The sequence below is a fragment of the Pinus tabuliformis genome, chromosome 5_1 (assembly GCF_031772625.1).
Source record: "Pinus tabuliformis cultivar Carrire ecotype Pingquan chromosome 5_1, CPIR1, whole genome shotgun sequence".
Classification (NCBI taxonomy): Eukaryota; Viridiplantae; Streptophyta; class Pinopsida; order Pinales; family Pinaceae; genus Pinus; species Pinus tabuliformis.
In genome coordinates, this window is record NC_142305.1 from 112,316,657 (window position 1) to 112,388,745 (window position 72,089).

Consider the following 72,089-nt stretch of genomic DNA (forward strand, 5'->3'; position numbering starts at 1 on the left):
TAACTTCGAAAATTAAGGCTGAACTTCTCAACTCATAATTCAAGAGAGGTGCTTAAGAGAAGTGCTTCAAATGAAATTGCCGGTGAGGGTAAAATCCCAAAGACTATTCAACTCGTACTTAAGAGAGGTGCTTCAAATACTGTGGAAGTTCTGGTGAGATTAATCCCATACAATCCAAGAGCATTCAGGATATCAACAAGAAATACAGTTGATATATCTGCAATACCAACATAGCATGTCCAAAACAAAAGAGAGATTAAAAGAGGACAGTATTCAGAAAATTCATTTATTGGTAATCTGCTCTAGGCATCTGGCTACGTGACTCTTGAACGCAATTCATAAGCAGACGCCAGAATGTGTCTATGTTTACAAAGAAAAGTTCTATGTCAGTTATCACAGTACCATTTTAAAGTTAGTTGAATAGGTTGAGCCGAGCTGCAGAAAATGTCGGTCAAATAGCAAGCCTCCAATAAAATATGAAAAGCGAAAAGCAAAATAACTTCATCAAGAGAGATATTGAATGACTCTGGAATGTTGCTACAGAAGGTTCAAATAACATTATTCATAAAATTCAAAGATTGGAGCCGAAATTAACAGATCATTAATCTAACTTGGCCACCGACCAGAGTTTCCAAAACCAAAACTTATTACTCTTCCATAATTCTGATTAGAAATAGTAACACCCATTTTGAAAATATGCCACAACATTGATTCATCGATGCGCTTATATTCCCAAAGAAAGAGCGACCTTACAATATGGCTGGACACATTCCACAGCAATCCGGCCAAAATATAATTACAAACACTTGATTAGCCAACTGCAATACAACTATACTGAACAAAATGATCTCTCCAAGCTCTTTGATTTAGGAAAAGAAATTAGCTTCATGTTGCAGCTTCATGGTTAATATGCACCAAGAATACCCTCTCCCAACAAACAAGCAGCAAAGGCTTAAATGATCCCGGAGGAGAGGTTGCCCTGTAACAACCTTTGCAAATGCCACCAGAACACGCTGTACAAAAGAGGGAATCAATTATTTCATAAATTCTTTCTAATTTGTTATCCTTGAAAACGTTTATGTAATGGGTTCATGTTGTGACTGATCACAATTGTGATCACAAAACAATAAAGAGCTCATCACAGGAACCTAAAACGGCATAGAAGCAAAATTTACTTGGAAAGCATTTATGTCTTGGAGCCCCGTCATATAAATATCTCAGCGTCTCTTTTTGGGATTTCCGTCCGGGGTTCCTTTTCTCATCATTGCTGCAAACTCATCATAGTTTATCCGTCCATCCTGAAGATATAATTAAGCAATGAATTAATTATCGGCTAAGAGGTGTACAGGCAGATATGAAACATAACAAAGATCTACTTACATGGTCTGTGTCCACCTCGGCAATAATTTCCTTAATTGTTCTGTCATCATCTATTCCGTACTTTTTCAAAGCTTGTTCCAACTCATCCACTGTGATATACCTGTAAAGTAGTACAAAATGAATGCCCTCCAAAAGCATTGACACGTGCTCTATTCGAACAAAATTCAAATGTTAAGATATCTCCGCTGTGAAATTTATCGGAGCTTACCCACTGCTGTCTTTGTCAAAGTATTGAAAGGCCCTGTATATATGATCTGCTCTCTCCATTCTGTTCATATGCATCGTTGCTGTGATAAACTCAATGTAATCAATTGACCCATTCCCATCTACATCAGCCTGAAACATGAACAGGATAACACGGATAAAAACAATCAAGACAGTGTAAAGATAGATTCAAAAGAATTGCAGTATTGCCGAGCATCAATTCAATGGAAACTTTTTAACATGAATGACAACACAAGTGAGGAATTCAATGATCTTACAGCCTCCATCAGTTGCCTGACTTCAGTTTCAGAGAGTTTTGAGCCTTGCCTTGCAAGACCTATCTTTAACTCTTCAAAAGTTATAGTGCCACTGTTATCGGTGTCCATGCTCTTGAACATCTCCTTCAAACCCATTATTTCCTCTTCTGACAAGTTTTCAGCAATAACCTGGAAGAGAAACCCGCATGGATTAAAAACCATAAACCATTAAAACATTTAACGATACTCACATTCTGATATAATATCATACCTTCAGAGCAACTTTTTTGAGCTTGTTCATTGCTCTGAATTGCTTCATCCTATTCAAAACTGCATTGTCAATAGGTGTATCTGGTGCTTCACCATCTTCTCTGATCCAAGAGTGGTCTGCAACATGCATTATGTTTAGTGTATGAACAAGAACATGAGACCATATCAAGCAAAAAAACAAGCAGACTTTGCAACCTACTTAAGACTTGGATAGCTGTAAGTCGCTCCTTTGGTTCAAACTTGAGCATCCTTCTGACCAAGTCCTTAGCGCTATAAGATATTGATGGCCATGGATCACTTTCAAAGTCAATATGTCCATTCAAGATAGCATCGAAAATACCTTGCTCTGACTCTGTCAATTCAATCTTGAACTTTTAACTTATGATGCATAATCTAACTGTATTTCTTTAAAATGCCCAAAGAAAAATTCACCTCTTATATATTTTAAATCAACACATAACTCCTGTCCTGTAATAGCACTCCAACATATGTTCTTTGTAGTACTAACCTGCCCAAAAAGGGGGCACCCCACTAAGAAGAATATATAGTATCACTCCAGCACTCCAAATATCTATTTCTGGCCCATAGCTTCGTCGTAAAACTTCTGGAGCAACATAATATGCACTGCCTACAATATCTCTAAATACTTGACCTGAGCCACACAAAACACATATATAAAACCCAAGTATACTCTGAACGAACCAACAAAGAAAAGAATCAGAATGTAACGATAACAATATTCTCAAAAACCAAAATGCAGCCAAGGTCAACTGCCCTATGCATTTCAGTTCAGCATACAAAATATGTTCAAGTGCACATGTTTATCATTAGAAAGTGGGAATTACACCTGCTGAAGTACAAATTATGATCCCTGAAAGAGTCGCACAGCATAATTTACTGGCCCTTCATGCTAAGCGGATAAAATTCTTCTAACATCCCAATCTGATCAAATCAGAATGTTCTCTTGAATTCCCCATACTCCTAAAGCTAGAATTGAATAAAACAATATAGATGCAGCTTGTGTCAGAATTGTTCCGAATAGATTTCACAAGTAATAAACATCTCCAACTAGGGTGAATTGGGTAGAATCAAGCTCAGGAGTGTATAAATTACAAAGCAAATGCAAACAGGGAGACATAAACAAATTACTCCAACAGCATAACAAAACTTTAGCTTTTGCCTTCAAGGCTAAGTTGCATGAAATGGTTTTGGATTTGGAAATAGAACCGCAGGAATTTTTGTATAAGTCAGGACCCAGATACAGGGAATGATACATAAAAAAATTGATGAACCACACACAGAGAAAATTCAGATCTCCGAATATTTTTTGCTCTAAATTGCTCTCACAAATTCAAGTGCACACTGCTACGATAAACTTAGATCTATCTGTTTTAAGATGAAGGGAGGCACTATTTATAGGCAAAAATTATGGTTTTTAGGACCCCACATTTTACCTTTTTAATTTTTAATTTTACCTTTTTAATGTGTTTGACAGGAATGGTTTTTTTGAGGAATCTGCCAGATGTTTCTGGTGGCTGAAAATAGATCTTGAACAGATCCTCCAATATTTAAAAATTGGAAATGGAAACATATCCTGAGCAGATCTGGACCTGGATCTAAATCTGCAGAAATGCAAATCCTGGATCCTCCATATGTGGATCCAGTAGCATAGCTTTAAGGTCAATTGAAAGGAATGATTGGATCATTGAGGAACAGCCTTGTATAATGCCCTTCCAGCAAAATAACTACTTTTGTATTGCCACTAACTAATTAGTGACTAATACTTTGGACTAAAGAATCTGAAAGTTCTTCTGAAACAGTAGCCATAATGGGGAAAACAGAGTAACTAAAAAAGAGGTAAAATCATTTGTTTCAAAGGAAAAACCGTTAAAAATTTAAAGATGATTTTAGAACACATGATTGGCAAAAGGAAAATAAGATGAAGGAAACAAAAACAATAGTAAATTTTGCTTGATTCAAAGAGAAAAAGGTTAACAATTACAGATTTTCTTAGATCATACACACTTTTATCGTATCAAAAACACTTTGGTTTCCTCTTTTCTGCTTTGTTGTTCCTGTATTTGCATAGTATCCACCAGAAGCATGGATGTGCGTGTAGGTCTGGGTCTAGGTGTAGGAGTGGGAGAAGGTGTAGATGGTATCAAAATTTCAAATTTTAGGATTTGAGGACTAGTCAAGTTACAATTTTCAGGAATAGTTACCTAAAAGGCATGCATGAATCTAAACAGAAAGAATGCAGTGTAATAAGCCTTATAAGGCATCTATTAATCTCCTTTAAAAGTTTAAAACTGAGTTTAAATCTAACGTTATTTCTTGAATTTCTTGTGTTGATTGTTTTAGTTTTGTGTGAAATCTGTCACAAGTCATGTACGAGTTATACGATCATGGGATTTCAGCTGGATCCAAATCCCTTGGAAATTTCAATCATGAAATGGATACTATCAGAATCCCATAGGGATATAAAGATCATAGAAGGACCAGAATTGGTATTTCTGCTGTACATAGAAGGCTACAGGAACGTAGGTTGCCCGCAATCAGCTTGAACAATCAGATTAGATCCCTGTTAATGACAAGATTTGATCAGGCACATAGATTGAAAATTTAAATTAAACTTAATTTAAAATATGACAAAGTATAGACTATGTAATAATATTCAACAAAGTCTTTAATGCTGCCCACCACTGAAAAGACAAACCTGTTGTTTAGTCAAAAACCAAATAAATAAGGAAAACATAAAGACAGCAAAAAGGCATTTCTCTCTGACCATAACTTGTCTTCAAATTTCAGGGTAGATGTGACTGCAACAAGCAGTATGGTATACAATAGAACATGGAAGAATTATTATTGCAATGGTTAGTTTAAAGCCATGTCATGGATGAAAAACAACATCACTCAATCTCAGATAATAATGCCTCCCTCTACTGGGTTATGAGAGTCAACTCTTTATCTCCTGTCAATTGGCACTAAACTGGAGTATATTGAGAAATTCACGAAGACATTAGAAGCTGCACTTTTCTCCACGTTCTATAATTTGACATGCCAAGCTGCAGAAGTTCAAAATTGATCAGGCAATTCAGGTCAAAGCCAGAGTTGATATATTTCAAAAGGATAAAGACTCTTTGATAGGATTTCCATTTAACTCATGTCTGTGTTTTAACTCCGATGTATATTTTAAGTACTACAGGTTGCATTTTCCAGAAAAGCAAAAATAAAAGGAAGTTACCATTATTGCTATAAAGGGGAGCATCAATGCATATGTTTAGTGAAACATCAAACTTTTGCTACTAAAAAATATCTGAAACATGACTGCTAGAAATCAGTTGTATACAAACATTTGGAAAGTTAAAGAAGTTCAACATGAGAGGCATGTAGCAATGACTTCAGGCATTGACTGCACACATAGAATGTAGGCTTTTATGTTAGATTTTCTTAAAACCCGGTAACTGATTCGCAAATTTCGAAGTGTAAAAACCAGAAATACAAACAACAGCTGTTCCGGAAACTTAAATTGCAAATACACTGAGTTTTATAACTTAGCATGCACAGCAGAAATTAATAATAAATCAGAAGACAGACACATTCAACACATAGAACACAAGATATACACAGGAAACCCCAACTTAGGGGAAAACCTGCAACTGTGTGTATTTTTCTATTAGCTCAGCAAATAATAATTTTTTCAGAAATTTATACAACAAGGGAATGCCTCCCTTTTATAGCAACTCCACTCAATAACTGATCTGAATCAAAATCAAGACAACCCCTGCGCAATGCTTGCATAGATCTGCTATTTTACGCACGCATACACATTGTACGACCGTGCTGGTTCTGAGTTGGGCTAAGGCTATTCGACCTCGTCCTTCTTGCCTCTTGATCCCTGATCTGCTTGCTGACTGCTGAAAACCCTTCTCTTGTTGAGCCAATCACACACTCTTTGTGCTCATCAATCTGGCCACTTACTCGCTCTATCTCCTCTTATAATTTCGACCTAAGCCCCTCCTTTACTCTCAACAGCTAAAAATTAAATCATAAGTTAACTTAGTATTTTTAAATTTTTCTAAGTATAACTTTTGGAAATAGTTAAATAAATTAATATTCTGCTAAAGTGGTTGTCTTGTGGGTCCCTCTACTAGCCTTAGCACCTAGGCAAGCAGAACCCTTACTTCTCTACTCCAATCAACACTCCCTCTTAGAGAGGAAGGTGTTCTGCACTACACCCAACTTCTCTCTGAGGTAAACAAATCTGCTCCCTGGCAAAGCCTTGGTCAGAATGTCTGCGATCAGCTCCTTTGTTGGTACGTATTGGAGTGTAACTATACCATACTAGACAATATCCCTGATGTGATGATAGCGTATGTCGATGTGCTTTGAGCGATCGTGAAACACTGGATTCTCAAAGAGCTTGATGCAGCTCTGATTGTCACAGTGGATCATGGTGGGCTCCAACTCTATCCCAAACAAGCCCATGAGAAGCTTCCTCAACCAAATAGCTTCACACCTTGCCAAGTTGGCAACCATGTACTTGACCTCTGCTGAGCTCAATGCAACTGATCTCTACTTCCAGCTGGGCCAAGAAACAACTACTAATCCAACACTGAATATGCATCTTGGTGTGCTATACCTGTTTATGAAGCTCCTTGCCCAATCTGCATCCGTGAAGCCCTTAACCCTCATCTCATCAACATGTCTAGACTCTATACTACAATTTGTGGTCTACTGTCCCCCTGAGATATCTCATTACGTGCTTGGCAGCAACCCAATGCGCCCTAGAAGGCTCAACCATAAACTGGCTGAAAGAGTTAACTGCAAACCATATATCTGGCCGCATGTTTACCAAATACATCAGCAACCCAATTAACTGTTGATAAAGTGAAGGATCGACTTGCTCCAATCTGGACGTATCCACCTTCCTCCAGTTTGTGAGTAGAGGCGTGGTCATGGTCCTACAATCCTGCATGTGAAACCTCCTAAGAATCTGCAGGGCATACTTGCTGTTCCCCAAGAAGATCTCGCCATCACCCTACCAAACCTCAAGCCAAGGAAATAGTGCATCAGCCCCATATACTTCATCTCAAACTTGCCTGCAAGATCTCTCTTGCACTCCTGGATGAGCTTATCTATGCCTATCAATCATCCACATATAACACCAGAATAAGTGACTCACCTCCAACAACAATGTAGTAGAGGTTGGGGTCCGCTTCACTCTTGGTGAAGCCCAATCCCTGAAGGTAACTGTCAATCCAAGCATACCATGCTCGTAGAGCCTGTTTGAGCCCATACAAAGCTCTCTTGAGTTTGCAAATGTGAGTATCCCTATTGCATGTCTCAAATCCCTCCGGCTACTCAATATAAATTTCCTCCTCAACAACCCCATTGAGGAACGTTGTTTTAACATCCATCTAGTGGATCCTCCACCCCATCTGCGTTGCAATAGCCCTGACAGACGAATATCTGGTCATCAGGGCAAAGGTCTCATCATAATCAATCCCCTCTACATGTGAGATCCCCTTTGCCACAAATATTGCCTTATATTCCAGATGCTCCCATCAACCCCATGCTTGATCTTGTAGACCCAGCAAGAGCCCACCACAAACTTTCCCTCTAGCCTCGACACCACTTCCCATACATTATTCTTCATGATGGAGGCATACTCGTCCACCATGGCATCTCCACACCTACTAAGTGGCTACCCCCTGATAGCTGGAAGGCTCACATATGTACCTTTGTGGCTACCTGCTCTGTCGAACCGATGTACTAGGAGCACCAACTTGCTTTTGTGCCTCATGAATCGTCTAATCTGCCCATCTCACTCTCCTTCTCCCTGTGCTAGGAATCACGACCTAAGTGGGCTCTACTCTCTCCTCCACCAGAATAAGTGACTCACCTCCAACAACAATGTAGTAGAGGTTGGGGTCCACTTCACTCTTGGTGAAGCCCAATCCCTGAAGGCAACTGTCAATCCAAGCATACCATGCTCGAGGAGCTTGTTTGAGCCCACACAAAGCTCTCTTGAGTTTGCAAATGTGAGTATCCCTATTGCATGTCTCAAATCCCCCCGGCTACTCAATATAAATTTCCTCCTCAACAGCCCCGTTGAGGAACGTGTTTTAACATCCATCTAGTGGATCCTCCACCCCATCTGCGCTGCAATAGCCCTGACAGACGAATATCTGGCCATCGGGGCAAAGGTCTCATCATAATCAATCCCCTCTACATGTGAGAACCCCTTTGCCACAAATATTGCCTTATATTCCAGATGCTCCCATCAACCCCATGCTTGATCTTGTAGACCCAGCAAGAGCCCGCCACAAACTTTCCCTATAGCCTCAACACCACTTCCCATACATCATTCTTCATGATGGAGGCATACTCGTCCACCATGGCATCTCCACACCTACTAAGTGGCTACCCCCTGATAGCTGGAAGGCTCACATGTGTACCTTTGTGGCTACCTGCTCTCTCGAACCGATGTACAAGGAGCACCAACTTGCTTCTGTGCCTCATGAATCGTCTAATCTGCCCATCTCAATCTCCTTTCCCTGTGCTAGGAATCACGACCTAAGTGGGCTCTACTCTCTCCTCCAACTGCGTGTCCCCGCTCGTCCTTATGTTCCTCGACTTACCCATCAACATGTACAGTTGTAGTCTGAGGTGTTGGTTGAGCCTCCTACTCCTCCTCCTACACTGTAGCCTGCTCACACTCTAAGGACACTCCTTCAAAGCCATTTCCTACTCAAACTTCACATCTCTTCTAATCACCGTTTTCCTAAGTCTAGTATATACACCTTGTATGCCTTGGATGTCTCATAGTAGCCCAAAAAAATGCCCTTTTCTATTGTGGGCTCCAACTTCTTCCTTTTCTCCTTTGGTACATAATAGTAATCCAGGCTACCGAATATCTAGAAATGTGATACATATGGTTTCTTCCCTATAAACATCTCTAGTGTAACTCGCCCCAACACTGTGTGGGCTCTGTTTATGCAAGAAAACTATTGTATTGCATGCCCCAGCCCAAAGAAACTTGGGCAACCCCTAGTCATGCAACATGGCTTTAGTCACTCCAACTATGGCCCTATTCTTGCGCTTTTCCAACCTGTTCTGCTAAGGAATATATAGTGTAGTCAACTCCCTCCTGATGCCCTCCTTCGCACACAACTCCTTGAATGCATTTGAGGTGTCCTCCCCACCATTATTAGACTTCAACGCCTTGATTTTTCCTGTTGAAATTTGATGACAAAAAAAAGTTTCCTGCAATCCCAACCCGGTTTTAATTTCACCTTATCACTCCCATTCAATTAAATGCCCTTTCCCATAACCATACATTCAACATATAGAACTTTGGAAATGAAATTTTCAGATTAAAACACATGGGATTGTCAACACATGTTGAAAATAAATATGGACATAACCAGACCAGCAACACACATATGATATACACACAAAATTTTGGTCAACTTAGACCCAGGCCAAACCCCTTCAATCTTCTCCGGGGAAAACCTGTTAGAGAGCTCTTCAAATTTATTTATCTTTCAAGTTCAAGAAAAATACATTTGCAGACAAAAAAAATACAACTTATCTCTTTAGCTGAAAACTCCTTGAAAATCATGCCCACTTTGCCTTGATTTCCATGTCCACTTGAAGCTGAAAATATGTACCATATGGATTTCTGTACCATTGTATGGATAGTACAGATTATTTTTTCAATTTTTTTTTTCAAAATATTCTCTCGAATGACGTGCAGCTCACAGCATTCAATGTTATTCATACTGTTCCTTCTGTTGTCTTCTATGCCTTGATTTCCATGCCCAGCTTTGCCTAGAAATCACTCCTTCAGCTTGTTGCAACAAAATTCTCCTTCAAAACTTTTCTTCAGCTCTCAACCTCCTTTCTCCAATCTACTCATGAAGAATGAATGCAGTCTCTCTTTTCTTTTCCCCCTTTTGTTTCCCTAAATGACTTTTGGGAAACCCTAAGATCTAATGGCTCAGATTCATTTAGATCAAAGAATGAGAATAAATGTGCATTTAATTCTCACTTTCTATTTTTTAACTCACCCATTAAATAAAAGTACTCACATTGTACTTTGTCTAAAGTCACTTTTCACTTTATAATTTAACATTGACTTTACACTTATAAAGTCACTTTCACTTTATAAAGTCACACTTAGGAAAATAATTATTTTGGACACTTTTCCCTAGGTAGAGACTAAACCATGGGAAACCACTTGTCCAAGGTACATTAAAAATTAACACTTCGTCTTACCGAGGAAAGTGTTTGTCACCACACCCATTTTATCCCTGAAATGGACATGCTTGCCTCTTGGCAAGGACTTCATGAGAACATCGGCCACCTACTCATCTGTTGATATATACTTCAACTTCACTGCCCCCTTCTGAGCATAGTCCCTGATGAAATGATATCTGATGTCAATGTGTTTTGACCTGTCATGAAACACTGGATTCTCTGTGAGTTTAATGCAACTCTGATTATCACAGTGAATAATCGTTGGTCTCAACTCCTGATCAAATAGGCCATACAACAACTTGCAAAGCCAAATGGCCTCACAACCAGACTGACTAGTAGCCATATACTCAGCCTCAGAAGAGCTTAAAGCAATTGAATTTTGCTTTCAACTGAACCACGACACAACTGTCGAACCTAATATGAAGCAACACCCTGAAGTGCTTTTCCTATCAGAAGCACAGCCTACCTAATCTGAATCTGTGTAACCTGCCAACCTCACTCCGTCTCCCCGCCTATAGTCCAGACCACAATCAACAATCCCCTGCACATAGCGAAGAATGTGCTTTGCAGCTACCCAGTGCACCTTCCTAGGCTCAACCATGAACTGGCTAAGTGTGTTCACTGCAAAGCATATATCTAGCCTAGTGTTGACCAGATACATCAAGGACCCAATAAGCTGCCTATACAATGTGGGATCCACCAAACTAGAATCTGAAGCATGAAGCTTATTCCAGTTGGTGATCATAAGTATAGACATGGGTCTACAGTCTGCCATGTGAAATCTGCTCAACACATCCACAGCGTACTGCCCCTGCCCCAGAAAGATATGCCCCTCTTCCTGCCACACCTCAAGCCCCAAAAAGTAATGCATCATCCCAATGTCCTTCATCTCGAACTCCATAGCAAGATCCTCCTTACAACCACTAATCAGTGTCTCTACCCCAGTAATGAACAAGTCATCAACATACAACACAAGAATGAACGGATCATCCCCTACAACAATGTAGTATAGGTTCGGATTTGCATCACTCTTCGTGAAACCCATCTGTTGCAAGTAAGTATCAATCCTCGAATACCAAGCTCTTGGAGCTTGCTTAAGTTCGTAGAGTGCTCACCTCAACCGGCATACATGGGTCTCCCGCCCAAGTACCTCAAAGCCCTGTGGCTACTCAACATGCACCTCCTCCTCTATAACTCCGTTCAAAAATACGGTCTTCACATCAATCTGATGGATCTGCCAACCCATTTCTGCAGCAATAGAAATAAGGGACCGGATAGAAGTGTGTCGAGCTACGGGAGCAAATGTCTCATCATAGTCAACTCCCTCTATCTGTGAGAACCCTCTAGCCACATACCTCGCCTTGAACTTCTCAATGCTGCCATCCGCAGCATGCTTGATCTTGTAGAGCCACCTGGAAGTCACAACTGACTTGCCCTCAGGCCTAGGCACCACTTACCAGACATTGTTCTTAATGATAGAGGCATACTCCTCAACCATAGCCTCTCCCCATACCTCCTAGCTGGCAGCCTCCTCATAGCTAGTAGGTTCAGAGTCAACACTACTGGTAGCCTTGGCTACATAACTGCAAAACCGCTCAGATGGCAAACTCTCCCTATTCACCCTCTTCGAAGGACCAACGGACTCCTCTTCCTTCAAGGTGTCTTGAAGCCACTTGGGCATCCTCTTCCCTGAAGAAGCTTCCCCATAGGGAACCTCATCCTCTGCCCCCCAGTCTGGTGAACTTGAAGGTCTGCCAACTGACCCTGGTGTGCCTGTACCAGCACCTGTCCTTGAAGAACCTGTACTGGCACTTGTGCCTGTGTCAGCTGAAGTGCCATGTGAACTATGTACCAGTGGACTCCCTAAAGAAGTGCTCGGTGAACTCGCCACTGGTGCCCCAGATGTCACTAACACTGAAGTACCTCCTGTACCAGTCGATCCAGAACCCTAAGGTCCTGCTCCCTGTACCTGACCTCCCTGCTGAGGAGAAGTTTGTGACTCTCTCTCATCATACTCCCGTGATCTCCGATAGGCCCTCTCCTCCTCGAACTTCACATCCCTCCTAATCACCACTCTCCGTTTAGAAGGAATGAAGATCCGATAAGCCTTCGAAGTCTTGTTGTAACCCATAAAGATACCCTTCTCTGCCATGGGTTCCAGCTTCGTCCTTTGCTCCTTGGCATATAAGAATATGTAAGACATCCAAAGATACGGAGATGTGCCACATGAGGCTTCTCAACAGTGAAAGCCTCCTCCGGAGTCATATTCCCCAATACTTTGTGAGGACTCCTGTTCTGAAGATAAACAACAGTATTGCAGGCCTCAACCCACAAAAACAAAGGCAACCCCTAATCATGAATCATCACTCTAGCAGCCCCAACAATAGCTCTGTTCTTCCTTTTAGACACCCCATTCTGTACTCACCACCAGTGTCTGACCTCAGGACCTGAATCTTCCTACCTGTCTGCTTTTCCCCAAGAGCTTTGAAATCTTTAAAGAGACCGAAGACCTCACCCTTGCTCTTCAAGAAATATATCCAAGTCCTCCTAGAGTAGTCATCAAAGAATATAACATAATACTCATAACCACCCAAAGACACATGAGACATACGGCCACTAACATCAATATGAATCAAGTCTAGTATACCTTTAGATCTGTTATCGCTCGTTGGGAATGGGAACTTGCCCAAAGCGCACCCTATGTAGACCTCATAATGCTCGACACTAAAATCAGGAACTCCAATAGTGATCTCCCTCAGTACTCTCAAAGCTCCATGATGCATATGCGCCATCCTCCGGTGCCATAACTCACACAAGTCTCTACTGCTGGTGGTACTAGTGTGAGTGCGCTACCAGATGTGCTACTCACCAATGCTCCTGCTAACTGGAAATTGAACCTGTATAGTTTCCCAGAGCAGATTCCAATCACTTTGGTCGAAGTGATGGAAGCTCCCTTAGGATGCATCAATACCTTCCCTCCTAAGAAAGTGTCGTCAAACCCTTTCTCCTCCACAGCAGACACTGAAATCTCAATATCAAGTGCCCTCTCTGCAAGCTTTGAAAAGAACTCCCGTGCACTTGTCATATGGCGAGAAGCCCCTCTATCTATGTACCACACATCGAATGATGTACTCCTACTAGATGTAGAAGTAATAAATGCAAAGTCCTGGTCAAACTATGAAGCAAGTTGCTCCACCTTTGTTGAAGTTGCAGTACCCTTCTTCCCCTTGTTCTTCCTCTCAGAACACGTAGCAACATAGTGTCCCATCTTTTGACATGCCCAACATTTGACTTTGGAAGTATCCATATCTTTCTTCTTCTTCTTCTCCTTTCCCTTAGCCCCATCTGATGAGGCCCCTTTCTTGGCCTTCCCTTTGTTCTTCCCCCTGGCTGTCAAGGCTACATCCTCCTCATCTGCTATCTTCACCCTACCATTATCAGTCTTTCGTATCTCATGTTGCACACAATCATCCCAGAATTTGTCCCAATTGGGAAGATTCTCCCTAGAGGTAACAGCATATCCAAAGACCTCCCAAGACTTAGGAAGTCCCACTACTAAATCTGTGGGTGCCACTGCCTCACCAATACCAATCAAATGATCACGTACCTGTTTGACCCTGCCAAGATAATGAACTACACTTTCAGCCTTTGTCATCCTGACGTTCTTCAATTGCTCTTTGAGTACCATCTTCCTGCTCTTATTGGTACTCTGATAGAAAGTGGTTAGAGCTGTCCACAATTGATATGCATATGTGTTTCCTCTCACTTGAGGAACCACATGATCCTTCGGACTCTCCATCAAAATCCTTTTTCCCTTTGCATTATTTTTTGTGAATTCAACAAGTTCATCTGTAGCAGTAGGAGGTACAACCATTTGCCACACTATGTCCCAAACTGCTACCTCCTCAAACATTGTTCGGAATCTGTCCTTCCAAACGGCATAGTTGGATATCCCATCCAGTCTGTCCTCTATCCTTAAGAACATGGCCATACTGCTGTCCAAAATTTAGAAAACCAAAAAAATGGAGAAATGAACTTTCCACCAGACCTTGTTGTCCCAAAAGTTCAGTGTGTGTGAAATTTCACCTTGCTGTACCAAAATATCAGTTTGTTGTCCAAAAATTCAATTTGTTGTCCAAACCACTATTTGCTGTCCCAAACTATTCTCTATTGTTCAAACTGCAATTTTCAGCCTGTAGCTCCGATACCATGTTGAAATTTGATGACAAAAAAAAGTTTCCCGCAATCCCAACCCGGTTTTAATTTCACCTTATCACTTCCATTCAGTGAAATGCCCTTTCCCATAAACATACATTCAACATATAGAATTCTGGAAATGAAATTTCTAGATTAAAACACATGGCACTGTCAAGACATGTTGAAAATAAATATGGACATAACCAGACCAGCAAAACACACAAAAATACACAAATTTTTGGTCAACATAGACCCAGGCAAAACCCCTTCAATCTTCTCAGGGGAAAACCTGTTAGGGAGCTCTTCAAGTTTATTTATCTTTCAAGTTTAGGGAAAATAAATTTGCAAACAAAATAAAACAACAAAATACAACTTATCTCATCAGCACAAAACTCCTTGAAAATCGTGCCCACTTTGCCTCGATTTTCGTGCCCACTTGACGCTGAAAATATGTACTGTACATATACGACTGTATGGACTTCATACGGATTTCCATACTGCTGTACAGACTATACAGATTTTTTTTCAAAATCTTTTGTCGAACAACGTGCAGTTCATAGCATTCAATGTTGTTCATATTGTACCTTTTGTTGTCTTCTATGCATTGATTTTCACACCCAGCTTTGCCCATAAATCACTCCAACTCGCTACAACAAATTTCTCCTTCACAACTTTTCTCCAGCTCTCAACCTCCTTTCTCCAATCTGCTCATGAAGAATGAATGTAGTCTCTCTTTTCATTTCCCTCTTTTGTTTCCCTAAATGACTTTTAGGCAACCCTAAAACCTAATGGCTCAGATTCATTTAGATCAAGGGATGAGAATAAATGTGTATTCAATTCTCACTTTTTATTTTTTAACTCACCCATTAAATAAAGTACCCACATTGTACTTTATGTCTAAAGTCACTTTTCACTTTATAATTTAACATCGACTTTACCACCTATAAAGTCACTTTCACTTTATAAAGTCACACTTAGGAAAATTATTATTTTGGACACTTTTCGCTAGGGTAGAGACTAACCCATGGGAAACCACTTGTCCAAAGTACATTAAAAATCAACATTTTCTTACAAGTTTGGTTTTCAACCAAGGCCTTAAACTCCAAAAACTTCGAGAAGACTTCATCTTTCTTTTTCATAAAAAAATATCCAAGTCTTCCTTGATTGATCAACTATGAAGATGACATAATGCTTGTACACACTAAGGGATACTATAAAGAAAGGGCCACGAAACTTGAATGAACGAGGTCCAAAATACCCTTGGCCCTATTATCTCTGCTTGGAAAAGAGGTTTGGCATACTTGCCAAGCATACAACCCTTACACACCTCATGCTAGTCCACACTGCAGTATGGCAGCCCTGTCACTATCTCCTCGAGAATCTTCAGTGCAATATAGTACAAATGCCCCCATGCACTTATGCCACAACTCTGCAAGCTCTCTTCTTTAGTCACGGCTCCCTTTCCTGGTTAATGTTGCAGTTGTCTCAAACTGCAATCTATATAGGCTCTTATGCCTAACCGTAATTTGCTTAGCCACCTTGGAGTCTGAGGGTTTTATGAAAACCCTACCATGTCTAAAGGTCACCTCGTACCTTTTATCCTCTAATGTTGAAACTGAAACGAAGTTCTTCTTGAGCCTAGGTATGTAAAGGTCGTCTCTAAGATATAGAGGGATTCCAAACTCCCTCTCAAATCTGATCGTACTAGTACCCTCAACTCGGTACTTCCCATCATTGCCCATGTCAATGTCGAGCCGCATGTCCCTTTTTGATAGTTTGCTGAAATACTTATTGTTTCACGTCATATGACAGGATGCACCGTTGTCTACATACCATAAACCGGTAGCCACTGTGCTTGCCATGCAAGCAATGAGTGAAAACTCCTCCTCAAAATGAAAAGAGAACTCATATATCTCTTCAAAGACTGCTACTTGGTCCTTCTTGGACCCTTTCTTCTTGTTAGGGCATTTAGTAGCATAATGCCCAAATTGGTGGCACAAAAAGCACTTGATCTTGCTAAGATCCTTTTTCTTCTTCTTGCTCTTAGAGCTCGACTCTCCACCACCTCTGCTCCTTTTGCCCTTTAACTTGCCCCCTTTGCTAGCTAGGGCAAAATTTTCTTCATCTTCCTCGATCTTAACACAAGACCCTGCTTGTCTGCAAATCTCCTCTTGGACACAGTCACCCCATAATCGCTCCCAATCTGGAAGCTTTTCTCTAGCACAAATCCCATCCGTAAAGGCTTTCCATGATTTGGTGAAACCCAACAGGGCAAAATTTACCAGATCTCTGTCTAGAATTGTCTTGTCCAGACCAGCGAACTCTTCCCTCAATTGGATAAATTTGGTGAGGAAAGGCACCACAAAATCTGACTTTGACATTTTAATGTTCATGAGCTTGTCCTTCAATACCAACTTCCTGGCCTTGCTTGAACCCTGATAAAGACCAATGATGGTTGTCCACGTCGCTGAGGGTCAATGGGTGAGTTGGGACATTATCAACAAACTCCCACCCCTTGCTCCTCCAGCGCCACTACTATACTTTCATGCCATGAACATAAGTTGGACGCGTCGTCCAATCTTTCCTCAAATCTAAGACCCTGATACTCCATACTACCAAATCACACTACCTAGAAACAATGTGCACTGCCCAAAAACCCTAGCGGCTGAATCAATTTGATAAACTCGCACCCTCTGAATCGCAAAACTTGCTCTTGAAGATAAAACTATGTTTGGTCTTCAATCAAAGGCTATGCTCTGGTACCATGTTTGATTTCCTTTAAATCTAAGGAATTGATTCACAATTTTCTAAGTGTAAAAACCATAAATACAAACAACTATTGTTCTGAAAACTTAAATTGCAAATACATTGAGTTTTCTAACTTAACTGCACAACGGAAATTAATAATAAATCATAAGACAAACACATTCAACACATAGAATACAAGATATATCCAGGAAACCCCAACTCTGGGGAAAACCTGCAACTGTGTGTGTTTTCTATTAGCTCAGCAAATAATAATTTTTCAAAAAATTATATAACAAGGGAATGTTTCCCTTCTACAGCAACTCCACTATAACTGATCTGAATCAAAATCAAGACAACCCTTGTGCAATGCTTGTGTAGATCTACTCTTCTGCACACAGATGCACATTGTACAGCTGTGTAGGTCGATTTTTCCTTGCGCACTACAACTCGTTGTACGGTCGTGTTGGTTCTGAGTTGGGCTAAGGCTATTTGACCTCTTCCTTCCTGCCTCTTGATCCCTAATCTGCTTGCTGACTGCTGAAAACCCTTCTCTTGTTGAGCCAATCACACACTCTTTGCACTCATCAATCTGGCCACTTACTCGCTCTATCTCCTCTTACACTTTTGACCTAAGCCCCTCCTTTACTCTCAACAGTTGAGATTAAATCGTGATGAAGCACTGAGATTAAATCACAAGTTAACTGAGGATTTTTAAATTTTTCCCAAGTATAACTTTAGGAAATAGTTAAATAAATCAATATTCTAATAAAGTGGCTGTCTTGTGGGTCCCTCCGCTAGCCTTAACACCTAGGCAAGCAGAACCCTTACTTCTCTACTCCAATCAACATTTTAGACATATTTGTGCTTATTCTGGGACTTGATGATCCATGAAAGATAGGAAAAGTAGCTATCATCATTTAAAAAAGGGTAAAATTACAAAGGCTATAGAGGAACTTTATAAAGTATTATTAGGCGGTATGACTTATTTTGTAAAATAAGAGGGTGTCGAAGCACAGCCTATCGTAGTTAGCAATATATCATAAATCAGGTTTTAATTTTGTTTCCATAGTCCATCTATGTCTGCAGTGATGACCAAGGAAAACAATCAAGTTCCCAAGTAAGCATAAAAATCTTTAAAATGTATTGTATTTACTATTTACCCCTTCAGTTAGTAAAATCGGTCTGACAAAAGGTGTTCTTAAGAGCAGTTGTATGTGAGTTACGTTTCTTGGATGAATTTCTTGTGTTCATTTAGAAGCATTAACAATATGCAAAATATGGTATAAGTTTCATAATAAAACGAGTTCTTAAATCTCGAATTGAAGAAATTGGATATTTTTCAAACTTTCCAACAAGGTTAAATAAGATAGTTCATTATGTCCACAGGTCACCAAAATTATAAGCCAGCGGGACTTGAGAATACAACTAGTCACAAACATAAGGTGAGAATGCCAAGGTTGCTCCTAAAAGCTAAAAGATAAAATAGTACAAGTGAAAATAACAGAAAACAGAGTAAAAGTAAAAACCCAGAAATGAGAGAGAACCACTGTACTGCATTAGATATAGAGGTGAAAGTGGAGGAGTTCAGCAAAACATCTCCTCTCACATCAATGACTATGAGGATAGCAATGCAACACCTGATAAGATCCTCCAGTGAGTGGAACACAAGATTCAACATTAAGTTATTTAAATTATGGACATGTTGCTGCAGTAAAAAGAATTGAATTTATAGAATAGAGAAATCAAAGTTCCAAATTTTGGAGAGAGATGCCCTGTTGCTTGCTTATAGCCAATGGTCTGCTCAATACTGCTCAGAATGATCTGCAATCCATCTTTTCAGACAATAAATATTCCAGCAAAGGTATGATATGCTCAATTTAATTAATAAGAAAGTTGAGACTTGTTGAATGCAAGGTATTGGAAAATGGCCCACGTCTTCATTTGATTAGTGGACCTAAATGGCTTCAATCTTTCTGCTCAGACTTGTTCCACCAAGAAATACAAGTTCCATCAATTATTTTGATATATTGAATGACCACATTTCATCAAAAACTTTGAAAAAAAATTGGCCTGTCAAATTTGCCCTTTAGTTTGTCAGTTGGTGCTAAATTTTGCTGTGGATTTTTTGAAGAATATATATATATATATATATATATATATATATATAGAAGTTGTGGGATTGAAAATTGAAACAACCCCGACACCTGTCTGCAACACCCAGTCACTCCACAATCCTTATTGCAGGATCCAAAGGACCTGTAACTTTAATCTGTGTAACTTGCAAAGTATCTCTCATTTAGAACACTCATAAAGGATCTCCAACCCTCATTTAAGAGACCCAAAGGACCCCTATTTACACTTGTGAGTTGCAGATCCCTTTAGCCCACAAGTGACCTACAACCCTCATTTGTGGGCTAAAAGGATCTGCAACTTTCATCTGCAAGACTCGTAAGGGACCCACGAGTCCTATTTCCGGAGTCCAAATAAGGATAGGCACACAGAAGGTTCACACAGGAAAATGGTCATTGTCATAAATGGGCATATCTTCATCATACTACATTGGATTAGCATGTCGGATTTTTCCCTCAAACTAAAGTTGAAAGCACAACTGGATGAAGTGATTTATACATAAAATTAGTAAACATTTGGCAGTAGTTCATCCCAGAAATTTACCAACTGGTTAAACTGCAATTATCATTGAAACTCATAATTGTGTCGTTTAGTTGCTTGGAAAGCTTTGGGATGCTCAAACGAAAGGTGATGATTGCAGATCAAGAACTAGGGAGAAATGTGCTAGCTCTGAATTTTGGTACCAAAGTTGTTCAAATAAAACCTCTTGGTATTAGTCTGCAGCATAAGCCAATATTAAGTTATTTATATTATGGACATGTTGCTGCAGTTAAAAGAATTGAATTTGTAGTATACAGAAATCAAAGTTCCAAATTTGGGAGAGATACACTGTTGCGTGCTTATAGCCAATGGTCTGCTCAATACTGCTCAAAATGATCTGAAATCCATCTTTTCAGACAATAAATATTCCAACAAAGGTATGATATGCTCAATTTAATTAAGAAGAAAGTTGAGACTTGTTGAATGCAAGGTATTAGAAAATGGCCCACAACTTCATTTGACTATTGATCTAAATGGCTTCAATATTTCTGCTCAGACTTGTTTCACCAAGAAATACAAGTTCCATCAATTATTTTGATATATTGAATGACCACATTTCATCAAAAACTTTGAGAAATTTTTGGCCTGTCAAATTTGCCCTTTAGTTTGTCAGTCGGTGCTAATTTTTGCTGTGGATTTTTTGAAGAATATATATATATATATTTTAGAAGTTGTGTGGTTGAAAGTTGAAACAACCCTGATGCCTGTTTGCAACACCCAATCACTCCACAATCCTTATTGCAGGATCCAAAGGACCTGTAACTTTAATCTGTGTAACTTGCAAAGGACATCATCTCTCATTTAGAACGCTCATAAAGGATCTCCAACCCTCATTTAAGAGACCCAAAGGCCCTACAACCCTCATTTGTGGGCTAAAAGGATCTGCAACTTTCATCTGCAAGACTCACAAGGGACCCACAAGCCCTATTTCCGGAGACCAAATAAGGATAGGCACACAACAGGTTTGCACAGGAAAATGATCCTTATCATAAATGGGCATATCTTCATCATACAACATTGGATTCGCATGTCAGATTTTTTCTCTCAAACTAAAGTTGAAAGCAGATCTGGAGGAAGTGATATACACGTAAAATTAGTAAACATTTGGCAGTAGTTCATCCCAGAAATTTACCAACTGGTTAAACTCCAATTACCATAGAATTAGCCTGTACAGAAAAAGGGCTATACCTCCTTCATCGAAACTCAGAACTGTGTTGTTTAGTTGCTCGGAAAGCTATTGGGATGCTCAAACTAAAGGTGATGATTGCAGATCAAGAACTCGGGAGAAATGTGCTAGCTCTGAATTTTGGTACAAAAGATGTTCAAATAAAACCTCTTGGCATTAGTCTGCAGCATAGCCAATATACATGCCTTTGCAAATTTACTGTCATCTCACTTGAAAGTGTCAAGCAACTCCTTTTAGAACACAGACATTGTCCAGTCTACACAGCAATCCTTAATCAAGACCAGTCTTTGAAGTATACAGGCCATAAATACCTTGGCAGGTTTTGCAGGGCTTCTACTATTGAGCGAAAATCTGGGTCAGCTACATAAAAAAAATTATATTGTTCATTTACAAAAGGACTTAACTTCATTGGCCCTGTTAAAGAAGCAACAGAAGATCTTGAAACAAAATTAACTATGCAGCTATTTGTACATTTATTGTACATTGCAAGAAAGCCATTCACTTAAAGTTTTGGCTTTCACACAACTTCAGTTGTGTCTATAGGAATTGCGGAGGTTTCTGATCCAAGACAATAATCATTTATTTCACCAAAAGTTAAAACATATTGCCCCCAGTGTTTATATGACATTCATAGCTCCCTGTCACAAGTGGGGTAACTTACTAGTGTGCAACGAAAGTTTCCAAATAACATGCTATCAGCCTCATGCTATGTCAATGCTACTCTTATTGCCTAACTCAAGGCATCAACTTCAATTTCAAAAAATAACAGAAAGTTCAATAGATATAGAACTAGTGCATTAGAAATCTTCCATGCCAATACTTGCTCTTGAACTATGGTCCACTCAAATGCTCTGGCTCTTTTCTTTAAGCATTAGAAGGCATTGCAGCAACTGAGAAGTGTTTCACAAACTCTCATATAATTTGCTAGCACCATAAATCCTAAGCTTAATTAAGCTCTTTGTGCTTGGCCAATTCATAATAGCCTTAATCTTTCTTGAGGCAATGAAAAATCTGCCTCTGGCAAACAACAACGGCCTAAATACACCAGTGATGTCCTGTAAACTCATGTTCACTGATGTTAGCTTGTGATGTCCTGTAAACTCACATTCAGTGATGTTAGCTTGCAAGGGTTGCGCTCTTTGAGAGTTCAGAGTTTCATCTCGAAATGTTGCAAGTGCTCCTCCCAATTCTTGTTACACACCAGAATATCATCCACGTAAATAATGACAAAGAAATCTAGGAATGGTTTCAAAGCAACAAATCAATCTCATACTCGTCACTCGAGCACTGCATAATCTGAATGGCATAACCATCCACTGATACAACCCCCATAGTTGGTCACTCAGATCATTGATCCTTGGCAGGGAATACCTATTTTTCAGAATAATCTTATTCAAGCACTTGAACGCTTTGCGCAAATTCAAAGTTAGATGGAAGTGTTACCTCTCATGTTAGCAGGGGTACACATAATTGTAAGCCCAAGGTCACAAGTCAAAAGCCTTGTAACAACCATGTGAGGACTTGTATTAGGTATCCTAGACCTTGTGTTTGGTTGGACCATGGCCAATCACTTTGGGTTCATCTCTGGCTCCTTTCATCCTAGAAAGGATTGGAGGACCTTGGATGGGCTTACTTGAGGTCTCATGTTTCTAGGGGAGCCTGCTTTTGTCGGGGTGATCACAAGTGTATGGGCCAATCCAACCTGCATCAAGGTGCGCCTATGTCTTATTGCACAGTTATGTGTCTGTTGAGTATGCATGTAGCCTTGGTGCAATATCCCTTAAATAGTTCTCATAGATGGCACTCTCACAAAGTCAATTTTTCACATTTCCCAAGGTGGTTCATGTTTGTTATTTTTTGGTAGCATCGGAAGCGCTCTAGCCTTGAAAATTGGTGGAGAGGCTAAGGCACATGAGTTCTAAAGAACCCATAAACCGTTTGGTGAAATTCCACCCGGATTGTATTTTATTAAAATAATTAATATTTTTAATGGAGTTCTTAAGTCTAAACTTAAGGAAATTAAAATATTAATGGGTATTAATCAAACTATGGGTGATAATGATCTAGAAGGCGAATCAAGTCATGTTTTAATCTTAGCCGTTGATTAGAAACTTAATCTCGGTTGTTGACGACTCAACAAGAAAAGTATAAAATGGAGGCTGGGGGTTCATTTGGAAACATATACAAAGAGATTGAGGGAATCGATTTTCTGAGGTGAGAAGTTCTCAGGAGGAAAATTGATTGGGAAGATCTTGAATCGATTTTCTGAGGTGAGAAGTTCTCAAGAGGAAAATTGATTGGGGAGATCTTGCAGTAGAGGGGCAGTGAGAATTCGGGAGGACTTTTCGGAGAATACTGATAGAGAGGCAGAGAGAGCTTGCAGAGAGGCAGCGCAATAGCCGGGAGAGCTGACACAGAAAAGTTGCTTGTCACGTAGAATCCAAAACTGTCGGAACTGCCAGAAATTGTCGGGAATTGTCAGAACAACCGGGAGAGCTAACACAGAGGCAGCGCAGTAACCGAGAGAGTTGATGCAAAAAAGACGTCTGTCACACAGAATCCAAAACTGTCGGAACTGCCGGAATAGCCGGGAGAGCTAACGCAGAGGGCAGAGAAGGTGATGCAGTGCTCACGCACAACCAGCGCAGAAATAGCCGGGGTTAGCCAGTCTTGTGTCGAATCAGCCGAAATTCTGTCAGGTGAAGTGAGGTAAACTCACTCAGATTTTCCGCCAGTATTTTCTCTGTTAACAATTGCTAGATGAGCATCCTAGATTTGTATTCAGATATTTTCCTGCATAATAATAAAACCCTCAGAGTTGCTGCATCGGTTTTCCGCATTGGGTTTTTTCGGGGACTATTGTGTCCAAAAATAAGTGTCTCCTATGTATCTTGTTCTTTGCTTTGTTTTTTGTTTCATGAGATCAAATATTTAATTAATGTAGGCTGCAAAAGTAATTTACTTCAGTATTCAGAAGAATAACTTGATGTTTGTAATTTAAAAAATCAAATAGGTGAAGTAGATTCATATTTGCTGCAATAGGGGTTCCTTCAGTGTAGGAATTTTCACATGGTATCAGAGAGTTGACTTTGAAACAAGAAGAGCAAATCAAGGGGTTCCTTCAGTGTAGGAATTTTCACATGGTATCAGAGAGTTGACTTTGAAACAAGAAGAGCAAATCAAGTGCTGAGCAATGAAGTCGAAAGCTGCAGTAGGGGTTCCTTCAGTGTACGAATTTTCACTTGTTATCAGAGAGTTGATTTTGAAACAAGAAGAGCAAATCAAGTGCTGAGCAATGAAGTCGAAAGCTGCACTTGGCAGCAATTCGAATCCCCTTGAAGCGATTGCGCAGTCCTTGTCGGGAAGCAGATCCGAGGAAATCTCTCTCTAAGTGAGACGATAGAGAGGTACAATTTCCAGTTCGTGAGTTTGCAGAGGTAGAGGGGCTGACGCGAAGCCTCAGCGCAGTTTCTGTCGGGGCAGAAATCCGCTGGAAAAGAGCGAAGACATGTAGAAGGGGAATTTTCTCCTCATAGAACTTTTCCGCCAGAAAGTTTGAATTTCTCACTTGCTGAGCAGCTGAGCAGTGACTAGAGAAGTCAATTCGACAATTGGGATAGATGGCATCACATGAGCTCAGAGACCAGGACAGGTTGGAAAAAGCTTCCAACTATATCATATGGAAGACTAGAATCTTAGTTGTTCTGGAGGAATATGATCTCGAGGCCTACGTCAAAAGTGTTGTAATTGTTCCTGTTGACAACGATCAGAAGAAGAAGTACAAAGCCGAGCAGGGGAAGGCAAAGAGGTTCATTCTTGATGGAGTTCGAGATCATGTGGTCTCACACTTGTGAGGTGTTGTCGCACAGATTGTCACGACAATGCTCAGACCGGGGGCTGTCACCTTGATCCCCGATCTCTCCGTTTAAGCCTGTCTCCCACGGCTAAGGGGGGTAGACCCTATAGGAAAATGGATGACCAACTGTGAACCAGTTGGATTGGGAGACACGAAGGGAAACCAACACTAAATTGATTTTATTAAATTAATAAACCAGTGCCTTATAAAATAAATGATTAAACGATTATTTATCAAATGCAGCAGAGATATGAACTCATTAACAATCGTTTTACCATCAAACAACAAAGATTAACTTTTACCACATGCGAGATAATCAATAAGTGCTTAATGGCTTAAGGATACTCCAGCAATTAAAATTTCGAAAGATAGAGTGCTTTAAATAACCACGTAATTTTAAATGCTAACCAGAGATCAGATTCATATAGCTAATCTTTAAATGATCATCTAAGCATGTTTAACCACATGAAAATGATAAATATTATTCCCACATCAAAATTTTAGCCTCAGCAGAAAAGATAAAACATAACAAATTCCTGAGCCAAGACTTGAACTGGCAAAAACTTTCCCAAAAAATATCTTTATATTTTTTATGATTTTTAAATTTTAAATTCAAAATTAAACAAAAATAATATCTAATCTAAAACTAACTTAATCTATAGAAACAAAATCCTAAATAAGGACTAACTTTTTTTTATGCTTTTGAATTTTTATTTTTTATTTTTTTATTATATATTTTTTATGATTTTTACATTTTATGATTTTTCATTTTTCTTTTGATTAAAAGTCAAAACAAAATGATACAAAATCTAAAAACCCAAAAGAAACTACGTTAAACAAAATTAAATCCATATAAATAAAAATCTAAAACAAAAACTATGTAACAACACTATATTCCTAACGTAAAAAGAAAAGAAATCGTATTTGCCTTTTATGATTTTCTAATTTTTACGATTTTTTATTTTTTTATTTTTTTTATTTTTTAACTAAAGAAAACTAAAAGGAAATCAAAATGAAGACTAACACCTAATCTACATATATGTAACAAAAATATAAAGTTTAAATCCTAACCAAATAAAATTAAAATCTAACTCATATCAATAAAAAATAAAGAAAAACAAAAGTTTAAATCTAAATTAAATGAAACTGAAAAATAAACAAAGCTAATTAATTTCTAAACTATATAACAAATAAAAATAATCAAATCTAAATTCTAAAAAGAAATCAAAGTACTGAATTTTAATTATATGAACTTGAAATAAAACTCACGCTAACACTAAACATGAAAATCGAAATGTATACAAACCCAAACCTAAAAAGAACTAACGCATATACAATGAAGTCGAATGTTTTGCTGCTGCAGGTACGGCGTTTGGATTTTGAGGGACGTGGGCAGCATTTGTTTTGCAGGCAGAGAGCGGAACAGAAGGGCAGCGTGCTGGTTTTCTATGGCGGAGAAGTCCACGGATGAAGGGCGAAGGTTGCTGGAAGAGCTGCGTATTTACGATTCCATTCAAAACAAAACCATATAGACATACACATTACCCTAGCTTCCGTAAATCAAAACGCAGCTTCTGTAAATCAAAACGCAGACAGATTGAAATCATTGGTTATTGTTTTCTTATGCGCTGGTTTTTGATGTATTTTGCAGGTTTACGGAAGGAAGACGGCGGCAAGGAGGACCACGGGACAGAGGTAGGCGCTGAGAGCTCAATGGCACAAGGACTGCGTGAGGCAGTGGGCAGCGTGAATGGAAGGTTCAGCTACGTGAAGGAAAAAAGAAAAATCAATGATTTGTTTGCAGGTCTGGCGAAAGTTTGCTGGAGGAGCGTGCAGGTACAACAAGGAAGGTTTTGAAACCATCATCAGGAATTCATATGCAGCGGATGAGGAGACAGCGCGTGGAGATGGAGGATGCAAGGAGCTGAGCAGGACAGCGCTTGGAGGTTATGTGTGCGGTTCTGTAACTGGCAGCGTGGGTAATGGATAAAAAATAAAAATAATATGCACTCAAGGTCTTACGGCTGCCTTCAAAACCCTTAAGAAAATTTTATAAGCCACAAATAGCTTGCAAACAGTAATAAATCCTTCCGCATGAGGCCAGATCAGCCTTAAAAAAAAGAAACTTTGCTGCCCTCAGAAAATACGATCAGTGTGAACTCAAACCCTAGCTGTGAAGGCTGGAAATCTTTGCTCCGTCAAATCTACAATGAAAGCCCGAGCTACAAGCTGCTTCAGATTTTGTGATGAAACCCTGAAATATTTTTCAAAAAATAAAACCTATACCTGCAACCTGCAATGACAAAGAACAAAAAACCCAAAAATAATGTGTGCAGAAAACGAAACCAAAACCCTAGATCAGCTAAACAATTACAGCATTTACAACTTGTAGGCTCTAAAATAGCTAGATTTCTCGTTATACCACATAAATATTTTCAGAATTTTAATTTAATGTGAGATGCTTCAGAAAAACCCTGCATGCATTTATAAAAAAATTCAGATGATAAGCCCGGGATCAAGAACTGGTTGGGCTCTTTCAGAAAACATAATCCAGGAGTTGGCTGGTTCAGCCGAGAACTTCCCCTAACGCCCAGTAAACTCAAAACTAAAATTTCCTGCACAGCTTAAAATCAACCATTAACATAGAGGGAGAAAACAATAGTGAAACCCAGATCAAATGGAGATACCTGCCATTATGTTTCAGAATCTAAACTATCATTCAAACCCCAGAGATCAGACAAGATACCTGTGCCTAAATCAATCTTCATCAAGCTAAAATCAACAGCTGAAAATAAAATTATGCAGAAAAATAAATCATCTTACAACACTTTCAGAAGAGTAACACCAGCAAGATTTTTAACCCCAAAGTCTTTCTTTATTGCACAAAAATGACTACAAAAGAGCTTTCTTTAGCACCAGACTCTAAGATCCAATCTGATCTCAAACGACCCCTAGTACCCTATTTAAAGGAAAAATTCCCAATAGCTAGTTCGAGTGATCCACGTCAAAATGATCTCGACCGTCAATGAGGATCAAGATATCTCTTAATCTCATCCGTCGAATTTTTAAATGCATTAAAAAATTGAAATTCTGCATTTATTTACTCAAAAATATTATTATTTTATTATTTTTAAGTTTTTATTTTATTTTATTATTTTATTATTTATTTTTTTAATTTTATATATATATATATATATATATATATTTTTTTTAATTTTTTAATTTTTAATTTTTTTAATTAATATTTTTTAATTTTTTAATTATTTATATCTTTAATTTTTTATTGTTTTTTTTTTTTTTTTTTTTAATTTTTATTTTTAAATGGATCCTTGAACTTAGCCTTTGGAAAAATCACCTAGGACTTAGGACTTGGGACTTAGGACCTATGAGGGGATTAAAACATTTCTTAACCCTCAAGACACTTTATATCATGACTTTTACAAATTTACATCTCAAGGGGGAAAACCCATTTGACATAGACCACCCACTTCTGCGACCAAATATAATCTAGCAGATCAACGCACTAGGATTCCCCTAAGATTCTAATGACAAAATTCATTCCGGCTTTGGGGTTAGGCTGAAGGAAAACTCTGCCGATCATGGATCGGTGAGACAAAAAACCTTCCGGAACGTAGATTATCACTAGAAAATTAGGTCCACCTAGGCAATTTACATACATGACTCAACTCTGCTAAGATTATTTACAATTCACACATGCAGACTGGGTTTACAACATAAATATGATCGGGCTGATGATGACAATCGAATGGCATGGACATGTCAATCCAGTGCTGCCCCTTTTGCGAAAAAAAGGGGGTGTACTGCTATGGGTAGTTGACACGTAGTGGTCAACATCTGGCTCTACTTGGGGACACGTTGCTGCACTGTAGGAATGTGAGAATCCAGAATCTGCACCCATGCAACACACAACAAAACATAAGTAGCGTCCATCCAAAAATCATCATACAACATTAAGCACATGAAAGATATAAGCTCTTCATTTATTAACTAATCTAACAACATGAAAAAGTAAATCTAATCCTAAAACAAAAATGAAAATGTTGAAAAAACAAGGAGTAGGGTTAGAAATACAATACAAAGGATGCCCCATGGCATCAAATGTGTTCAATATAGTGTATACTGAGCATTTGCCTGCTTTCAGGCAAATCTGTCGACTGCTTGTCGGATGTGCCATGTCCAATTCTGCATATGGTAGGACTTCTTCCTATTCGAAAGTCAAGCTGCTCACGGCCGTCTGATGCATCAAATCTTTTTCTCATTCTCTTTCTTTTGCGCTTTCTCTTCGTGGCAGGCTGTATCACTGATGACGTGGAACTTTCTGTTTCAAAGCTCTTAGATGAAGTATGTAAGATATGTGTGACATGTCTTTCTTCATCTTGCATCTGATCTTTATCGTTTTTAATTTTATCTGGATCACCTTCAATTAACCACCTTTCAATCGAACCAATGACCTCCTCATAATAAGATGGAGCTTGTTGCAGCAAATGAGAAGGCTCCTGATCTATTGATGTTTCCTGGTTTCTTTCATCCTCTGACAATTGTTGAACTTCTGAACCTGTATTTTAATGGCATCTATCTGACTAGAGTGATCAACCTTTATAGCATTGATTTGCCTGGCATGGTCTTCTTCCATATCTTTTATTATTTTATCGTTCTTTTCCTTTATGTTCATCAAGCAATACTGCATAGAGTTTATTTCTTCCTTATGATTTGCTTGCATGGTAGCCAACTGATTATTATGATCGAATGTCATGATAGTCATTTCTTCATCCATAGTTAATAACTTGTTTTGCATAGAATTAATTTCCCTATCATGATTAGCTTTCATGGTCGTCATATTTTCCTCTAAGCCTGACATCTTGCTTTGCATAAAACTAATTTCTGTATCATGATTAATCTTCATGGCCTCAATTTCCTTAGTATGCTGATTTTGCATGATCTCCATCTCCCTATTACGTTTTTCCAGATGGGTGCACAAAGTTCTCACATCATTAGCATAATTAGTTTGATTGATCTCCATATTTTTTACCAGTAGCATTAGTTTTTGTATAGTTTGCCTTTGATCTTCCTTTTCATTGTCATTTGTCCCTGCGTTTCCACTATCATGGATTTGATCTGCAATGGTACATGTGGATTGCACATTCTGATATGAAGAATTGTCTTGGAATCTTTCACCGACAGCTGGACCTTTTATAAGATTACTTTCATTCTGTTGCACAATTTTAGGGGCACAAGGCGAGCTATCTGGATAACCATATCTATCTTTAAAAGCATTGACAATGTCTTGTAAAGAAGTGAAAGAATCTCCAGGACAATTATTAAACCAATTCAAAGCATCACCCTCTAAAGAAAAGACAAAAAGACGCATTTTGACATCTTCATGATTATATTGAGGGGGTCTACAATATATGATCATTATACGAGTAAACAAGCCTAGATGTCTTTTAACAGCGACTGAATCACCACTTGAAAACAAAGGTAATTTAGAAATGGCCACTTCCGGAATATCATGGAGGTCATCAGTAAAATGACATGGTTTAAACAAATAATCCATGATGAATAACGAGGGACCAAATGGATGATAGAACGAGATCTCCGTTCAATAGATGAAAGAAGTGGAATCGCTACTTGAACAATGAATCTAATTCTAGGATCCAAAAAGCAACCAATAAGCAGATATGAGGGAGGCTTCTTGTCTGGGAAAAATAAGAAAATGGAGTCGCCACCCAAACAAGAAACGAACTGAAGAGAAGTTCTTGATATGACGAAAGATAAGGTGATGAAAAGATCCAAATGATGCCAAAAAATGTTGACTCTGCCAGCTCAAATGAGATATGCGAAAGATGAAAGAATGATAAATGTCGTTGAAACGCTAGGGCCAAAAAAACTCTATCCCCAGCAACGGCGCCAAAAAATGTTGTCGCACAGATTGTCATGGCAACGCTCAGACCGGGGGCTGTCACCCTGATCCCCGATCTTTCCGTTTAAGCCTGTCTCCCGCGGCTAAGGGGGGTAGACCCTATAGGAAAATGGATGACCAACTGTGAACCAGTTGAATTGGGAGACACGAAGAGAAACCAGGACCCTATAGGAAAATGGATGACCAACTGTGAACCAGTTGAATTGGGAGACACGAAGGGAAACCAGCACTAAATTGATTTTATTAAATTAATAGACCAGTGCCTTATAAAATAAATGATTAAACGATTATTTATCAAATGCTGCAGAGATATGAACTCATTAACAATCGCTTTACCATCAAACAACAAAGATTAACTTTTACCACATGCGAGATAATCAATAAGGGATTAATGGCTTAATGATACTCCAGCAATTAAAATTTCGAAAGATAAAGCGCTTTAAATAACCACGTAATTTTAAATGCTAACCAGATATCAGATTCATATAGCTAATCTTTAAATGATCATCTAAAAATGTTTAACCACATGAAAATGATAAATATTATTCCCACATCAAAATTTTAGCCTCAGCAGAAAAGATAAAACATAACAAATTCCTGAGCCAAGACTTGAACTGGCATGCCCCAAGAGTTAGCTCAATCGGTCAAATCAAGTGCCTCGCCAATGGGAGGTCACAGGGTCGAATCGCGAAAGCTCTTGGGGTTAGGTCAGTAAATAGGCCGAGGGGTGTTGATGCCCTTCGGGTGGTGTCCACTCAGTGTTTAAAACCCTGGACGTAGCGGCTACCCACTGACCCGGGTATCCGTGAACCAGTAAGTGAAAAAAAAAAGACTTGAACTAGCAAAAACTTTCCCAAAAATATCTTTATATTTTTTATGATTTTTAAATTTTAAATGCAAAATGAAACAAAAATAATATCTAATCTAAAACTAACTTAATCTATAGAAACAAAATCCTAAATAAGGACTAACTTTTTTTATGCTTTTGAATTTTTTTTTTTTTAATTTTATGATTTTTTATTTTTCTTTTGATTAAAAGTCAAAACAAAATGATACAAAATCTAAAAACCCAAAAGAAACTATGTTAAACAAAATTAAATCTACATAAATAAAAATCTAAAACAAAAACTATGTAACAACACTATATTCCTAACATAAAAAGAAAAGAAATCGTATTTGCCTTTTATGATTTTCTAATTTTTATGATTTTTTTTTTTTTAAACTAAAGAAAACTAAAAGGAAATCAAAATGAAGACTAACACCTAATCTACATATATGTAACAAAAATATAAAGTTTAAATCCTAACCAAATAAAATTAAAATCTAACTCATATCAATAAAAATTAAAGAAAAACAAAAGTTTAAATCTAAATTAAATGAAACTGAAAAATAAACAAAGCTAATTAATTTCTAAACTATATAACAAATAAAAATAATCAAGTCTAAATTCTAAAAAGAAATCAAAGTACTGAATTTTAATTATATGAACTTGAAATAAAACTCATGCTAACACTAAACATGAAAATCGAAATGTATACAAACCCAAACCTAAAAAGAACTAACACATATACAATGAAGTCGAATGTTTTGCTGCTGCAGGTACGGCGTTTGGATTTTGAGGGACGTGGGCAGCGTTCGTTTTGCAGGCAGAGAGAGGAACGGAAGGGCAACGTGCTGGTTTTCGATGGCGGAGAAGTCCACGGATGAAGGGCGAAGGTTGCTGGAAGAGCTCCTTATTTATGATTCCATTCAAAACAAAACCATACAGAAATACACATTACACTAGCTTCCGTAAATCAAAACGCAGCTTCTGTAAATCAAAACGCAGACAGATTGAAATCGTTGGTTATTGTTTTCTTATGCGCTGGTTTTTGATGTATTTTGCAGGTTTACGGAAGGAAGACGGCGACAAGGAGGACCACGGGACAGAGGAAGGCGCTGAGAGCTCAATGGCACAAGGACTGCGTGAGGCAGTGGGCAGCGTGAATGGAAGGTTCAGCTGCGTTAAGGAAAAAAGAAAAATCAATGATTTGTTTGCAGGTCTGGCGAAAGTTTGCTAGAGGAGCGTGCAGGTACAGCAAGGTTTTGAAACCATCATCAGGAATTCATATGCAGCGGATGAGGAGACAGCGCATGGAGATGGAGGATGCAAGGAGCTGAGCAGGACAGCGCTTGGAGGTTATGTGTGCAGTTCTGTAACTGGCAGCGTGGGTGATGAATAAAAAATAAAAGTAATATGCACTCAAAGGTCTTACGGCTGCCTTCAAAAACCTTCAAAAAAAAATTTATAAGCCACAAATAGCTTGCAAACAGTAATAAATCCTTCCGCATGAGCCCAGATCAGCCTTGAAAAAAAAGATACTTTGCTGCCCTCAGAAAATACGATCAGTGTGAAATCAAAACCTAGCTGTGAAGGCTGGAAATCTTTGCTCCGTCAAATCTACAATGAAAGCCCCGGGTTGCAAGCTACTTCAGATTTTGTGATGAAACCCTGAAATATTTTTCAAAAAATAAAACCTATACCTGCAACCTGCAATGACAAATAACAGAAAACCCAAAAATAATGTGTGCAGAAAACGAAACCAAAACCCTAGATCAGCGAAACAATTACAACATTTATAACTTGTAGGCTCTAAAATAGCTAGATTTCTCGTTATACCACATAAATATTTTCAGAATTTTCATTTACTGTGAGATGCTTCAGAAAACCCTGCATGCATTTATAAAAAATTTCAGATGATAAGCCCGGGATCAAGCACTGGCTAGGCTCTTTCAGAGAACATAATCTGGGAGTTGGCTGGTTCAGCCGAGAACTTCCCCTAACGCCCGGTAAACTCAAAACTAAGATTTCATGCACAGCTTAAAATCAACCATTAACATAGAGGGTGAAAACAATAGTGAAACCCAGATCAAATGGAGATACCTGCCATTATGTTTCAGAATCTAAACTATCATTCAAACCCCAGAGATCAGACAAGATACCTTTGCCTGAATCAATCTTCATCAAGCTTAAATCAACAGCGGAAAATAAAATTATGCAGAAAAATAAATCATCTTACAGCACTTTCAGAAGAGTAACACCAGCAAGATTTTTAACCCCAAAGTCTTTCTTTATTGCACAAAAATGACTACAAGAGAGCTTTCTTTAGCACCAGACTCTAGATCCAATCTGATCTCAAATGGCCCCTAGCACCCTATTTAAAGGAAAAATTCCCAACAGCTAGTTCGAGTGATCCACGTCAAAATGATCTCGACCGTTGATGAGGATCAAGATATCTCTTAATCTCATCCGTCGAATTTTTTAATGCATTAAAAAATTGAAATTCTGCATTTATTTACTCAAAAATATTATTATTTTATTATCTTTAAGTTTTTATTTTATTTTATTATTTTATTATTTATTTTTTTAATTATATATATATATATTTTTAATTTTTTAATTTTTAATTTTTTTAATTAATTTTTTTTTTTTAATTATTTATATCTTTATTTTTTATTTTTTTATTTTTAATTTTTATTTTTTAATGGATCCTCGAACTTAGCCTTTGGAAAAATCACCTAGGACTTAGGACTTAGGACCTATGAGGGGATTAAAACATTTCTTAACCCTCAAGACACTTTATATCATGACTTTTACAAATTTACATCTCAAGGGGGAAAACCCATTTGACATAGACCCTCATAGACCACCCACTTCTGCGACCAAATATAATCTAGCAGATCAACGCACTAGGATTCCCCTAAGATTCTAATGACAAAAATTCATTCCGGCTTTGGGGTTAGGCTGAAGGACAACTCTGCCGATCATGGATCGATGAGACAAAAAACCTTCCAGAACGTAGATTATCACTAGAAAGTTAGGTCCACCTAGGCAATTTACATACATAACTCAACTCTGCTAAGATTATTTACAATTCACACATGCAGACTGGGTTTACAACATAAATATGATCGGGCTGATGATGACAATCGAATGGCACGGACATGTCGATCCAGTGCTGCCCCTTTTGCGAAAAAAAGGGGTGTACTGCTATGGGTAGTTGACACGTAGTGGTCAACACGGGGCAAGGATACAGCCTGAAAGATGTGGAAAGCCTTGTCTTCTCTGTATGAAGGCTCTTCCAAACAGTAGAAGATGTATTTGGAGCAGAAGTTGCAGCGGACCTTGATGCAAAAAGAAGGGGTGGACCTATATCTTCAGCATCTTCAGGACACTAGAGACCAGAGTGCTACAGTGGGGTCCACTCCTCAGCCAACCGCAATGGTGAGGATAGCCTTGAATCGAGTCTTAGTTGAATGGCAAGTTTTCGTCCAAAGCATATTGGGCAGGGAAAAACTACCTTCATGGTTGGAGATGTGGGTGGCTCTTCAACAAGAGGAGTTAAAGAGGGACCTAGTGAAGGTCAACCTCAATGGCAGCAGTGAGAGTGGCACAAAGACCAAGGAGGAGGAGGAGAACACAGCTCTAGCATCGAATGGACAATAGAAGCAGAAGCGAAAGAAGGACATTTCAAAGGTAAAATGTTTCAGATGTGGCGAGATGGGTCACTTTGCATCACAATGTCCTTTGAAGCAAAAGGACAAGGATGAGAAACATGATCCTAAGGCTACTTCAGCAAAGATTGACGAGGATGAGTCTGCCATGAGTGCCCATGCATCTCCAGGCAGGAGATGGGGCGATATTGAGTTGTAGTCGGGAGTACTACATGTGGGCAGGATCCTTGAGGAGTCCACCTCTTGGATCAATTTCTTGCTATGGGAGTCCAAGATTCAGCAATAGCGAAAAGGGACTTGGTGTCAGATGATGCAGTGGAGTGTTTGGAGGACAAATGCAGTAGCTGGGGACCAGAGACTGCTCAATGCAGAGCAAGGTTGGTAGTAGTGCAAAAGTAAGCAGTAGAGTAGAAGATTCAGAGGGTCAGAAGCAATCAGACTCCCACATTCATTGTATTATGCTGAACACAGTTAAGTTCAACTAATTTTGGATGGTTTTCAATTGCTTCTCTCAACCACTAAATTGCAGTACAGATGCAGTGTTAGTAGTGGCAGTGCTAGCAGCATGGCAGGTGCAGCGTTTGAGAGGGAGTTGTAGTACAGATGCCGCAATGGAAGTGGCAGTGTCATGGGCAATAGTACAATAGCAACAATAACACAGTGTTGGTGGCAACAACAGTGCAAAAAGGAGGTGCTTCGGAAACAAAGCAGCATGCAGGTGGACATTGTTTCTAGAGCACTTTCCTCGCTAAGAGGGGGTGTTAGTTTTTGGTAGCATCAAAAGTGCTCTAGCCTAGAAAATTGGTGAAGAGGCTAAGGCACATGAGTTCTAAAGAACCCAAAAACCGTTTGGTGAAATTCCACCCAAATTGTATTTTATTAAAATAATTAATATTTTCAATGGAGTTCTGAAGTCTAAACTTAGGGAAATTAAAATATTAATGGGTATTAATCAAAATATGGATGAGAACGATCTAGAAGGCGGATCAAGTCATGTTTTAATCTTAGCCGTTGATTAGAGACTTAATCTCGGTCGTTGAAAACTCAACAGGGAAAGTATAAAATGGAGGCTTGGGGTTCATTTGGAAACATACACAGAAAGATTGAGGAATTCGAGTTTCTGAGGTGAGAAGTTCTTAGGAGGAAAATCGATTGGGGAGATTTTGCAGCAGAGGAGCAGTGAGAATCCGGGAGGACTTTCCAAAGGATATTGACAAAGAGGCAGAGAGAGCTTGCAGAGAGGTAGCGCAGTAGCCGGGAGAGCTGATGCAAAAAAGTTGCTTGTCACGCAGAATCCAGAACTGCCAGAACCACCGAAACTGCCGGAACAACCGGGAGAGCAGACGCAGAGGCAACGCAGTAGCCGGGAGAATGGACACAGAGGGCAAAGAAGGTGATGCAAGGCTGATGCAGAACCAGCGCAGAAATAGTCGGGGTTAGCCAGTCTTGTGCCAGTTCAGCCGGAATTCTGTCGGGTGAAGTGAGGTAAAACTCACTTAGATTTTCCGCCGGTATTTTCTCTGTAAAGGATTGCTATATGAGCATCCTAGAGTTGTATTTAGATATTTCTTCTGCATAATAATAAAACCCTCAGAGCTGCTGCACTGGTTTTCCCACATTGGGTTTTTTCGTGGACTATTGTGTCCAAAAATAAGTGTCCTATGTATCTTGTTCTTTGCTCTATTTTCTGTTTCATGAGATCAAATATTTAATTAGTGTAGGCTGCAAAAGTAATTTGCTTCAGTATTCAGAAGAATAACTTGATGAATGTAATTTAAAAAATCAAGTAGGTGAAGTAGATTCATATTTGCTGCAGTAGGGGTTCCTTCAATGTAGGAATTTTCACAATGTTCACAATGCAAGTGATACCAAAATTCAAAAGTCAACTTGATCCCATATTGTTCAGTTTGATGAGTGTTAATTTTAGGTATGCTCTATGCTAGAGCAATTTATTTCAATTTTCACAATTAGCTCCATATCATTTCCAGATTAGCAATCACATCAGCATTAAAGTAAATTGCAGATAGAACATAAGCATAAATCGCAGAATACAAGCCAAGACAAGAGGACACAAGATGTGGCGCTAGCCAGGGACAAACCCCAATGTGGGGAAACCCTTGATCAATTCTTCTTATATGTTCTTCAATAGTTCAGCACAGAGAGAGAGATAGTACGTTTCCAACAGAAGTCAACACTTTGACTTATCTAGATAAGAGCATAGATCATCTCTAAGAAGATGATACATGAGATCAGTTGAAGACATGCTGCTTCAACTAATTCTCCAAGGTGACTCCTTCACCTATCGTTGTGTTGCATTTCGTCATCATGCTGCACCTCACCGCGCCACACCATGTTGCACCCATCATCACTACACTGCATCTCATCACGCTTCATTAATCATGACTGTACCCATCACCGTACTGCATTATGTGCCATTGCTGCACCATGTTGCCATACTGACCTATGTGTTGGCTGCATCTTGCTTGCTTGTTGTCCTTAACATGCTTGTTGTTACATGCTAGTTGTCCCTTGCATGCTAGCTGTAACATTGCATGCTTGGTGTATTTGCTGCTAAGTACCACAAAGCTGTCCCAATGTTAGTTAGTTTTGGCAGTTCCGGCTGTTCTCAGTAGTTCCGGTATTTTCGATTGTTCCCAGCAGTTCCGACAGTCTCGGCAGTGCCGTCTTTTCCGGCAGTTCCGTCTTTTCCGGCAGTTCCAGCTTTTCCGGCTTTTCCGGCAGTTCCGGCTTTTTCGGCTTTTCTGGCAGTTCCGACTTTTCCAGCAGTTCTGGCTTTTCTTCCCTCTGGATCAAGGCAACGTTATTCCTTAGGATCTCTTCTCCTACTAAAACCCAAAGACAAGTAGAAAGAGGAAGAGATCCCAAGTGTGTTGAAATGACTTGAAGGCCACCTCTATTTATACTAAAACGTTGAGCACATGTGGGGTTTATTTGGTTGTTGATCGACCTTGACGAATTGTCTTATAACGCAAATAAATTTATAACTCCATGAATACTTATTATAATCGGATGATCTTTAAATCAATCCTACACCTCTCGATGAGAGGGATCCAAGAAAAATATCAGCTGCCATAAATAAGATGACCCACATGGAGTTTGGCCCTAGTTGCCAATTTTAACACTCCCTCTCAACTAGGGAGAACTCCATCCGTTGATCCATATGTCCGATTGTACTATCTCTGCCATCAGTGCCCTGCACTACTCTGCTCTGCTCTAATCTGCTGAGCTCTGCTCTGCTCTGCTTTGCTATGCTCTGTTGAACCATGAAGAATAAGAATTGATCGAGAATGTCTCATACCATTCTCTACTGACCCGAAGTCAGTTTCATCTGAAGAGAGTGTGTCACATCACTCTTACTGACCCGAAGTCAGTTTTATTGATCCCAAATCAATATCACAAGAGAGTGTCTCAAACCACTCATACTGATCCCAGATCAATTTCATTGATCCCAGATCAATGTCACAAGAGACTGTCTCAAACCACTCATACTGATCCTAGATCAGTTTCATTGATCCCAGATCAGTTTCATTGATCCCAGGTCAATGTCACAAGAGAGTGTCTCAAACCACTCATACTGATCCCAGATCAGTTTCATTGATCACAAATCAATGTCACAAGAGAGTGTCTCAAACCATTCATATTGATCCCAGATCAATGTCACAAGAGAGTGTCTCAAACCACTCATACTGATCCCAGATCAATGGAGGTCATCCTAACATAGGGAGTACGGTAGATACAGCGATGCAATCATCGATAGTACTACTATGGTCCCTATCCTCATTTCCCTGCTCATTTATTAGATGAGAGGTACTTCCCATGAGTCCTAGACTGCATAGGTAGGATGCCTCGACAGGAGAATTAATCATCATGTCCACAAAAGAACGAATCATCCTGTCAGTGGATGCCACAGAGAACTAATCATCCTGGCCCACAAGAGAACTAATCATCATGTTCCACAGTCGCCACGGAGAACAAATCATCCAGCCCACAGGAGAATTAATCATCATGTTCCATAGTCGCCACGGAGAACAAATCATCCTGGCCCATAGGAGAACTAATCATCCTGCTCCACAGTTGCCACAGGAGAACTAATCATCCCGACCCATAGGAGAACTAATCATCCTGTTCCACAGTTGCCATGGGAGAACTAATCATCCCGGCCCACAGAAGAACTAATCATCTCGTTCATAGCGCACCACCAGGGGAGGGTGAGTCGCCCTGTGGTCGTATGTTGCTCTAGTAAGTACCCCAAGCCCCCCAGAGCTCCTAGAGCTCAATGCATGCAACATGCAGGACCCTTATAAGAAGGTCTCTCAACGACTCCAATTCATTCGGGAAAGTCACAGATTTGACCTTTCCTCGGGGCTTTGACAAAATGTCTGTGACCTGTACATCAATCTCAATGCCCATTGCAGACATCGTGGCGCTTACGCTCTCTCCATATCACGCTGTCTACGCTCATTGTTTTGAACGTTGCTCACAATGTAATGCAGCGCATATACCTCGGTCATCCTGCTCCACACTGCATTGCTCGACCTCTGTCCCTTGACCCTCGATCGGAGCAAAACTCGACCTCGGTCCACACTCCGCCTCTGCTAGCGCTGCATACTTCACACCTGCGCAACCCCTTTGCACAGTCGACTGCTCCATGGTATTCATACCGCCCTGCCACTGTATTAAATCTCCCGATTTTTAATACCTCCCCCAAAGGCCGAATTTAAGGGACGATGCTCACTAACTTGCTCAGGTTGGCGCCGTCTATGGGAAGAAGTAGCAGAATAGCCAACATAGTGTGGTAAGTTGTGCCTGTATGTAGAACAGTGAGAGAAAGCTCCAAATCATGTACATGAACAGTCATAGTTAACGTAAAAGAGCAAAAAAATAAATCTATGTGTAGGAGAATAAAACATCACTACTTGTATGCATGTCAAAAAAAATGTTATCCTGACTATGTGCACTCGGCTCTCGTTGAACGCTGCATTGAATTGAATGTCGTGGAGACACTACAGTATTTTTGTTGCGATGCTAAATTGAGAAAAGTGGATGCTAAGTTTCGACAATGCATCTCTGATGGCCGTTGTCTACATCTCTTTAAGAAGTTTATAAAAATAAAGATTATTATATTCACAAGTTGAATCTGCAGTTGAAATGCAAAGTGTGGAATATTAAAGTTGTAAATGAATAGCCGAGTGTGGGAGTTGGTACCAGCCAAGAAAAGCTTCTCTTGAGAGATAGATTATGATGTTGGTGAGTTCCTCTCTCTCTCCATCTCAGATAATCAAACTGAGTTTGACTATTGGGCTAAAGTATATAATACGCAGGGAAGACCATCTGCGGTATCCAGCATATGCCTAAAGCACGACTGCTTTTAAGAACAGTTCATGTATGAGCATTTAAGTCAAGCAAATGATTTTATGACAAAGTCAGGATTTGGTTATGCTACTGGAAAACACCCTATGCATGAACAAAGTTGAATGTCTCGATTTGTCTTTCATTATTGATCAACACTTCTACAACATTTGGCATTTTATTATTCAAGTCCAAGGGAATGACAGAGTTCATGTTTCTATTTGCAACAGTACTGCGCATTAATGATCTTGGTGCACAACTTTCATAAGCATTAGGGGTTGTTTATATTCTTTAAGTTGCAGCTATTTGGCATTGTGTGATATATATAAGTTTACTTGTACTTTTACATTCTAAGAAAGTGCATTTGTAATTGAAGCATTGTTTTAAAATGGATCGAATGGATGATGTATTAGAGTTACTGAATACCCTAATACATTCCAATATTAATGGGATGATAAAAGTTAGCATGGATTCTTTCTCTAAAATTCAAACCTGTTTGCAAAATGCACAAGAGAAGATAGAATTTCTGCAACTTGAATCACAGTTACAGAGAGATGAGTTACAACAACATAAGCATCATGACACCCATCAGCAACCAGCAAGTGGTAAAATCAATAACATTGAGGTTGACTCCCACCATGCGCCCATTCCAGCAACAGATTTGCATACAGATGTAAAAGTTCGGTCTGCACTTCCCAAGTCCATCATCAGACCTTGGAAAGAGCTTGTCCACAACAAGCATAGAACAGGTCTTGGATATGATAAGGAGGCATCCTTTCATATTCCAGATTACTCAAAGCCCATCCAATTTCAGAGTGTTGGATTTCTTCTTGGCAGTTCAGCTTCACCTGTTCCAGATTCTGCTCCTCCACATTTGCAGCCAAAAATTGTTAAATGCCAGCACTATGACCTAGTTGGTCATATGAAAGATCATTGTTTTGATCTTCATCCATGTGAGCATTGTCATAAAACTAGTCATTCTTCAAACAAATGCTTCAAAAACAAACCTCCTGCAAGAACAAAGATTCATCTTGGATGGATCACTTCTTGGCAATGGGCTTCAATAGCCAAGAAGATATTTCGCTCATACAACAGGATTTGTTCTCGAATATTGAAAAGTCTTGCAATTGATATCTCTTCATCTTCTCACCTTGTATCTGACAAGGGGGGAAGTGATGGTCATCTACAAGCTTCAAAGCCACATCAAGCGAGCCTGAGCCACAACCTGCCATACCAGATTTAGAGTTGTAGCTAACGACAAAGATGCCCATGAGCATGCCTTCGGTTGGTGGTTATCCTTAAACCATCACAGGTTGAGACCTCCCTTTTCAGGTTGAGGTTCTCCCTTTTTTGCAGAGTGAGGCCTCCCTTCCAAGGTTGAAGGCTTCCCTCTTCAAAACATGAGAGCACTTCCTCTAGCAGAAGACCTCAGCTTCATGCCAGATTTGGCAGAGTTTCGAAAACTGCACTAAGCGTTCCAATGTTGGTGGTCATCCTTAAACCACCCCCTTATACCAACATTTCAGAGAGCACATTCAGCCTAGTGCTGCCATGCATTTTTGCACATTTTGTATTACAACTCTCTTCTTGGACTCATACATAACCCTTCAGATTAAGGGGGGGGATGTTGGACACCTAATCCTCTATGGGTTAGTATGGAAGCAAAATAGACTAAGGAAGTCCAAGAGACCTTGGGATGTGGAACCCAATGGTCACACCATGTACTATAAATGTATATCATTTGTTAATAAAAAATGTACTATCATGTTTTATCTTTCATACTCTTTTTGCCATGTGTGTGTTTAACAATTTGAAACAGCCAAGTATTTCCTCCTCACTGAACAACCAGAGGAAACTAGTGAAAACCCAGGGAAAAGTGTTCTTATCTTCTCTCCCCGACAACGGTGCCAATTAATGTTGTACCTTAAGAAACCAAATTCCTGGCTGTAGAGAAATTGTGCTTAAGACATTAATAAATATTATTTCTGTCACTTAATGTTTGTTGTGTTCTCAAATGAAGGACCTGGAAAACTTGGTCTTCAACCCTTAATAAATGTATGACCGGAACATTTCAGAATGCCATTTGTTGCTAGATATAAATGATGAGTGAAGAAAGCTTGAAGGAGAAGTTAAAGATAATATGTTGGTTTTTCACATAAACTACTATCTGTAACTTAGAAGAATTATGAAAATGAGAATTGAATCATAGACAATATGCTGCTTAACACAGAAACTACTACCTGTGACTCTTGGAGAAGTTAAAGATAATATGCTAGTCTTTCACAAAAACTATTATCTATAACTTAGAAAGGAAGGTGGAAACTTCCAGTATAGGAGCACTCTTTTAAGGAATTTTAACTTCATCTACATAAGCAAATAAAGACCTGCAGCTTCATTACTATACTTGAAAGAAGAAAAGATAACATGACACATAACAAAGAGGGTTACAAAATTATACCCAACAATTGATGGAAACCTCTGATTCTTTCATTAATCAACTATTATATCAGGAATACAGTAGCCTAGTCTCCAGGTTCTCCAAAATTCGAACAAAAACCATTACAATTCCCTTTTTGGGCTTTTATCTCTTCTATCAAATCAGTTTTGGAACTGATTTCTTGGAACAGCTAATAAACTGCTTTATAGCAATTATAAAACTATTTTCTCTTTGAAATTATTCAACTTTATTATATATACAATATTAAGACTTGGAACATATATAAACTGCGCCAAAAGCTTTGAAAGAGGTCCATATATATATGTCAGGAATAATCTGATTGGAGAGAACACCAAATAACCCGACCAATCACCTTTTCTTCGGATTCGGCTTTAACACTAATTTTCCCTTTATTCAGTGGAATTAATGCAAACCTTTGGTAATTGCGGAGCTTAAACTGAATTAAATATGTTGCATAAACTATCGAATCTGCCCATTTGCCTTTTAAATATGCCTTAATACCTTTACGGACTTGATTATACATAGATCTGTATTTAATAATTCATCAGGTTTATAACCCATCGCAATCGCAATCGGCAATTTCAATTGGGGTATTAACCCAAAACCTTAACAAACTGCGATTAGCAGACCTGCCGGAAATATAAAACATGGTATATGTAATATCGGGTCTGGTTCGCCATCGCAAATCACAATCGGCATAAGTCATAAACGTTATGCGATGATCGCAGACCCGACGGGAGAATTAAACATAATATATATTATAACGGGTCCGGCCATCGCATATCGCAATCAACAGAACCCATATACTTGAACCTTAACGATTTGCGACACGGCGGACCCGCCGAAATTATAAACGCGATATATATATGTTTTCGGGTCTGGCTATTTAGTGCTTTGCGATACAACGGACCCGATGAGACTTTTAAACACAATATATATATATATCAGGTCCGATTCTTTTATAATTGTTCCTTTAGCGATTCCGCTATGTTACTTTGTTTCTTTTTTGTTTCAATATGCACATATATATATATATCGGGTCTAGCTCCATATAACCATTTATACAGTAATTTGTATAGCAACCTTGGCTACTTCGAGGCCGATTCTTTTATACTTGTTTTCTTTTTATTTCAATGTGCAATTATTGCATCGCCCCTTTTGTGCTTTATCTATTTTTCAATGACTTTTAAATGAAAAACGAAAATTATAAACAATGAAGATGCATGTTACAACATCTGTCATTACCGGTCAAGGGATTCCTAGGCCAAACAATAAACATACACTAACAGGCTTTACCGCAATCCCACCAAAACCGATGAAGGGATCACTAAGCCCTAAACAAGCATGGATACCTTTGGATTTATTCACCAATAGCTTGAGGAATTTTCCCATCTCCACCCTCAAGCTTTACCATGTACTCTACCATTACTGGTCGAGGGATTCCTAGGCCCTTGGGAATTTTCCTAAGACCACCTCACCTAGTTTCAAAACTGTATGTCAATCCAGCTCAACCAAATGAAAGAACCCCATCACACCATGGCTATTCAAAAATGGAAAGGAAAGGATGAAAACCACTGTCACACATGTAAAAACGCATGCCAATAACAACAAGAGAACCAAATACACACTTGCATATATCATCCATGCCCAAACTAACAGTGAAAATCCATAAAGAGCAGGGAGCCTTGGGTGTGGTGACAGTGGGACATTGTTCCATTGTTAGCACTTAGTCTAGCTTCTTGTCTTGTAGGATTTCCCTCTCCAAGGCCTGCTAGATTGGACCAGTGCCTACTTCTTTGGGCATATGGAGTCATGGATGTGCCATGTTAAGGATAGACTAAAGGATAGGCCATGTTACTTTTAATGGATAACATGGCCCATGGCTTTAGGAAGGGCACTAGTTGGGAAACCCCGTTTGAGATGGCATAGTCTTGTTTTCCGATTCCATATTTATCACTTCCCTCCATACATTGCAAGCCCTATATTCCACCTTCCCGCTCTGAAATTTTGACACTAGTGTCAAATCTCTGCTAGAAATGTAATTAATTGATCAATTGCCAAAATTGTTTCCTACGATGTCTAAATCGTGACTATAACTCCATTTGATTTTCCATGTACAATCCAGTGTATATTCAGGGTTTTCCATCCATAGTTGCACGAGGCGCCCCCCCCCCCCCCCCCGGTTCCAAGCCCCGAAGCGCGTCTCGTACGGAAGCGCCTAGGAAGCTTGGCCGGAAGCGGCGCTTCCGCTTCGGCATTTTTAGACACTTCTTGGAAATTTGGAAGCGTTGTACGGAAGCGCCGCTTCTGAAGCGCCGAAGCCCGCTTCGTACGGTGCTTCGGGCGTCGGAAGCGTGGCACTTCGGAGGAGGAAGCGTACGCTTCCAGAAAAGCTTCCAAAAAAGCGTTTAGAAAATCGTTTTTTTTTTTCATTTTTTTTAATTTTAAGTGAGTTTGCTTGTTGGGGGTGGGTCCACCTTGGGTTAGGGTGACGAATGAAGGCAAAAAAAATATATAAATATAGCAGATGCTCCCTCATGGTAATGTTAAATTCTTAAAGTAAAAGTGACATTCTCCTTTATTTTTCATTTTCATCCTTTTACTTAAATTTTTAACATTACCATGACATGACCTTTTACTTAAATTTTTAACATTACCATGAAATGACTCAAGATGTTTGAGAGTGGTTCCAGCCTCATTGGACTTCATATGGAGAAAATAGACTTTCATATTCTATTCAAAATTCAGCAGACTTAACAGTGTTCAGGAATTCAGGATCAATGGGATTGTGGCATTTCATTAGATTATATCAAGTATGAAGGTATGCGATTAGCATTTAATCAAGAGCACCAAGCCCTATATGTACCCTAGTGTTGGTGGTGTTAATTGTTGAACTCCTTTGTCACGCGGCACGCCCTTAGCAAAAAATTACCTTTCAATCAAGTCAAAATCATCAATCAAGCATGTTAAGCTTTTTCTACCATATTTAAAGTCTTGAATTAGGTAGTTTGATCAAAATTGGGCAATGTTGACTAATATCCCTAGACAATCGAGGTAGAGGCAAAGGCTAGACAAGAGGAGAAGAATCTATATTCTAGATGGTTGATGCATCTAAATGGTTGATGCTCGAATAATTAATCATTAATGTACAATGGATGTTATATCTATCTTGATTTATGCAAAAATATGCATGTTTTCATGTCTTCTACAATTAATTTGGTATTTGGGATGTTTGTTTTGAGTATAAATGCAAAAAAATATAAATAAATATATATATATATATATATATATAGCAGACGCTTCGCTTCCTAGATTTTTGGAAAATGACGCTTCGGTGTCCCCGCTTCCAAAAAACGCTTCCGCTTCATGCAACATTGTTTCCATCTGCCTGTGAGGCAACCAACTACACCTCTACCATAATATACTGTTGAAATTGCATTTTCCCATAGGTTCAGCATCCTATATAATTGAGATTTTCCCACACCCCAAGGGCCCAACCCGTGTTCCCTATATGATAATTTTAACTTGTTGAAAAACCAGATAAAAGCAAAACATGATATCCATAATTTTGAATACTTGGTATTGATAGTTCCTAACTCAAAGGAAAAAGCGAAGGCCATTTACTCCTATCTAAATTCACGATATGCATTTATGGATGCTGTAAGAACTACTATTGCAAGTCTTTTGGAAAACAAATGCATCCTCACAGAGAGATCAGACACCTCACTATGAATGTATCATTGCAAAAAAGACTAAAGCATACAGAATTTATGCTCTTTTGCAATTTTATTATGATGTTTGACAATTTATGTATGACCACAGCATTGTGCTAGCGGAAGGATATATGCATATGTGGGTGTGAGAATGTGTATCTATACAGGCACATAAATTATAACCAGTGTCATGACTCAGCCGAGGCAGATCAATTTTGGATCAAAACGAGTCTGACTCAGACAGTAACTCAGCCAGAGGCCCAGTCAGCATCTGACACACCCAAGTCAGCCAAAAGAGCTGACTTGGGACATTACTAACTGAATCTGCATCTGCTGACTAGTCAACCTGCCAACAAGACCCAGGCTTACAACGATAGAGAAAAGAAAGAAGCCCTAAACACTCCAAAGTTATAATTATAGAAGAGGGAGTACTCATAGCTCCTAACTGACAGGGTAAACGCCATGTAATCTTACCTAAATCCATAATAAACATATATGGATGCAGTAATCACTACTATTGCAATTCTTTTTAAACACAGATACATGCCTACGGAAAGATCAGACACCTTATCAGACACCTTACCGTGAATATATCATTGCAAAAGGTGAAAACACTAACGCATACAGAGTTTATGATCTCTTGCAATTTTTTTGTAACTTAAAATAATTTATGCATCGCCAACAGCATCATACTATTGACTGGATATATGTGGACGTGGGTGTGGGAGTGTATATCTATCTATATGAGCACATACATTATAAACTGCGTTACATATTGTTTTTTATCAAAGCTGGTACAACTTGGACACTAAATCAACCAGAGGCCAAGTCAGCATATGATACAGCCAAAACAAAACCCTGAATTGACTGGATCAGACATGACAGGGCAAATTTGTATCTGCTGATGTGTCAATCTGTCAATAAGGACCATGCTGAAAGCAACACCCAAAAAACAGGAAACCAGAGAAATCCTAAACACTAAAGTTATAATTATAGAAGAAGGAGTACTTTGAATGTTAAATATTCAAGTAAGGATTCAAATGTGAAATCTTAATATCTGCATGTGAAGGTGGGAGTGTATATGCATCCCAGCACATACATTCTAATCCCATTAGGAGGAGGAGAGCATTGCCTTGGTGGAACCAAATACCATCATAGGGAAATATGCCACTATCATAAGATAGCCTGTAATGGATATCACATAGATAACAACCACAAGAAAAAGAGGGGCCATGAAGGCATATGAGGACACCAAAACCATCAGCAATCTCATTTTCTTCTTTCTTGTCAGCTTTCAAGTGCAAGTCCCAAAGTTGATGTTACAATAGCAACGCTAGCAGAGATATACAATAATGAGACCAATTTCATTCTTGTTATGAAATTCACCAGTACTTCTTTTTAAGATTTGTTGATGTTACAATAGCAACGCTAGCAGAGATTTACAATAATGAGACCATTTTCAATCTTGCTATGAAATTCACCAGTATTTATTTTTAAGATTTGTTGAAGTTACAATAGCAACGCTAGCAGAGATTTACAATAATGAGGGCATTTTCAATCTTGCTATGAAATCCACCAGTATTATTTTTAAGATTTGTTGAAGTTAAAATAGCAACGCTAGCAGAGATTTACAATAATGAGACCAATTTCAATCTTGCTATGAAATTCAATAGTATTTAGTTTAAAGATTTATCTACCATACTAACTTGGCAGAACTGAGTGCTAATACAACATAGTGTTTACTATTGTGAAACGCAGGAAAGAGATGTCCATAAGATTGGAAACCAGCATGGCAGGCTCCCCCAGATTAACATTCAAATAACCAGAATTTGATGAAATAAAAGCAATGGGAAAAACAATGAAATTAAAGGGGGACAGAAGTTAGTTACAATCTTTTTTAATGGGGGAGAAACAGAGTAATTAATTAGAAGTGTACCTGGTTTGAAGAAGACAGAAAGCCCAAAATCGGTGGCCTTGAGAGGGGAATTCTCGTTCTTGTTGAGAAGAAGGAAATTCTCTGGCTTGAGATCGCGGTGGACAACGCCCATGGAATGACAAGTGTGGACGACCTGGACAATGGTCCTGCAGAGGGAGGATGCAGCCCTCTCGGTGTAGTGACCCTTGGCAATGATCCGATCAAAAAGCTCTCCTCCGGCGCAGAGCTCCATGACGAGATGGACCGACTGCTTGTCCTCGTAGGCGCCCTTGAGCTCGACCACATTGGGCTGCCCCGTCAGGTGGTGCATGATCTGGACCTCCCTCTTCACGTCCTCGATGTCGTCCTTGTTCGCCAGCTTCCGCTTCGCGATGGTCTTGCACGCGAACTGCTCGCCGGTCACCTTGTGCGTGCACAGGTGGGTTACGCCGAACTGCCCACGCCCGAGCTCGCGCCCGAACGTGTAGGTCGACCGGACGTCCTCCATAGCGCGGCCCAGCACGGGCCCATCCGGTTGCCCGGTGACCAGCCTTGGCGAAGGGGCGGGCACTGCTGATGCTGCTTTGTAGATCTCGGGGGGGTATTTGTGGGTCTCGGGGTAGTATCTGCGAGGCGAAATGGGAGCAGCAGTGGCGCTGGTGGCGTCATGAGGAGGATTTCCCGTCGTCATCTTCTTCGGCTGCTCTGGTTGGTGATTGCCACCGGCATTGGTGTTGTAATATTGGTCCACCGGTGCTCTCCCCTTTGTTCCCACGCAGTTCCCCATTTTTGCCTTCAATTAACAGACAAAATTCCTTCAGATCTCCACTCTGCCCCTCTGCAACAATGGGTTCGAGGAGCAGGAAAATACTGGAGTTGCAGACTGCATAGATAGATCCACGAATTTCGAACGAGCTTGGGTGGGCGTGCGACATATGTAGCAACACACACCTTATTTGCGGCTTTTGTTGTTGGGTCCGAGGAGAAGCCTCTTCACGGTAGGGAAGTGGAAGTGGAACCCGGAATGTCTTCGCCGCCCGGAAAAATGTCCCCGTTGGGGCGGTTGGGGAGCCGTTTCGGTGTTTTCCGGTAACTCGGATCACCCACGCGGCGTTTGCAACGTGGACAGGAGCGTGTCCGCGTCGGACCGCTGGTACTCGGTCTGGAGTTGTCGGCGATTGTTACAAGTCAATGACTTAGTCTCGTGCTAGATTGCCACGTGTCTGAAGGAGAAGAGGAAGCGGCGATGAAAAAGAGATGGAGTCACGCAAATGGCCAAGTAGTGGTGTGGCTGTCGAGATAATATTTTATCTCTGTCGTTTACTTTATAATTGGTATTGTTTTTGCCCGAGGATATGATCTACCGATGTGGCAACTTATCTGGGATTGGGGAGCAGCACATACACTTTACAGAGCATGGGAATTTGTACCATTAAAGTTACTTAAATTTGAAATATAAAGCAGTGCATAGGGTGTATAAATGGAATTTGATAAATAAATTGCTGCTCGTTAAAATAATTAGAAGTAGTTGTTTATAATGTGATTTTTTGGAAGTTTTTTTGGTAGATGTTTTTTGGTCAAAATCTCACAATAATTTATTGGAATCGTAAATTTGATAGCTAGTTTCTGCACAATCAAAATGTCCGCGTCCCAGGGTTTTTCAGGGTGCTGAATCCAAATATGCAGTTAAAAAACCATTTTAAATAATACAAATCAAGATTTAACCTCAATTTTTTCACCGGAATCTCCAAAAAGTTGCATTATAGACAACTCCTAATTAGAATGATATATAATTATTAATTTTTTATAATATTATTAAAATAATAAATGGTAAAAAATATTATTTATGCGATTTTTAAATTGCAATACAAAATAAATGAGTTATTTGATTTTAAATTTCAATACAAAATAAATGAGTTATTTGATTTTCAAATATTAATATTGAGTTGTCTATGGATTTTAGATATGTTAAGGTATTTTTTGATGTGAAATCACTGGTTCAATTTCCTGGTTCAAGATTGAAATATTGACAAGTATTTTTTCTATTTAAATTAAAGTTGTAGTTTAATTGTTAAATGTTTAAAAGTGTTTTTGAATAAAAAGTTGTTGGAATCACAAATTGAATTGTGAATTTTTCGCAATTTAAAAATCTTTAAAAAATTTAAATATGATAATTAAACAAATGCCAAAATCAAATTATAATTTAAACTATTTTAAATTCTCATCATGTTTTTCCTTCAAATCTAATAAAAATCACAAATTTAAAATATATAATTTACACCATTTAAGTGTTGCCAAAATTTTCCAAACCATTAAAATCATGAAAAATCAAAATCTTATTAAAAATTATATCACCTACTTTTAGAAAATAATCAAACCATAAGTAAAATTAATTAAAAAAAAATCTTAAAACCTATTACACAAAATATAAATATTAACCTATTACACAAAATATAAATATTAAATAAAAAAATAAGTTATAATTATTTTATTTTTTATTTATTTAAAATTAATTTTATCTTACACATCAATTTCTTTCTCGCAACCTAAGCGTTCATAAGCTAATTCAAGTATATATTCTTTCATTAATAAACTTGCCACCATATATATATATATTCATTTTTATGGGTTTTACTCAAATTTACCAGTGACGCATCATGGACTCAGTGTTCGCCAATAGATATCAATTGCTATCTCACGAAATTCATTTAAGCTCATTATTATCTTATTGAAAATGTTATTCTGTATTTAATTTTTTAGATTACTTATTATTTTATTTCTGATTTTTTTTTTTTCTCAATAAGACTAATTCTATTATGGATACAAAAAGTTACAGCGAGGCAGTGGCCTTGAGAGTTCAGCTTGAGGATGACATTTTACAAAAACACATAAGATCAGTGCAGTTCTCCGACACATTACAGTTTTCCATAGTGACCAGACCAGTACATTTTGACAGACAGACGCTGAGACTGACAGAAACATGGACAGACCCTGCCCAGAGACAGACAGAAACAGTTGATATATGTAGAAACGACACATTAACTTGCAAGAATCGGAGCCAAAACATAGCAACAAAAACAGAATAAGCTAGGCTAGTCATCATCTGTGGTATAGGGCTCCTCAACAACCAGACACCCGTACCGAAGAAGGTCCTCCGAGTCCGAATGAGGAGCAACCGAGCCGGTGGGATCGCCACGCACGGACACACCTGGGCCAGCGGGGTTTGCCAGAATTGGCGATGAAGCATCCTCCGAGACTGAGCGCAGGCGCTCCTCCGGGTTTGCAATTCTCTGCTCCACAGGTTCAACAGCTTGGGCCGCTCCCAAATTGCTGTTGTCTTCAAGCTTTTCAATAGAGACAGAAATAATAAAAATGGCGTTGTCGAACGAGCAAGGGAAGCGATACCGCGCTGTCTGGTGAGCGGCAAGCTCACTTACCACCTCTCCTGATCTACCACGACCCCTTTCTCTGCCACTCCTCGTTGACGGAGGACTTCGCCGTTCAGGTTCCAGAGTGTCGGAGGAGCGCTGCGAGACAGCGCGACCACCAAAGCCCCCCCTTCTGCTCAGTAGCCTGACTCTTTCGCACCGCATGTTGGCTTGTTGTGCGCTGGGTAATTGCAGAACCTCCCAATAACCATACAATCCCTGCACATTAACAGTGTTGTGAACCCCTGCAACGAGATGCAAAGAAACGCCCAGAACTGCAGGTGAAACCTCGACGGTGGAATGCATTGGAGCTGGAATGCAATGAGCGTTTAAGGAGCAACAAGACGCGGCGATAATGACGGCAGATGAACACCATAATGGCCGCATTAATGTGGTTATGCAGGCCCGTTCCCCTTCCCAAGTGAACTTACTCGTGGCGTATGCGAGCTGACAGATGCCCACATGAAACGCCGCCCGAATGTCCTTCGAACATTTAATCACCCGCATCCGGGGATTTTATTTTTGATTTAAAATTTATACTAATTTAATATTAGAAATCAATTTTTGTTATTTTTATTATTATTAATTTTTTTTGCTTTTTAATTATTATTTAAATTTATTTATTTGTAAAGTAATTAGTCGCTTATTATAGATGTTGTTTAGTAACTTTTATTTTTCTGTTAATTACTAATTTTTTTTGTTTTTAATTTTATATTTTTTTTTTATTATTTCTATTTTGATGAATTATAATTTTTTCTAATTTTAAAAAGAAAGAAAAAATCCAATATTTTTTTTAAGTTATATTACTATTCAATTTGATTTATACTTTCTTTATGGTTTTTTTCTATCTTTTAAATTTCAATTCCATTAATCATAGTTTTTTTTTTCTTGTTAATTTTTAATTTGACTTTATTTTTTCCTTTCACCTTTTTATAATTTATTTTCACTTAAAACAACAACTACACAACAAAACTTCCATTTCAATGAAGATAATTAAATTAGTAAAAAAGAAATCTAAAAATAAGATGTAACTTTCTCAGTTGTCTTATACAATTCTAAAAAGAAGATGTGATTTTCTCAATTGTCTTATAGATATACATCTCATTCTTCATTCTACTCAATCTTAAAGATCTTTTCTCATTATTGTGTGCATCAAATATTAGAGATTTGGAAAATAATAACTTGTGAAGTTAAAATTGGCAATCTTTGTAATATTTTTTATTTATTTCGATTATTGTTCAATTTTTAGATTTCAATTAATCATTATTTTCTTATTATTTGTTGGCACTCTAACAAAGGCTAAAACTTTTCACAATGATAACTATGGGACATGCAGTGACATCCCGCAATTACGCCCAACCACTTTTGTGTTGCCCAAATCCCATGAATAGCACCAATTTTGTGTGTTGCACCCAAGGTGCCTGTAATTTTTTGTAAAAATATTGTAGAAATTTAGTCATTATTTGTCATTATTGGATGGGAGTAACTTTGTTTTAAAAATAATTTGGATGGAATAAATGAAGTATCTAAGCAGTTCTGAAATTTGGATGAAGATGTCTATTCTTGTTTGTCATTGTTTTTACTCAATAATAACTATTTGTTTTATATGGTAATGGATTTTATTTTTAATTTCATAGGAAACATGGAATAATTTAATCAAAGCATGTATTTAGAAATTTAGTTGGTCTTTTCAACTAGATTTCAACAAATTGACGTTATTGCTTTGCTTCATTTTTCTCAAAACAGTGAGGTTGATGGTTTCTTAGAAATTATTTTTAATTTTTTTAACTAAGTAAAATGTTCAGTTTTGTCTTTTGAACTTAAATCTTTTTTTTTAACAAAATGCTAAAGAGCTAAGAGGAGCATTTTGCATTTAATTTAATGATACACAAGTTTTAAACTTGTTTTTAGTTTTTGTTCATTAACATTGATTAGATTTTTACCATAATAATATTGAAACAAATACAAATTTCAATATTGGTATTACCTTGATTTTTTTATTTTGGACTTAAGTCTAACAATATAAGAAGTTTTACTTGGAAATTGGTATTATCTTAATAGAAGTTTTACTTCGAAATTGGTATTATCCTAATTTTTTATTTCTTATTGTAAGTCTAGCAATATACAAATTTTTTAAACATGTTTTTTTTTTTTTTTTTAGAGTTGCAAAATATCTCATTTTTTAGATGTTAGTTTTTTACCATGTTAACACTGAAAGAGCACAAATTTCAAATTGGTATTACCTTTTTTACATATTAATTTTTACCATAATAACATAGAAACAACACAAACTTGAAATTTATATTATCTTAAATTTTAATTTTTTATTGAATACATATTTGAAAATGTATGCTTGTGCAATGTCCTCCACATAAATGGATTAGTTTTTGTGCATGATTGTTGATTAACTTTCTACCATAATTTTTTCATATTCGAAATGTCTTCAAATAAATGGATTAGTTTGTGCACATGGCTCTTGTTTAGTTTTTTACCATAATAATACTAAAACCACAATAGCTTCAAAATTAATATTATTTTAATTTTTTAAATAAAATTCTAAAGAGATAAAAATTATAATAGTGTAAAATTAATATACAATATATATTTTATAAATTTGCTTTTATTGGTTTTATTGTTTAACTTATATTTGGTTTGCTACATTTTCTCAAAACAAGGAGGTTATAATTTCTTAGTGAGGTTTCTCTGAAAAAAAAATTTCTTAGTGAGGTTTATAATTTTTTAGAGAGTGTTTTTTGGAATTTTTTTACAAAATGTCAATGAGTGAATTGAGTTTTGGATTTCAAATCTTACAATGGAAAGTGTTTTTCAAATATCTTTTATAGAATATGAGAGTGAAGAGATACATTTTGTCTTTTAAACATAAAATGATACAAACTTTTAAACATATTTTTATAGTTTTTATAGAATTGTAATATTTAGTTTTTACATATTTAGAAATGCATGTTTATACAACATCCTCTACATAAATATTGAAGTAATTATTTCAATTTTTAAAATAAAAGGTTGTTAGGTTACAAATTTTATTTTTAATTTAAATTTATTTGCTAATTAGAAATATTGTCCACGGGGCTTTGGATTGACAGTGAATGGGTGCAATGTTAAGCCACTCCTTGCGATAGGTCACTAGTAGGCACTCTTTGCCATAGGTTACTGGTTGGATTGACAGTGAATGGGTGCAATGTTAAGCCACTCCTTGCGATAGGTCACTAGTAGGCACTCTTTGCCATAGGTTACTGGTTCAAATCCCCCGTGGGTGCTTACCTACCAAAAAAAATTATTAATTTTTTTAAAAGAAAAAATATATACATGTTTTTTATATTTCTTCATTTAATTTTTTAATAGACATTTTATCTTAGCATTCAAAATATGTTTTAGTCATACATAATAATAAAAAATAATAAATAAAAATTTATGAATTTAAAAATATAATTATATAAAAATTATTTAATTAAATTTGAGCTAACTTGAAAAAACAAATATTTTTATTATTTTAAAAATAAATATATTAATAACATTTTCTTTTAAATTCTTTTCCCTTTATATTTTGAGTAAAATGACAAGTTGTTAGATGATAAATTTTATTTTTAGCTTAAATTTTTTTCCAATTCCAAATATTATTTTTATTATTATTTTTTCAAAAGAAAAATGTATTTTTGATATTTCTGAAATAGATAATAGATATGAGAAAATGTTATTTTTTAGTTGCATAGCAGTTCATTTCATTTCTCAATAGACATTTTATTTTAGCATTCAAAATATGTTTTAGTTAATTTAAAATATATTTTTTGTAAGTTTGGTAGGACTAGATCTTCATCATGCCTAACTTCTCACTGGCTCACTGAGGATAACACAAGATTTGAACCCTCTGATTCGATGAGACTTCATTTCGACAACCATTTCCAATTGAGCTACCCTAAACAAACAAATTAATTTTAAAATATAATTATATAAAAAAAAATATTTAATTAAAGTTGAGCTATTATAAATTATAGAAATTGAAATTTTTTATTATTTTTTATTATTTTAAAAATAAATATATCAATAATAATAAATAAATAAATAAATAATTATACAAAATATATCTCCCATTCCTATTAATTGTCATGTTTTAAGATGGGATATATGCAATTTTAGTTTTTTATTATTTTTTACTGCTGATGCTGATGATGATGATAGTTAAAGTCCACTAAGACCAAATTGGTCTATCGGACCTATAATTTTCTTAGTTTTTAATTGTCTGGCTCCTCGTGTTTCTTGGCGAGATTGATGTTGTAGCTTTCTTTTTTTCTCTAGTGTCTTCCAACTTCCTTTATCTTGCATCTCCTTCATCTCTTCTGGTTCTTAGGACATTGGTGTCTTAGCTTCGTGATCTATTGTGTTCGTCCTTTTGAAGATAGTCGAAGAAGAAGTTTGGTCTTTGTTGTTCAATGAAGATTTACTTTGTGCAGTATTCGAATCTTGGGTGGGCCTTTCTCCTTGCTTGTCTTGAGAGTTGTTTCTTTCTTGCCCGATTTCTTGTGATTTAGAGTTTTCTCTAGAGTATTCTTCTTTGATGACAGTGTAGTGTTCTTCTTGTGCTCCTTGCCACCATGTAGATCTGTGGTGGTTTTTTCTAGCAGAATTTTTCTGGGAGGCTTTTGGGCAATTTTTGGCTAGATGGCTTGTCTCAAAGCAGGATCGACATCTGAAGAGGACACTTTCATAATCGAGTTTCTGGTTCCACACATAGTCTTTACTTGTTAGGTTTATTTCAGTTGGGAATCCGGTGCTGAAGTCCATTTCCACACAGATGTGTGCATAGGTGGTTCTCACATATTCCTATGTTTCTGGGCACCTGCAGTAAAATTTCTCGATTGCATTTCCAATGGCTTTTAGCAAGGAGAGATTCCAGAGATGCAATGGTAGGCTTGGCAATCTCACCCAAACTGGTGCTGAGGTTATGATTGTTGTTGAGGGATCGAATGATGGGTTCCATGGCTTCATGAATAGGCCTGAGTTTTCCCAAAACCAAGGGCTGGAATCTAGAATACATTGTCTACTTTCAGGATTTTTAAAATCTACTATAAAGAAACCCCTAGCACAGGGGTGGATATTAATTTCATCAAAAATGACAGGCTTCCATACCTCCGAGATCCAATTGTGGAGAGCTGTTAGCCGCGGCCAAAAACCATTGAACCAATGGATTAGGGCACTTTCGAAAAACTTCAAAGCCTCATCGAGTGAGGCCTAGACCACCTGAACAGTGGGAGCTGGGCCTTCACTGACAATATGGGCAGGAGCTTGCCCTCCAGAAGCAGACAGAATTGAGCCAACAACTATTTTCGTGAAGCTAGGAGCCATGTTTGCCTGTAGAACCTAGCCGCAGAGAAATAAGGCAGAAGATTAGATCTAGATCTAGCCGCAGAAGATTGAACAAGTGGTTCGTCTATGAAATTGGTTGTTGCCTTTGATAACCCCATAGCGTGAGACAACGGAGAGTGTCGAAACACAGCGTAGGAGCCAAGACCTAGCCGCAGAGAAATAAGGCAGAAGATTAGATCTAGATCTAGCCGCAGAAGATTAGATCTAGAACCCAGCCGCAAAGAAATAAGGCAGAAGATTAGATCTAGATCTAGATCTAGCCGCAGAAGATTAGATCTAGAACCCAGCCACAGAGTCTCAGTAAGCCTTTTAATCTGCAAAAAACCCTAGTAGGAAAAATCCTACTTTTAGTACCAAGAAATCTCTGCATTCAAAGACCTCTGAAGATTTTCCCATCTGTCCTGCTTAAACCACGGCACCTCTTTCTCGAGCTCATTGACCCTCGCAGAACCTCATCATAGAAGAGGCATAGATCAACTAACAGCCTGGGACATAGGAGCTGAAAGCAACTTTGAAGGTTTAGGCAATGGAAATGATGTTAGATCTGAATGCAGTTGATACTGTAGAGGTCGACGGTTCGAGTCCCGAGCCGGGTTCTGTTTGCAGCGATGATGCAATGAGATCTGATATTATTAGCAACGACAACAAGCCCACGTCCAACCAGGATGACTCTGGGACGTCGAATTCTTCTGTGGTTAATACAGTGGCTGTAGAAAATGGTTGCCCGGATTTCGAAGCCTCCTCGATGTGTTCCAACATGAATTCTCATAGTCTGAAAGCTGCCAAATTTCTGGGATCTCTGGGCTCTGGTATCGATCCAACAGCTCACCCGCTTGACAATATGATATTCCTTGCCAACGAGAACCTGGTTGGAAACGATTGCGTTACCCCGCTGTTTTTCCCAATCGAAGTCCCAGAAAAGCCTCCGCCTGATACCCTAACCCGATCTCGCTGGACCGATGTAACGTTCTGTGATTCGCCCGACCCTGTTGAGAATCACAAGGCAATGGCAGGAGGTACTTGCAACAACCTTAGCACCATGTAACAAATTTTGAGTAGAAGATGCATCTAACCCTAGACACGGCTGAGCCTATTTAGAAATGTACGCTACAATTACTTAACTTGATTTATAATTAGGACCTAGATAGTTATAGAAATTAAATAATTGGATACTTAATTAAAGAAAAACATAAAAAGTAATTAATAATAATAATAATATTTATAAAATAATTAATATATGAGTTAAATATATGTATTAAGAAAAAATATAGTAAAATAATAATTATAAAAGTTCAATGATAATTGTGGATATATATATATATTTAATTAAATTGAAAATAAAAAAGAACATAATACTTTTGAGATAATTTTCAACTTTTTATTTTTATTATTGGTAAAAATATCTCATAAATATTTCATAGAGGTTAAATTCTTACTATCTTTCTAATAATTATTAATAATTAAAATAAAATTCTCGAAGCCATATTTTAAAATAAACACACATAATAATAACCTACTACATACATCTTCAAGGACAAGAAAATGAAAATTTATTAAAAATAATTAATTTTATGTCAATAATATAAATTGAATGGTAATGTTATTAATAAAATTATTAAATTGATATGTATTAAATGACAATTAATATGATTTTCAAGAATGGATTAATATATTTGTTATATATTATAGAAAATAATAAACTATGTGTGGTTATATTTAATGTATTCTTTATATTTGTAGAATAGCTAATATATTTTCAATATTAAAATATTAAGAATAGTTATTAATGTATTTTTTATACATTAAAGAATAATTAAAATATTAAATAATTAGTATCTTAGCAATATTTAGATATATATTTGTGAAAGGAATACACTAAATAAAGTTAGGGGGAGAATTAATGATAAATGTGATTTAAGTTCAAGGGTTCAGTTAGATATGGATTTAGATGTTAATGTGGAGATCCAATTTTCACTTATGATCAATTATTCATTCCTATTGAGATGTTTTGGATGTTTATTGATTTCAATGGCCTCTCTAAATTTTATGTGGAAGTAGTGATCAATTTTAGCAAGGATGTGGTTATTCTCAATGCAAATATGATGTTTGGTTTTGTTTGGATGCTCTGCAAGTGCAAAGTTTTTTGATCGATTGTGTTGTATGTCTGCAGAATGTTCTAGGATACGAGTATTGATGGATCGGCAAGTCTCCCCAACATATGGAATTCCACAAGAACATGGAATCAAATAAACACATTTTTGGCATTTAGGGTCAATGGGATCCTTAACAGAATTCAAGCAGCTGCAGATGGTATTCAAAGGTTTGAAGGTAGTCATGATTCTATGATTTTTTATTATTCGGAAAATCATTTGGAACAAGCTAACTGTCGCAGAAATCTTAAATATGAAATTATCACCCTACACGAAAGGGACAAAATGAAATAAATTCGCTCTTTATAACGAATTAGAATGCTTATAGCTAAGAGGAAAATTAATCTCACCTTCCTAAAATGCTGCAAAGATTCGTCTATCATTCCTACTTTTGTAAAAATTAATCACTCTCTAAAAAACTATAAAAACAAGCATATTTTCACAAGAGCTAGCTTGGCACTTCTATGCAATGAAATTAAAAGGACCATATCTGAACTTGATTTACTATCTAGGAAAGGATTTTATCTTCACTTAGCATTAGCCAACCAAATCGATCCTATGTTATGGAGAAAGATTGATGTCGCCTCTACTCTAAAAACTCTCATATTTGAAGACTTAACCTGCAAAAAACAAACTTTGAAATTTTCTAAACTTTTTCACCAGAATAATGGGTCTCCCCTCCCTTCGACTATCGTATCCACTGATCCTGTAAATAGCATGACATCGAACGGTGACTCTACATAGAACTCCAGAATCATTCCTTCACAAAAAAAAAACCTTTTTAAACTCAATTGTCGACCTGCATTTGTTCTGCAATAATCTAACAAATAGTTGATTATTTAATAATTCTTATACCAAATTAAATAAAAACCTCACAAATCCACTTTAATTATTAATAAAAATGCAATAGTTAATTTTAATATCCTCCATTCGGCCTCAACACAGTTTGCAGATCCAATAGAATCTCCTCCTTGCTCCCATGCATTATCCTCCACTCACTTGATCACTCAACAACCCATCAGCTTTCATGAATTCGAAGTGAAACATGATAGTTCAACAGGAAGTGTTACAACGAATCATCAAACATTACCTGCAACGACGCATTTGGATAGGGTACATACAAATGACATTGATATCAGGTTTCCCTCCACCGATACGTTATCTTCACATCCCCATACCACGCACCCTCCATTTAACGATGTGGGTATTTCTCTCAACAGTCAAACTCGCTATCCCTATCTTACACTTGAATCTTCTTCATGCGATACAGACCTTGTTCATCTACTCAATGATAAACCGTCCCTTCCTTTAACTAACTCATTAAACCTAATTGTCAATTTTTTTGACCTCCATTTAAATGAACCCATTATTAAACTTTTAAACAAAGGATTAAATTTTTCCATGGCTCCCAAGAAAATTCCAATAGAAGATATCCTTTGTCACATAGAATATGGCATTAAGGACATGCCTGGTAATTCCAAAGAGAAAATTAGGCAAGATTTCTCCATCATACTTTGAAAATCTAGACCCCCTAGAAGTAACATGAGCAAAGATGAATACCTTGCTCTAAAATTCGTAAAATCTAATCCTAACATTGTAGTATTAAAAGTTGACAAGGGAGGAGATACAATTATCATGAATAGAAAAGACTACAATTTTAAAATGATATATCATCTCAACAATAGTTGGTGCTACAAAAAGCTAAATAAAAATCCTTTAAAGAAAATTGCAAAAGAAGTTAACAACTTAATTAAAGCTAGCAACATACAGGGTAATAAAACACTAATTGAAAGTTGTCCTTATACCCCTAGAATTTATGGGGCTCCTAAGATACACAAAGATGGGATTCCAATTAGACCTATAGTATATACTATTGGTGGTCCCACATATCATCTGGACAAATACCTTGCCAAAAAACTTAAACCCTTGGTTAGTATCACTGAATCATTTGTCAAAAATTCTACCCACTTTATCAATGAAATCAAGAATATTAAGCTTGATAAAAATGGCATTTTAGTTAGTTTTGATGTCACTTCAGTATGCACTAATATCCCTATTAATGGAGACATGGAAGTTGTCCGTAAAATAATTGATCATGACACTGCAAAACTTATTGAAATTTTCCTCAAATCCGCTTTCTTCAATTTCATGGGTGAGATATATGAGCAAACTTGCGGAGCAACAATGATCTCTCCTCTATCCCGCATTATTGCCAATTTATTCATGGAATATTTTGAAACAAAAGCCCTAAAAAGTGCACCCTTGAAACCCAAATTATGGAAAAGGCTTGTGGACGACACCTTCATCATATGGCCACATGGACATGAAACATTAGAAACTTTTAAACAACATTTAAATAGTCTTTCTTCATCTATAAAATTCACTATGGAAGTAGAAGTTAATGATAGTCTTCCTTTTCTTGACATCCTCATCTCCCAAAATTCAGATGGTTCCATATCTCACCAAGTTTACCGGAAGAATACCCATACCAAACAATTTCTTCATGCCACTTCTCACCTTCATCCCAACCAAAAATTAGGGATTCTAAACACTCTTGCAACAAGAGTTATGTGAATATCTGATAAAGCATACTTAGATAAGGAGAAATCCCATCTCATAAATGTGTTCTTGAAAAATGGATACAAACAAAATCAAGCAATCAAGGCTCTGAATAAGGCTACCAAAGAAACTTGTCACAAATTAAAAATTTGGATAACTACATTAGGAAAGTGACCTTCCATATATTCTTGGGACCACTGACAAAATTCCACATATACTAAAAAACATAGAATCGTGACTACCTTCAAACATTTGAATACCATACGTAGCTGCCTGAATTCTATTAAGGATCCCATTGACCCTAAATGTTAAAAAGGTGTTTATTTGATTCCATGTTCTTGTGGAATTCCATATGTTGGGGAGATTGGTTGATCCATCAATACTTGTATCCTAGAACATTTTGCAGACATAAAACACAATCGATCAAAAAAATTTGCACTTGCAGAGCATTTAGACAAAACCAAACATCATATTTGCATTGAGAATACCCGCATCCTTGCTAAAATTGATCACTACTCCCACAAAAAATTTAGAGAGGCCATTGAAATCAATAAACATCCAAAAAATCTCAATAGGGATGAAGGATGGATCATAAGTGAAAATTGGATTCCCACATTAACATCTAAATCCATATCTTCGCGAACCTCCTGAACTTAAGTCACATTTATCATTAATTCTCTCCATAGATTTATTTAGTATCTAATGATCCTTTCACAAATATATATCCTCATATTGCTAAAATACTAACTATTTAATATTTTAATATTAAAAATATATAAGCTATTCTTGAAATAGAAAGAATAAATTAAATATAACAACATATAGATTATTATTTTCTATAATATATAACAAATATATTAATTCATCCTTGAAAATCATGTTAATTATCATTAATACATATCAATTTAATAATTTTATTAATAACAGAATCACTCAATTTATATTATTTGTATAAAATTAATTTTTTCTTAATAAATTTTCATTGTCGGCAAATTTCTATAATAATAAAAATAAAACCCAAAAAAATTACTTATTTATTAATTACTAAGGTTTGATCAGTTTTCCATATTCCTTTATATCTTGAAGATCAACCAAAATTGTGGGTTCGAAACGTCGATCTCCAAATCAACATGAATGCGATGAATCCAAAAAATCATTTGGAACAAGCTAACATTCACATAAATCTTAAGTCTGAAAAAATGTATAAGTTTTTTATTTAATGAATTAATAAATAGATTTAAAAATTCTTTTTATTTATTTATTTATATATTTTAACTCATTTATAAATATCCAAACTTCTAAAAATAAGAATAAAGTGTTATGGTGAAATTTTTAAGCATTATAACTTAGGTCAAAATTCTATTAAATTAATAATAATAATAACAATTATTTATTCACTTATTCACTTACTCCTTTTTGTAATAATTAAAACTACAATCAGGATATACGTTTACTTGGAAAAGCATGATATAAATGAGTGTGATTAATGTTGTAGCATAGGTATGGTGAGAGAAAAAACAAATGCAATTCACAAGGAAATAAAAAAGGTATGTGACCTTTGAAGAAGTATGCAAAAGTAGAACGTGGAGCCTTCTGATCATGTAGAAAACTTTCCTTTGATGTCTGAGTGATATATTAGAATAAGTTAAAAGTTTCCATTGATCTAAGGCTCTAATCGACTTTTCAAGAATATGGATTAATTTAGAATTAGACAAAATGCATTCCATCATTGTTGAAGTTTGGATCATGGTGGAATCGTGATAATCCTTGAAAACTCTATTGGATTCATATTAAAGTTGTTTTTGAAAAGAGGGTCCTTTGGTTAAAAGATTAACTTATTGTGTTGAATGTCCCTTGATCAGGGTGTACACGAGTAATAAAAGGGGTGATGGGATGGAAACATCGCCATCCCATCCCCTCATTCATGCAGGCAACCTACTTGTTCACAAGATTATCTCCCTCGCATGCATAATTAATGACAACATGCAACATTAGGCGGCTTTTCTTCATCGTTTTCGGGTTTATGCCCTAGTTCTCCACTGCTCCCACCGATGCAAATTCACCCCGTAACCAGAGCCATTTTTATTGCATTATTGTTTCCATCATAGTCATGAGGGTTGGCCTAGTCCTCGCGACTAAGCCACCCCTTCTCTCCCAGTTTATGTGACCTCCTTTATGTCTCCTATGAATTATGTATTTATGCCAAGTGGAGATTCACTTAACTCATTCCCAACAAATAAATCTCAATGCTTGGGTAGCAAGACTCAACTTCATTCATGTAGCCAACCCACTTGTTCACAAGCTTACCATCCTTGCATGAAAAATTAATGACGACCTACAACATTAAGTGGTTTTCCTTCATTGTTTTCAGGTTTATGTCATGGTTCTCTGTTGCTCCCCCCGATACAAATTCACCTTGTTACCATAGCCATTGTCATCGCCTTTTTGTTTCCCTCTCGGCCTTGGGGGCCGACCTGGTCCTCACAACTATATCACCCCTTTTCTCTGAATTTATGTGACCTCCTTTACAACTCCTTTGAGCTTTGTATCTACGTTGAGAGGAGGGCTACTAAAGTCAATATAGCTTCACTGAACTCATTCCCAGGGAAGAACTCTCAGCGCTTAGGTAACAGGACTCAATTCACAGCTCAGTTGTAAGCACAACAACCTCCAACAATACTTTTCAACAAGGGCAACTTCATTATACCAGCAACATAGATCTTGGTTTTAGCTAGCCATATGAGGCCTAACTTTAGGTACCACTAAATCATGTTCCAATCAGCAATTGGCTTCTCAATCATTTTTATATTGCTCAGTTCCCTATATGCTCTAGGATCCACCACGTTTTTCTACCATCCTTGCTCTCATTGTGCATAAGATTGGTGCACTCCATCAATTATCTCTCGTACTCCACCATATAGACAAGAATTATACCTTACTTTTCACCTTAGATGCACATCCCTATGCCCCTCATTTTCTACTCTTTATCTAGGCTCTGTGACACCGTTGCTCACCCTCTTTCAACTCTAAGTTGTCATTTCTTTAGCCTATGGCAGTTTCAAACCTCATTAGGCATCCCTGTTAGACATATTGCTTACCCACATCCACTGAGCATGCCCTAAGAACGGACGCGAAGCCGCAGGGGCTCCTTCGGCCAGGATGTCAGCAACATTTCGGCTCAATACCATGAGTTTTTTGCAGCCAAATGATTCTGAGCCCTCACACCAAAAAAAAAATCAGCTAAATTTAAACAGGGCTTCCATCGCTGCCATGAAGGAACATAACAAGTTCACTGATGCAGATATCCTTACGTCAATCGTTGAGTAAATCCCATATCTAGGTCACATTCACGAAGACAAAATCAATATATTTGTACAATCAATCTTTAATAGCCTTACTAGGATAGGTGTTGGAAGAGACACATGAAATCCATCGTGAGATTTCCCACTAGCGTAATGACATCATCACCGAGGACCAAGACCAATCCATGGAGCACAAAGATCTAGCTATGTGATTGGAACACATTGAAACTATTCTACTTAGAGGCAAGGGGCCCACCTCTCCAAGCACATTGGCGGCTCCAATAGATGTCTCCAATATCAACTTGACCTCCATGCAACTACAATGTCATCATCAACCCTTTCTCACAGTTTTCTTATGCTCCTAGTTTCTTATTTCCATATGCAACAAGATTGCTTTTTATGTTTTGCATATTATTTTGTTGTTGTTGTAGATATCATGGCAGTCAAAACAAAATATCGACATTGATGAAACAACATAAAAACATTCTTTTTGTTGTTGTCTAAAATCATTTTCTTCTACCGAAGGTCTGGTTTCCCAAGTGGCAAACCATGGCGGAAGCAAGGCTTATATGATTGCAAATTATGACTCTCTTTGATTAATTACTAGAACCAGTAGTTTGAAAAATACAAAAACTTATTATGTAAAATGTGCATCCAAGGAGAATGCTTGATTGAAGTTAGGTGTACCAAGTATAATTCAAGTACATGTGAGGAGTAGTGTGCACGAAAGGGGCATGAAAATGTGTGTGCAAGATGGCGATGTGATGTGACAAAGGAAGTGCACCAATGGTCGATGAAAGGTCATTATTGAAGTTAAATTAATGAATGAATTTGAAGAGGTTTGGAGGAAGCTAAATGGTTAGGTAGAAGCTCAAAATTCATGATAATAGATATATGAAGTGTTAATGAAGTTGGACAATAAGTATGTGTAATGTGGGGGGATTTTGTTTATTTTAAAAAATAATAATAATTCACTAAAATATGTTGTGTGATGAGGAATTAATAGAGTTGAGTTATACGCTCTATGGATAACCATGAAATTTGTTGTGGACAAATGCATCAATGCACTATAAGTATTGAGTGATTTGAAGCTCCTTATTAATCGAGTAAATGGAAATTATCAAAATGAAAACCTTGTATTAATTTCAATTATGAGCGAAGTGTCTTCTTTTGGGACAAAAATGATAAGTATGTTTCATTAAGTCTGCGCCCCCATCATAGCTGGGAAAAAAGGGGGAGATTTACATTTTAACCAGAGGAGTGAGATCTTCTTGACAAGAAGAGAGGGGAAATTCAAAATTTACATTCAAACCTTTATATCTATTGTGGCTAGAACCAAAATTAAAGGTTTTACTACTATATATTATGTAAAACTGTCTGCAAAGGAAAATGCATTTACATGGGGTTGGCATAACGTAAGTAGGGGGGTCAATGGACATTTTGTCCAAGAATCTCCAGGAGCGCTGCTAGCCGTGCTTCAATTTTCTTCATGATTTCAGCGAGCTTGATGTTTTTCTTGCTCTCTGCGAAGAACCTCTACCTATTCCTCCATCATATCAATTTTACCTTGTTGCCTTTGTATTTCATTTTGTAAATCCAATTGGTGACATCGCAACCAACCAATGTCTTCCTTAAGTGAGGCCGATATGTTTAGTTGATTGTGGAGTTCTTCTTCCAATGTCAAAAAAAAATTTGTGAGATATTTGATATGTTGTTGAAGATCAATGATATCCCCTTGTTGATACATTAGAGGATGAGGGAAAAATTCACAGTTGAAGGGACCCACTTGAGTCATTATGAGGGTGGAACTAATGTCACGAAGGAGATTAGAAGTTCCCTGCAGAAGATAGGACAAATACCAGGAGAAGCCACAAATCTCATCACAAGGCACACTTAGTATATATGTAAATGGACCTGAATACCTTCGCAGAGAGGAGTTCGAGCTATAGGACAAATTTGCAAGCCAAATAACTGTCCCAAGATTCTTCTTCTTCCATGTAGTAGAACTCTTGTGCACCTGCAACTGATAAAAGATGGATTGAGTTGAATTGACAGTCCAAAGGGGGACAATTAACACTATTTGTGGAGAGCGGTCGAGAGGTAAAGACAGATGAAGTCTCTCAAGAAAGCTCTCATCCAAATTTGCTTCCTAGGTTCTAGAAGAAGGGAGACTCAAACCTCGAACCCCAAAAAACAGCTCAATCCCACCCTCCTTCTCCTTATGTTGGCTCTTTAGATCACCTGTGCCATGATTTAATCTATAATCTTCTAGGTCTTACGTCATGGAGCTGAGATCAACATCCATGAATGCATGGACTAAAGCCATCATCTCTCATGCAACATGAGAGATCACTAAATCAACTTCCATAGTATGAATCCGCTTAACTTCACTCCTTTCAAGCATTTGATTAAAAGATATAGAATGGAGGCATCCTTTGTCGAGCCTCAATGGATGTTGCTCATAAATTACTTTAGGATAGACATGAATGAGGTCTGCCACACAATGTGAACTATCAAAACAAGCCTACTACCTATGCGTCCTCGGAGCTCTCTCACTCTTTGCCATTTTCGTTCTCTTATTGTGGGTGGGGACGTCCACTGATATATGATACTAATTGTCTACCTTGTTCTCAACTGAGTCTGGTCCTTCCTTTTTACATGAGATATAGTGCATATATAGTATATAATTTAAATTCATGGGATCACCATCCAGTTTATTGAGCCGTTTACTTCACATCTCCCTTCTTCTAGATGGCATGCTAAATTGGCTTGAGCATCTCCCTCCTTATTCTGCCCTCGAAGGATGTTGAAAAAGGATTTGATAGGGATGGTTTCAAGGATATGGTTGATTCTACGAAGGAGGACTATAAGAAGGTTGTTTTTAGCTTGAGATCTTGAGCAGAGATACTGAATTGAGATGAGAGAATATCCTATAATGATGATAGAAGGGATTATTTGCTCCTTGACCAAGTTAAGTCCCAAAAAGAGACCATACAACTCTGGCAATTTGTTTGATCTCAGTCTCAAGCCCTAAGCAAGCTTGAATTTAGTATATCCTTCAGAGTTTATTAAAATCCCCCCTCCTTCCACCCCTAATTATGAGCAAAGTGTTAAATATTAAAAACGAATTCCTAACATCACATTCACACACTTTTACTAAAAATTCAACACGTATGTTGACAAACTATCTAAAAAACCTTTATCGCTAATGTCTATGTAAGAGTTCAAGGATGCTGAACTTCAATTGAAAACATTTATTTCTTTATATTAATAGTCATTATATTTGAGATGCTTTGTGTTTTCTCCAATAGTGTAGAAATGAATATGTTGAGATGAATGCAAAGACTTGAAAAATGATATTATAAAATACTAAACTATGTATGTTTTGATTTTAACTTTAAAACATTGAATATAAAGTTATTTTCATGGAAGACAGGGTTGAACAATGAGTAAGTATTATTAATGTTCTTTTCAATGAGTTTAAAAAGATGTAAACCAAATCATTGTAAAAATTTAAGATTTAGGTAAGGCTCCACCTTTTTTAAACAAGTCAAATTTGTTTAATTCAATGTTTCCACACAATTCTAGTCAAGCTAGGGTCAAAGTTCATATATTTGGGAGTTTTTCATTTTTAGTTTTTTTATATCATTAAAAAAAGTAATTTTAGCCTCTTGTCTTGGGATTGTTTGAATAAGCATAGTTATTACATCTTTTCTCAGGGCTAAACTACCACCATTCTAGGTGTTTATAATGCTATATAAATCACAATACTTTCTACCATGTGGTTTGTTAATAGAATTTGGTTTTCAATGTAATGCTCTAACGTGTTATGTTTCTTCATTTCATTCTCAATGATATTGGATGGTGATGTATGCAATCACAAACAAAGGTTGAAGTGAGGGTTACAAGTGTACATTTGTACATATTCACCCCTCACCCCACCCTCATAAGAGTGGAGGAGGCCCACCATCACCCTTATTGACAACTGCCCGTACCCACATAAGAGTGGAGGAGGAGGGCCCACCACCACCCTTGTTAACCACCACCCCAACCCTAATAAGAGTGGAGGAGGGGCCCACCACCACCCTTATTGACCACCAACCCCATCCCATGTGTGTGAAAATAAAAGTAAGAGTGAAAGGAGAACATGTGCAAAAGATAGGTATGAAGGATGGATGAAGATAAAAGATAGATAATGATAATGAAATATTGAATAATGCCACACAACATTATCCTCATCTATAATTACATAAATTCACTCACCATTATTTAAGAAACATATAATAAAAAAAAAAAAAAAAATTAAAATATAAAATATAAAATATAAAATAAACATGAAAAACATCATAAAACAACAAACCGACATCATAAATAAAATTAATTACATATATGCAAATAAAAGAAAACAATATATAAAAATAAATAAGAATACACCATCTAAAAATATATATACATATTATCCGAAAATACTCACTTGTTTGAATTCTATGTATGCCACCAATTCCCTAGAACATGCATCCAACTAAATTCCATGACATGGAATAGAAACAAAATGGTGACAAAGATTTGTTTAACTTTTATAAAGATAAGTCTCTCTTATGGCACAACTCAAATGGTGAATTAATGGTCTTTTTGATCATTATACACACGAATTCAAAATGCTCAACTAAATACTTAATTTATTTAATTATAATTTAATTAATAATCCTTTTATGGTTTATTTTTGAAACTTATTTAATTATTAAATATAATATTTAATATATTTTTGAAGTGCTCGCCCCTAACCTTAGTATCCAATTCAATATAAACATAGAAGCTTTGCAACATATCCTGCATGCACGCCTTGATTAAGATAGAAGTTTATAGTGAAAGGTCATTGGTCTTTGAGTCATTTATAAAAATGGCTGAGAATTGCTAGTAACACCATTCCATTCTAGTATCTAATACCTTCATGTTGGCTCTGGAGATCCTTCAATCATGTGGAATGGAGAAGGAATGATTATAATGATGATTGGGTTTATTAGCTCACTACGGTAAATATATAATATAATGTTTTCATGGTATTCTCTACGTTTGTTCTATATCTGTTTGGTGAGTGGTAAAAAAAAGTTTGGTCTCCTATCGTTTATTATTTAAACCTTTCTTTTCACATCTTAGGCAACTAGTTCTCTATTGTTTCAACATTGTATAGAAATCCTTACCGGGTCATATAGAAGGAATTTGTGCTTTGGTCGTTGAGGTAGAGATGGTTCCTCTAGTTTCTAAGGTGACAGAGGGGTACCTCCACATGGGGAGGTCACCTTAGTAGCTCCTCTTCATGAGTGTATGAGTAAGTATGAGAGTTTGCCAATGTCGTATGGGAAGAAGTTGAGATTGGTGAGTAAGAAATCTAAGGGGAGTAAGGGGAGTATGTATGGAGTGATTTTCAAATTGGAGAATTGGATTTTCAATACAAGGAACACCAAAGCGCGAGAAACAAAATACTAGAATATGATACTTATACTGGTATATGAAAGTTATTAGGAAAGATGTTGATGGAGAGGATTTAAGTCAAAGAAGAAATTCTACTACAACTGGATGAAATTCAACTCTAACTGAAGGATCTTAGTGCTAGATTGTTAGCTCTAGCACAGTCAGGAAACAATCACCATGCTACAAATTGCGACTCCAAGGCTTCTGCATCAGGTAGATCATCCCCTCCACGAGGTGCTCCCTACCATATAATAGATTAGTTACTAATATTTTCTATATCTTTAATCTTTGAATTTGCGATAGATAAAGTCTCTATTTTTTTCTTTTGCGATACTAGCTCCTTTGAACACTCAAACTTCTTTTTTGTCATGATTTTGATATTAAACATATCTTAAACATTATACATTATGATTAAAAAAATATTTCAATGTTGTGCTAATGAAGCCCCTGCGTGTCGCCGTGGGAGTGTTGAGGAGGGATGTATGGGTATGGTTTTCTGTTACAAGGCTAACAACATTAGTAGTTTGTATACTTTTATTAATTAAATTTTAATGAAACTTTATATATATATATATATATATATATATATATATATATATATATATATATATATATATAATTTCTAAATATATAATATTTAATAAACATAAAATTGTTTTTTTTTGTTAAGCTTGGCAGGACCATTCCATTTTCTATTAAACAAAGGCAAGTTTACACCACAAAGATTGACCAGGTGGCCTCAACTTGCCCCGAAGGGAAACCAAGTTTGTTAGCCACCTGTCAACATTGTAAGCCATCCAAAAATAGTAAAGTCTTAATCTCTCTAGCCAAGCTAGATATGTCTCTATTTCATGTCCATACACTACATAACT

General features: G+C 37.4%; 1 protein-coding gene across 2 annotated transcripts; it reads right to left on the reverse strand.

The window, feature by feature from the left end:
- Positions 1-686: 686 nt before the first annotated feature.
- On the reverse strand, positions 687-49,903 carry LOC149163677 (calcium-dependent protein kinase 34-like). Of its 2 annotated transcripts, XM_089431810.1 has the most exons (9): positions 48,946-49,903; positions 2,620-2,763; positions 2,311-2,463; positions 2,113-2,228; positions 1,863-2,030; positions 1,589-1,716; positions 1,381-1,480; positions 1,176-1,298; positions 687-1,013 (listed from the first exon to the last, which is right to left on the reverse strand). In XM_089431810.1, the coding sequence occupies exons 1-8, from the start codon at positions 49,709-49,711 to the stop codon at positions 1,218-1,220; spliced, it is 1,656 nt and encodes a 551-aa protein (XP_089287936.1). In that variant the 5' UTR covers positions 49,712-49,903; the 3' UTR covers positions 687-1,013; positions 1,176-1,217. The 2 variants fall into 2 exon arrangements, with proteins under 2 accessions (XP_089287936.1, XP_089287935.1); XM_089431809.1 differs by having other exon boundaries at positions 687-1,298.
- Between the last annotated feature and the right edge of the window lie 22,186 nt (positions 49,904-72,089).

Bases quoted from the DNA above. Each gene is read 5' to 3' on its own strand.
- LOC149163677 (XM_089431810.1), bottom strand. From the start codon at position 49,711: ATGGGGAACTGCGTGGGAACAAAGGGGAGAGCACCGGTGGACCAATAT. The intron at 2,031-2,112 runs GTATGATATTAT...TTTCTCTTCCAG, and splicing joins TCAAAAAAGTTGCTCTGAAG to GTTATTGCTGAAAACTTGTC. The intron at 1,481-1,588 runs GTAAGCTCCGAT...ACTACTTTACAG, and splicing joins TTTGACAAAGACAGCAGTGG to GTATATCACAGTGGATGAGT.